Source organism: Triticum urartu, chromosome 5 (genome assembly GCF_003073215.2).
Source record: "Triticum urartu cultivar G1812 chromosome 5, Tu2.1, whole genome shotgun sequence".
Classification (NCBI taxonomy): domain Eukaryota; kingdom Viridiplantae; phylum Streptophyta; class Magnoliopsida; order Poales; family Poaceae; genus Triticum; species Triticum urartu.
This window is the reverse complement of record NC_053026.1, coordinates 32376669-32447439: the sequence shown is the minus strand read 5'-3', so window position 1 is coordinate 32447439 and position 70771 is coordinate 32376669. Positions and strand designations below refer to the sequence as shown.

Below are 70771 nucleotides of genomic sequence, written 5' to 3'. Positions count from 1 at the left end.
ACGTAGGGCCAATTGCAACTTGGTGGTATGATCTACTCAATTATTTGCCGAGGCATCCCAAACAATTAAAAAAATTAGAAAGGACATGCTTGATCATCATGGCCAGGCAAATTTGCTACTCTACTTTGCATCGATAATAATGCGGCAGCTATAAAGCTAGTCAATAGAAACAAAGACACTCGTGACAAGTTGTGCATATGCGTATGACTTACATGTTGCTTCAAAGACGATCCAAACAAAGTTCAAACTAGTATGAGAACGGGAATTGAACGGCTCGACTGATGATCAACGACGGCGAATGGTGGAGAAGTCTGTGGCTCGTTTACTTGGCTGGACATGCGTGCACACACATCTCTTATTGGTGACAAACATGCTTCCACAAGTCACGCATTCACACATCACGATTTTCGGCGTCGCAAGTCACACAATGCCTTTACAATGGGCCTTGATTATTGTTAGACCAGATAAGATTAGCAGGCCAATATCGAATCAAAACCCGCAGCTTCTAAGATGGCATGTACGTACATTAGAAACATTCAGCAAATTGCAGAAAAACAGATGAGAAACAGAGCTGCAAATCTTTCACCCAAGATGTCAACACTGTAAATTTTCTGTGAATATTTTTTTAATGGAGGAGGATCCCGGCCTCTGCATCTGGACGATGCATGCAGCCACTTTATTAATTATTCACGTAAAACCTTACAAAGTTATACATCAGTAAGACTAAAGTCACCGTCTAAGCAACATCTGTCGCTATTCCTATCCAGTTGACGTAGAGATGCTCATAGTCTGGGCCTAATACCAAACAGACCTCGCAGACAAACCTAACATCTAAGACCTGAGGTCCCAACCAGGACGCCTGCCGGGTATGGGGCACCCACCAGTCCGGCGCACTCCTCAACCAGGACTTCTGCCGGGTATGAGGCCGCCGCAGCCATCTGCCACCAATCCATCTTCAGAGATGTATTGTTGCATCTACTGTGCCAGGTCTCTCTGTCATCAACATCACCACGACGCCAGACAGCGTCGTCCTCCTGCACGAGTCCATCCTCGCACATCAGGCGCCGAATCTGCATTGCGCCACGCCGTTGAGATCCGTCACCATTAATGTATAGGATGAAGCACCGCTCCACCAAAGATGCGGTCCACTTGTCCCTCGAGTCCGTGCACACCTCCAAGAACGACGCCCTCAAGGGGGAAACAACATAAGAACGCCGCCGTCTTCCGATCTACTGATCTAGGGTTTCCCCCGGAGGTAGCAGACAGTGACCTTGAAACTCTCCTCGGTGATGCCTTCAAGAAGGGAATGTCGCAAAATAGCGTCGTCACCGCCGGCTTTGGCACTAAGCCGAAAGCAAGTTTTCGCCCGGATCTGTTCGAAGGACCTCCATCAAGCATCTCGTGCATGGATCGCCGCCATATCTGCCGGGGACTGGACAATGGATCCAAGCCGCCGCCGCCTGACCGGCCACGGAACCACCACGGTGCCTAAGCCGGCGCCGTCAGGCCCACCATGCCCGCTTGTAGACGCCCTCCAGATCTGCCGGCTTGCGGACGAGGCCCGCGATCTGGGCCGCCGCCACAGGTGCTCGTCAGCCGTGGGGAGAACGCGCTTGCGCTGTCGTTGCCGTCACACTCGCCGCCGGGCGCCCGCTGCTCCTTGCCGCCGGTGCACTGCCGATCCATGAGCCGCCGCCGCCGACAGGAGATCGCCACCACGGCGCGAGGGGGAGGGCCCCGCCGCCGCGTCACTGGCTAGGCTACACCGGCGTGGCCTCGGGCGGCAGCAGGAGGAGGGAGAGAGGAGCGGAGGCCTAGGGCCGGCGGCTGTAGATCGCCCCCCGTGTCGCCATACAAACATCAAACTGAAATGTGAAGATGGAGTTATGTAGTATGTGCAGTATACCTGCAATCTATCTCATTCTTAATTCGCCTAGAAGAAAGCAGTTTTTTTGGAACAATAAAATGCAAGTAGGCAGGTGGATGCATTATTTGCCCACTAATAGTTTGAGAACAACTTGTCACGTGAACACATGGAAACTCATATCCTGCAACTTGTCCAGGTCTGACCTCCCACAAGAGGGATTTGTGTACATCACTAGCAACATGCACAAGACAATCACGCAAACACAAGAAGTATATGAGCTGCTGCTACTACTACAACAACTACTACTTGCCAACCAAACCAAAGCAATGGCAATGGGGGGCATGAGTTCGCTATGCACATTCCTGGCCGTCCTGACTACTGCGATTGCGATCGTGGCCGCTAGCGACGAGGCTGCGTTGCTCGCTTTCAAAGCGCAGGTCAGCGATGGCGGCTCGCTGGCCTCCTGGAATAGCAGCGCCAGCTTTTGCAGCTGGGAAGGTGTGACATGCAGCCACCGCAGGCCAGCGCGGGTGGTGGCGCTGAGATTGAACAACAAGGCGCTCGCCGGAGAACTCTCCCCAGCCATCGGGAACCTCACGTTCCTGCGGACGCTCAACCTGAGCTTCAACTGGTTCCACGGGGAGATACCAGCGAGCCTTGGCCGCCTCCGCCGCCTGCATAGGCTCGACTTGGGCGACAACTCCTTCTCTGGCACATTACCAGTGAACCTGAGCTCATGTGTCAGCATGGCCATAATGGGACTGCTGAACAACAAGCTTGGCGGGCGCATCCCGGCTGAGCTCGGCGAGAAGCTCACGTCCCTAGTAAGGATGTCACTGAGTAACAACAGCTTCACAGGGCTCATCCCTCCATCACTGGCCAATCTGTCCCATTTGGAAGTCCTTGATCTCTCACGCAACCAGCTCGTGGGCTCAATCCCACCAGGGCTCGGAAGCATCCACGGCATGCAACAGTTCAGCATCGCCAGAAACCTCATCAGCGGTATGATTCCAACCTCTCTCTACAATTGGTCCTCGCTAGAACTATTTGATGTAGGGACAAATATGTTGTACGGCATTTTGGATGATTTCGGAAACAATTTCCCCAAGTTGGAATATCTTGGCTTGTCTGGTAATCACTTCACTGGAACAATCCCGTCCTCAATATCCAACATATCTTCCCTCATATCAGTTGGCTTTGATAGCAACAGATTTAGTGGGTACTTTCCTCCCACATTTGGGAAGCTGGGAGCACTTCAATATTTGAACTTGAATAACAATAAGCTTGAAGCGAATGACAACAAGGGGTGGGAATTCATCACGTCTTTGGGAAACTGCAGCCAACTGCAGCTATTGGGACTCGGCATCAATTCTTTTGAAGGACAACTACCAGGTTCAATTGTGAACCTGTCAACGACTCTCCAATACTTGTACTTAGGTGACAATAGGATCTCTGGGAGTATTCCTGCAGATATAGGCAATTTAGTTGGTCTACAAACACTTGTGATAGCAAACACTTCCATGTCCGGAGTGATTCCAAAGAGCATTGGTAAGCTAGAGAACTTGATCGATCTAGCTTTGTACAACAATAGCTTGTCTGGGCTCATACCTCCATCGCTAGGAAACCTTTCACAATTGAATAAGCTTTATGCACGTAATAGCAACTTGGAGGGACCAATTCCGGCAAGCCTGGGGAAGTTGAAAAACCTCTTTGTACTTGATCTAAAAATGAATTACCGTCTCAATGGTTCAATACCCAAAGAAATTTTCAGATTACCCAGCCTTTCTTGGTATTTGGACTTGTCATACAATTCCCTTTCCGGACCCCTTCCTAATGAAGTTGGTAGCTTGGCAAACCTTAACCTACTAGTTCTATCAGGAAACCAGTTGTCTGGCAAGATACCCGACAGTATACAGAACTGCATGGTATTGGAACAACTATTCTTAGACAACAATTCCTTTGAGGGAAACATACCTCAGTCACTGACAAATATAAAGGGGCTCAGTATATTGAACCTGACCATGAATAAGTTCTCTGGTAATATTCCTGATGCCCTTGGCAATATTGGAAACCTGCAAGAGTTGTACGTAGCACACAACAACTTGTCAGGATCAATCCCATTAGTTCTACAGAATTTGTCATCATTGTCTGAATTGGATATATCCTACAATAATTTGCAAGGCGAGGTGCCAAATGAAGGTGTTTTCAGAAACATCACTCACTTAGCGGTTGCTGGGAATGTCAATTTGTGTGGTGGTACACCTCAACTTCATTTGGCTCCGTGCCCCACAAGGGTCTTAAGCAAGAAGAGAAAAAAGATGCCAAAGTCCCTTGTAATTTCTCTAGCAGCAGTTGGAGCAATCGTGTTCTCACTTTCAGTGATTGTTCTTGTTTGGAGACTTTGTAAGAAGCTCAAATCAAGCCAGAAGACAGTAGCAAAAGATTCAATTGTTGATGGCCATTACAGAAGAATCCCCTATCCTGCATTACTGAAAGGAACTAACGAATTTTCAGAAGCCAACTTGCTTGGGAGAGGAAGTTATGGTGCGGTTTATAAGTGTGTTTTGGACAACGAAGAAAGAACATTGGCTGTCAAGGTGTTTAACCTTGGTCAATCTAGGTATTCGAAGAGTTTTGAGGCTGAATGTGAGGCTATGAGAAGGATACGACACCGTTGTCTCATTAAGATCATTACTTCTTGTTCGAGCATCAACCACCAAGGTCAAGAGTTCAAGGCATTGGTTTTTGAATTCATGCCCAATGGTAACTTGGATAGCTGGCTTCATCAACCATCTAAAGATCCCACTACAAACAACACGCTCAGCCTTGCCCAGAGGTTTGATATTGCTATCAATATTGTGGATGCAGTAGAATATCTACACAACTACTGCCAACCGTTGGTGATCCATTGTGATCTTAAGCCAAGCAACATTCTTCTTGCTGAAGACATGAGCGCCCGAGTTGGAGACTTTGGCATATCAAGAATCCTTCAAGAAAATACAAGTGAGGGGACGCAAAGTTCATATGGCTCAACTGGAATTAGAGGTTCCATAGGCTATGTTGCTCCAGGTGACTAAAACTTCTAATTTTATTACTCCCTCCGTTCACTTTTATAAGTCGTTTCAGACAAGTGAAATTGTGCTGTTTTGCACATTGTCTAACCACAAGACTTTGCATAATTGCAGAGTATGGAGACGGCTCTGCGGTCTCTACAGCTGGTGATATTTATAGCCTTGGCATATTGCTGCTTGAGATGTTCACGGGAAGAAGCCCAACAGAAGGCACGTTCGGAGATTCATTGGGTCTGCATAAGTTTGTCGAGGATGCTCTTCCAGATAGAACCTTGGAGATAGCTGACCCTACAATGTGGTTGCACAGCGGACAACACAATAACACTACAAGTATTAGAATTCAGGAGTTATTGGTTTCAGTCTTGAGCCTTGGCATATCCTGCTCAAAGCAACATCCTCGTGACCGAGCACTGACAAGTGATGCAACAGCGGAGATGCATGCAATCAGAGATGCATACCTCAAGTTCATAGGGGAGCATGGAGCAGAACCAGAAGCCTCGACTCAAGAAATTCAGAGCAGCATTGCATAAACAAGCTGGCACAAGACATGATCCTGCATACTAAAAAGATCATGTGTCATTTCAGTGAGTAATTGTTCTCAGAGCTATGTATGTTGCTTTACAACTGTATCAAATAAATACAAAACCATCATGTTGTGCAATAATAGCCCAACAGCAATTTGTAGGTTGATTCATAAAGCATGCAGTGTAATTGTTTTCCCATTATCAAAACTGTACACATGGAGGCAACATTATTGCTTGATGCTTCAGTAGACCTGAAGTTGCAGAGAGTTTCATTTTTTTTCTTATTTTTATTATTCCTCACTTTTGTAAGCAAAACAATCCGATTGTATTTGTTTATATCCAAAACAAAGTGCATCGGATCAGATTAATAACACTAGAATAATCACAAACATATTTTCCTTTGTGAACAAGCTTTCTTCCTTCATTAATTAATAAGTAGTAATAACGTAGTAGAACCTAGAGCGCTTGGTTTCTGTCTTCAGAATTGGTGCATCCTGTCTTTAGGTAGTACAATCAGACTTTTTGTTAAAGAGTACATACCGTCCATGTGCACAAACAAACTTGGGGTACAAACTAGTGCACATTAGAGAGCACAGGCAATCTGTCTAAAATCTGATTCTCAATAGGGGAAAAAGCTATCTGTCAATAAAATAAACAGAAATCATAGGTTAGAAAGCATATCCTGTCTTGAGGTAGTAAAGCCAGGCTGCTTGTTAACAGAGTATATACTTTCCATGTGCAGAAACAGATACTAGAATTTAGAGCACAAGCAGTCTGCCCAAAATCTGATTCTCAGAAAAATAAATCAATTTGTCCAAAAGATAATCAGAATCACGGACTAGAAAGCATCAGTACCATTCATTCAGAGAACAGCTTGCAGAAGCAGCAGCAGGGTAATCCTTATAACCAGAGACTAACCATCCGCCTTCTATTAATTCCCTTAGTAAAAAGAAATACAGGTACTAGATATGTACCTAGGAGGATGTGAATCTGGAGCGCATATGAGAAAACAAATTTAAAGTAAAACCATCCCAATGCTGTGCAATAGTACTGTAGCAGCAGGTCCAGAGGACCTTTACTAGCTAGGAGGACGTTATCAACAATCAATCTTTCCAGTAAGCTTTATTTTTAATGCAGCTATTCTTTGGAACAAGTATCAAATAAATGTAGCATGATGTAAAAAAGGTAAAATACTAGTGTTGTGCAATAGCAACATAGCAATAGCAGTTGTCAGTATATTTGCTACATGGCTTGCAAGTAATTTAAAAGATTCAGGAAAATCGCATCCTCAGTGAAGTAGGCTGGCAACATGGATAAAGTAGTTCATTTTACAGCAAAAGAAATTTGCCGCGAGACAGAAACCATTCTACAGCACAACGAACAGCAAAGGAGTTGTACCTGATGCATATTGGTGTCATTCATTGGAAAACTTTGTTTTTGCCATTCTAGTTTTTGCCCACTTTGCTTATGCCACTCTAGAATTTGACATCTCACTTTTGCCACTCTTAGCTTTTGACAATACATCACAAATGCCATTCCGTGGCAAAAACAATAATTTTTCATTTCATTTTTGCCACTCTTAGCTTTTGACATGTATCACAATTGCCACTCTAAAATTTTTGCTTTTGCCACGAAATGGCAAAAGTGATATATTGTCAAAAGATAAGAGTGGCAAAAGTGAAATGTCAAATTCTAGAGTGGCATAAGCAAAGTGGCAAAAGTTAGAGTGGCAAAAACAAAGTTTTCCCTTCAATCAATCAGGGAACAGTTCACCTCCAAAAGCAGCAGAGCATCAGCAGGATGTGAACTTGGCAGTAGGCAGCAGGCAACAGGTAATCTGTATATTTGAGAGCACAAGCATTTTGTCCCAACTACAGACCAACCATCTAGCATTGATTCACATCAACTTTTGATTTCTCTGGGCCACACAGCCATACCTGCCCTGCCCTTGGTGGATCTGGAGAGAGGGTGGGGGCCGAGGAGGAGAGAGGACGCCATGGCCATTGGACGCATTGTGGAAGGAGTAGAATATTTGCACTGCTACTGCCAACCATTGGTGATTCATTGTGATCTTAAGCCAACTAGCCAAGCAAGATTCTTCTTGCTGAAGACATGAGCGCACGAGTTGGAGACTTTGGCATATCAAGGATCCATCAAGAAAATACAAGCAAGGGGATGCAAACTTCATATAGCTCAACTGGAATTAGAGGTTGGATAGGCTATATTGCTCCAGGTGACTAAAATTCTTCTAACTTTATATTTTACCTTTTCAATCAAATATGACATGTTAACCACAAACCTTTGCATAATGCAGAGTATGGAGATGGCTCTGCGGTCTCAACAGCTGGTGATATTTATAGTCTTGGCATATTGCTGCTTGAGATGTTTACAGGAAGGAGCCCACCAGAGAATGCACTTCCAGATGATGTCGAGGATGCACGTTCAGAGATTCCTTGGATTTGCATAAATTTGTCGAGGATGCACTTCCAAATAGAACCTTTGAGATAGCTGACCCAACAATGTGGCTGCACGGCGGACAACATGATAACACTGCAAGTATTAGAATCCAGGAGTGCTTGGTCTTGGTCTTCAGGCTTGGCATATTCTACTCAAAGCAACAACCTCGAGACCGAGCACTGACGAGAGATGCAGCAATGGAGATGCACGCAATCAGAGATGCGTACCTGAAATTTACAGGGGAGCATTGAGCAGAAAGAGAAGCCTCGACTCGAGATTCAGAACATCATTGAATGAACAAGCTGGTACTCCCTCCGGTCCTTTTTACTCTACATATTTAGGTTTGTCTGAAGTCAATTTCATCCAACTTTGACCAAGTTTATACAAAAAATTATTAACATTCACATAACAACACATTTACTATTAGATCCATCTCGGAATATATTTTCATATTATATTTATTAGATGTTATAGATGTTAATATTTTCTAATATAAATTTGGTCAAACTTAGCAAACTTTGACTTCAGACAAAGCTAATGTGCGGAGTAAAAAGGACCAGAGGGAGTACAAGACATGATCCTACATAATAATAAAATTACGTATCAATTCAATTAGTAATCGTTCGAGCGTTGTCTCATTAAGATCATTACTTCTTGTTCAATCAAGGTATTCGAGGAGTTTTGAGGCGGGATGTTTAACCTTGGTCAATCAAGGCATGCTAACCACAAGACTTTGCATAATTGCAGAGTATGGAGAAGGCTCTGAGGTCTCTACAGCTGGTGATATTTATAGCCTTGGCATATTGCTGCTTGCGGTGTTTACTGGAAGGAGCCCAACAGAAGGCATGTTCAAAGATTCATTGGATCTTCATAAGTTTGTTGAGGATGCACTTCAAGATAGGACCCTGGAGATAGCTGACCCAATAATGTGGCTGCACAGCGGACAATGGGATAACACTGCAAGTATTAGAATCATGGAGTTATTGGTTTCAATTTTCAGGCTTGGCATACCCTGCTCCAGGCACAGCTGTATAATGATGGAATTGCACGATGTATTGATCGGGTGCAATCGCACGTATATATGATGTACAACGGTGGACCACGACCTCGACTATACAAAGAACTAGGAGGTGGGCCCGATACACAATATGCACATAACACATATACTCAACCCCCCCCCCCCCCCCCCCCCCCCGGTCGAAGCGGCGCCATTGCTGATACAAAGACTGGACCGGAACTTCTCGAATGACGTAGTAGGCAAGCCCTTGGTTATGATATCTGCAAATTGTTGGGATGTAGGAACGTGTAGAACACGAATATGGCCAAGAGCCACCTGATCCCGAACAAAATGAATATCTAACTCAATGTGCTTGGTACGACGATGATGAACTGGGTTGGCGGAGAGGTAGACGGCCGAGACGTTGTCGCAGTAGACCACCGTTACCCTGTCGACAGGACACGAAAACTCCTGGAGCAGCTGACGAAGCCAGGAGCACTCGACGACGACATTGGCCACAACGCGATACTCAGCCTCAGCGCTGGAACGGGAGACCGTAGGCTGCCGCTTGGACGACCACGAGATAAGTGATGGTCCAACAAAGACACAGTAGCCCGAAGTGGAGCGACGGGTGTCAGGGCAGCCGGCCCAATTAGCATCGGAGTATGTGGTGAGGACGGTGTGGGTGGAGGCGTGCAACGTGATGCCAAGATCCATAGTGCCACAAATATAGCGGATAATCCGCTTCACAGTGGCCCAATGAATGTCCCGAGGTGCATGCATATGAAGGCACACATGCTGAACTGCGTACTGGAACTCCGGTCGAGTGAGGGTGAGGTACTGAAGAGCCCCAACGATGGACCGGTAAAAAACAGCATCCGAAGCAGGAGAACCATCCATGGTAGAAAGCTTGGCCTTCGTGTCAACAGGCGTGACGGCGGCCTTGCAATTAAGCATGCCAGCACGGTCAAGAAGCTCATGAGCGTACTTCCGCTGGTGAAGGAAGAAGCCATCCGAACGGCGCACCACCTCAACACCGAGGAAGTAGTGCAAAGGACCCAAGTCCTTGATGGCGAACTCAGCGCGAAGACGATCAGTGAGCTGACTGAGGAGGCCAGTCGTGCATGCCATCAGGATGATATCATCGACGTAGAGGAGCAGATATGGAGTGTCGGAGCCCCGATGATAGACAAATAGCAACGCATCGGAGCGGGTAGAGCGGAACCCAAGCTGGTGAAGAAACGCCGCGATGCACTGGTACCAGGCGCGAGGGGCCTGCTTGAGCCCATACAAGGACCGCGAAAGCAGACACACATGGTCGGGATGTGTCGGATCAATGAACCCCGTGGGTTGCTGACAGAAGACCTGCTCCTCGAGATGACCGTGAAGGAAGGCGTTGGAGACGTCCATCTGGTGCACCGGCCAGGCGCGAGAGGCCGCAAGGTGGAGAACCGTGCGGATCATCCGGAGCTTAACCACCGGAGCGAAAGTGTCAGTGAAATCGACGCCAGCACGCTGCTGAAAGCCACAAACAACCCAGCGCGCTTTATATCGGTCAAGGGTACCATCGGGGCGGAGTTTGTGTTTGAAGACCCACTTCCCGATAATCACGTTAGCGTGCTGGGGGCGGGGAACAAGCTGCACGACATCAAACTCCTCTTGCATCGCAGCCATACAGAGCGGGCCACGAAGAGCAGCTCGAATGGAGGACGGCAAAGGCGATGGCGTAGAGGTGGATGTCGTGTGGACATACTCATCAGAAGCATACTGTGAGCTCGGTCGAAAACACCCGCACGAGGTAGCACCCCTGGCCCTCTCAAACGTCGCTGCCACTGATACGTCTCCGTCGTATCTACTTTTCCAAACTCTTTGCCTTTGTTTTCGACTCTAATTTGTATAATTTGAATGAAACTAATCCGGACTGACGTTGTTTTCAGCAGAGTTATCATGGTGTTATTTTTGTGCAGAAATCAAAATTCTCGGATTGACCTGAAAATTTACGAAATTTTTTTATGAAATATATAAAAAATACTGGTGAAAAAAGATACCAGAGGGGGGTCACTCAGGAGCCACAAGCTCTGGGGGCGCGCCTACCCCCCCCCCCCCCCCCCCCCCCCCCCCCCCCCCCCCCCCCCCCCCCCCCCCGCCGGGCGCGCCTCCCAGACTTGTGGGGCCCCTGGAGCTCCGGCAGCCACTATCGCTGATTGTAGGAATGCCGAGGCCGCATGCTTCAGCCGTTGGTACCGGATGCCGATGTTGGACGTGTCGAATTGATGAATACTATCGATGTTGTAGTGTTGCACTCCTGCCAACTCCCCCCATCGTCGTCGTTCTCCCTGCCACCGCCTACTTCCAACTTCATTACACAGAGATTCGTGTGTTTGATGTCGCTCATGCTCCCCGTGCTCCCAATGCTGCTGCTCCGACTCATCGTCTTTGACCGCCCATCCGACCACGGCGTCCACACCTCCGCATCCATAGTCGTTACAATTAGCGGTTTTTCCCGCATAGTTTTTAATGATTAGGATCCTTAAAACTATTCCTTCATAAGCATTATTTTGCACTCTACTCCTTTGTTGTTCATGTGGAGTATAGTTTTACGATCCTATACATTTCAAAGTATTATTAAGCAACTCTTTAGTTCACAGTATTTTTAAAACAGAGGAACAGGAAAAAACAGTGAAGTATGATAGTACTATATCTGCAAAACAAAGAAATGGTACACATAGAAAATTACAAACGCAAGTGTTCAGCTCACGAGAATAGAGAAACATAAATTTTGAAAACATAAGTGTTTAAGTTCATAGTAACAGAAAAACACCGGAATCCTAATAACATGATCAAGTTAAAATCCACATGCAAAGTATAATTAAGATGTTGTTACGTTTAAGTCGTTGAAGACCCCATTTCCGTTCTTGTGTAGGAGATCTAAAAGGAGGTAGGATGAGTTGTAATTTTTTTTTGTGTGTTTTTCCTTTGATACTAAGATCAAACATTTTTTCTCTATTTTTTTATTTTGCCCCATTCCTGTAAATTACATCGATGAATAATGTTGCCAAAAGAAACTTTTCTATTTCTACATGTTCCCTCCATTTTCCCCTATGAACGAAAGAAGCATGTGAAATTTTCAGTGGCCATCTCTCTTTATGCAACGACTAGTATTCAACAACAAATGTCTGCTACCCGTTCCTCATATCACAAAGCACTGTTGCGACGACTCCAAAGATATGCTTGACATAATACTATTGAAGATTCTGACTAAACAAGCATGGCAAGAGAACCCCTTAGCCAGGCCAGCATATATCTCACAATATAGATACAACAACAACAACAACAACAACAACAACAATAACAATGATTGAAGCACCACAACCAATAAATGGCCTACCGATGGCTGCCGATGCTATGACTAGCTAAGCTAGGTCCATATGCCCGTGAAGAAGGCGGCGACACGACGAGCGGACTGGGTGACGAAAGCGGCGCAGATCTCGGCGGGGTCATCGACGCACCCCTGCCATGAGCACGCCTCCTCTAGCACATGCCCGCGCCCACGCCCGCCGCTAATGCGGTGCCAAAGGCGTACCAGGCAGCACCCCTGGCCCTCGCGCGCCCCGCCGCCGCTGCCACCCACCACCACCGCCGACTGTAGGTACGCTGAGGCCGCGTGCTTCAGCAGCTGGTTCCGGATACCGATGTTGGATGCGTCGAACTCATGGATGTTGTCGTTGTTGCAGTCCCTCCAGCTCCCTGCGCGGAACGCACAGCCGCCACTGCCATGGTTCTCCCCGCCGCCGTCACCGCCACCGCCTCCTTCCAACATCATGTCGCGTAGGCTCGTGTACTCGATGTTGCTCCCACACCCTGGGCTCCCACCGCTCCCGGTGCTGCTGCTCCGGCTTGTCGGCTTCGACCGCCCTCCCGATCGCGGCGTCCACACCTCCGGATCCATGGGACCAAATCGCTCACCGCCACCCCAATCAAATTCTTGACTTGCTTACCCACAAGATTGTGTAGCCATCAATGAGGAGAGAGTGAAAATGAGAGGAGAGAAACGAGATGAATACTCCAACGGATACCCTTAGTTATAGGAGGGAAAAGCCTAATCCTGACCAACCAAACTTGGCAAGAAACTCTCTACAATTCTGCATGCCTCCCTCCCAAAATCTTTCAATGCGGTTAAGGCGCAAAGGGAGAATCTAATATCTTCTAAAATTGGGTTTCGAAAATATCCTCTGCATGTATCCGGAAGGTAATGATAGGATATCATGTAAATGTATGAACTCAGATATGAACTCAGCATTGTGTGGCCAGAAAATTACAGACATCACATCATGATGATCCAGGTAAAAGAGAGCAAATAAGGAATATATTTCCTCCATTCCAACAAAACATTCACATTAAATGCGATACAAATTTCAATTTTGTCGGGGTACATATTCTCTTATTAGAGTGCATCCATCCAATAACAAATTACAGAAGCAAAAGGGAAATACATTAACAACAAAAGGGCAACCAAAACTTCCTCGGAGCAATCTTGGAAATAACAAATGACCCAACATTTTTGTTCCGTTCCAGGGAAATAATTGTGAGATATGACTAAGCATGATGATGTCGCAAACAATGTGCTCAGCCAACACAAAGATCTTCATATGCTTCTTCGTCTTGAGCTCATGGGGAACTGGGCCAAAGAGACGAGTGCTAGTCGGACCACGTGGTGACTATGGCTTTGTCATTGAATTTTGTCTTACTTTCTTAATACAGGCTTCCGTCCTACTCTATAAATAAAGTCATAGGCCAAACGATTCAAGGTGTTGGGGATATCTTCGACAGTTGGGGTTCTTTTAGTCAGAGGGTGGCCGCCCGATCAAAATGGATGGACAGGATCGTATGGGCGAGACGGGTCAGGCAAGACACCGCCTCTAGCTCGTGGTTAGGAGGAGCGGACCTGACCGAACCGGTGAGCGTCTCGGCTCAGTTGGACCACTAGTTCGTTCGCTGGTTCAACTGTGAAGACAAACAGATTCACTATGAATTGTGTTAGGGCATCTCCAACTCCACCAGCAAATTCGGCATCTGATTGAGTTGCTCATATGAACTGTGTTTGTCCAAATACATTACAATTCCTCGAATTGTAATCTATTTGGACAAATACAGTCCAACTCCAAATGAACACACTATCATCTCCTTAAGCCGCTCATGAGTTGGTCGATGCTGAATTTGTTGATGTATTTGGACAAATCATCAAATATGGCCAGATTCTGATTTGCAAGTTGGATAGGATCACCCATGTTCTCAAATTTCAGATCTCCAGCAGCATATTCACCCTCATCCTTCATGATCATGTTGTGATGGTTTTTTTGTCCAAGGTTAAAGATGATACAGTTATGTGCCGATCACGGCTGCACATCAATTGCTCGACATTTTAGTTCATCGGCAAAGATGATAGACACCGAATGACACAACGGCTGAAAAAGGTGACAATTGAGGACCTAATATCTGCTAAAATTGGATTCAAGAAATATATCGTGAAGCAGGGAGCAAATGTTATATGTTGTGAAAATGGAAGTCTGTCCTCATGTTCCAGGAATGTAATGATAGGACACTCTGTAAATGCACTAAATCAATAAGCAGAAAATTACAGGCAGCGCGTGATGATCCAGGTAAAACAGAGCAAATAAGGAACATATTTTCGCCGTTGCAGCAAAACATTCAGATTAAATGTGCTACAAAACTTGATCTGCCGAGGGCTCCCTATAGTTTGGTACACATTCTCCTTTTAGGGTACATCATTCTTCCAAACAAAAATTACCAAAGGAAAGGTGGAATGGCAACAGGGGCAACCAAAATATCTCTGGAGCAATGTTAATTCCGCTCCATGTGGAAATAAAAGAGATATGACTAAGCAGGGTAAGGTCTCAAACTATGTGTTCAGCCAACGCCAAGATCTTGAGATGCTTCTTCTTCCTGAGCTCATGAGGAACAGGACCGAAGACGCGAGTGCCAATCAGCTCGCCTTTGTTGTTCACGATGACGATAGCGTTGTCATCAAACTGGACCTCGCTGCCGTCACTGCGTCCTTTCTTCATAGCGGCACGGACAACCACACCGTAGACCACATCACCTTTCTTGACCTTGCCGCGAGGTTGCGCTTCCTTCACAGAACCAATTATCATGTCCCCAAGCCTAGCTCCTTTCTTCCCCCTCAAGGACTGTATGCACATGACCCGCTTGGCTCCAGAGTTGTCTACCACCTTGAGGTTGGTTCTCATCTGGATGAATGTCCTGATTTGCTGAAACCAGAACGAGGACACAGTTCACCTCTTGGAAAGCATACATGCTTAAAGCAAGAAGCAATTCAAGAGAACTACATACTCTAGCAATAATACTGATTGCTTTTGCACCACACACGAGGTCACACGGTTCTCTTTCTTTTTTTCAGAAAAGTAATTCACTTAATCTCTATGATGGTTCTGAGAAAACCGAAAATAATAAGAAAAATGCTCATGAAGACTGAAGAGTAAATAAAATACTGCCTCATAAATGAAACCATGAAAAATGGAGTTCAGTATGTCAAAGGAATCTAGTTTATAATCCTTATGGCATTGCTGGCATCGACAGAAAGACACAGATCTTGACAGCAACTATAAACACAAGCTATTGAACTATATCAAGCAAACGACTTCATAATTAAATACCAAGCTGGGCCATGTATGTCATTGGGGGACAAACAGTCGACACTTTGGAACTTTTGAGTCGCTAACACACTATAAGAAGCTGACAAATCTCTTACAGGAATACTGTCTTAATTCTCTGGCTAACGAAAAATATCAGAAGAGAAGAAAGTTTGAGGATGTGTTGAGATAAATGAAACATATACACTTGAACAGAGCAGTAGTACCTGGCTGATAGCGTCACAGTGAGATGGTCTTGTCACTGTTTCAGCAGACGAATTGATACCCCCATACAGATTGTTTCCAACGCTTCCCATCAACGTACGCCCAACTGCATGGATCAATAAGCATTTACATGATGTAAATCAATTGCCTGAGCATCACATTGCAGCATGGTAGGCCCAAAAAAAACAAATTAATAGCAAGACATATTTGAAAGGAATCAAGGGCGCACAAGGTTTCAACTAGATACAGGCTTCCAAGATATCTTTTCTCACAGCGAGTAAATCGGCCGCATCTTTAGGAACCAGCTATTCTAGTTCCGTGAGCAAATTAATTGATAGGAATTAGGAAACCAATCGCAATCCACCTGGCCACGTCCTATCGGTACAAAGGTTGTTAACCCAGCAAACAAACAATGTGAACCATAGTCATGATATTTTGTCCAAGGTTAAGAACTTAAAATGATACAGATATGTCCTTTAGCTGATTCATCAGGCAAGACGATAGGCACAGGGGTTTCAACATGACAGCGGGTGAAACATGCATCCTTCATATGAACTGGTGATTCTTTTTTACTGCTGCTACCTCTCGAGTGGGGGTCATAGAAAGAAAAATTCTCACTGCCCAAGGACTTATCCATACATGGGATGAAAAGTGTGATGCGAGTGAGAAAAAATTGTATACCTGACGAGCACTTTGACCTCAGGAACGCCGCCATCTCCTGCAGTCACCCAAAGAATTTCCTGCAAACGAGAAATCCCGGAGCGAGGTTAGAGCCGACGCCGCGGCCGCGCACGAAACGGCAAGAAGAACGCGAACCCTACGGAGCCCTGAGAGATCCCTCGGGCCCGACCAACCAACCTCGTCGAACGAAGTGGACGGGAGGAGCTATCGGGTCCAGGGAGGCGGGGTACGGCGTCCCGGCGGCGCCGGCGGCGGCGACGAAGATAGAGAGGGGGTGAGGGAAATGAGCTCGGCGGAGTCGGGCGGCGGCGCCGGTGGTGGGGGGAGAGGGAATACAACACACAGAGGATCCTTCTGCGAGCGAGCGTCGCGCGGGCTGCTGCGGCCCAGGCCCATCGTATTGGGCCTTGTCCATGAGGCCCACAAATGAATGGCAGTGTGTGTACAGTTTGAGAAGTACACAGTAATATTTCCAGTTGGGACGCGGCGTTTCGGTGCCTAGACTCATCTGCACCCGGTTAGAAAAAAATTCATAAAAAATTCAAAAGAAAATAAAAAACCATTTTTTTGTGCGGTAGAAACTTTGATGCGTGAGGCCCGCTCCATTTCAAATCATTTGGACATCAGTACATGAACAACAAACTTTTTTACCGACCCCGAATTTGTCTTTTTTGCCGAGAGCTGTTCAGATGTATGATTTGAAAATTGGAGTGGACCTCATGCATCAAATTTTGTACCGCACAAAAAGAAATTGGATTTTTTTTAAAAAAAATCTAGTGTATGTTTTGATTTTATTTTTTCGTGAGCGCGGGTGTAGAGATGGATTTTCATTCGAGTTGGCCCTTGTCTCCTTTGTTGCTTTCTTTATGTGATTAAATATAGTATTTGCATCATCATCAGGAACTGATGATAATATTTCTGATGGGTATAAACAGTCACAAACTTACAACAATGCAAAAACTGATTATGACAGAAAGACAAGTGCAGCCGTTCAGGAAGCTGAGAAATGAGAACTGAAGTGAGAAGCTCACTGGGGAAGCAACCAGGATACCAGGCAAGATAATGTGCCAAAGCTGCCAGTCTACCAGGGACTGATGATATATATTTCTGAAACAAAGGAAAAGGATTGATAACCTCCCAACAAAATTGGACAAAATGTAGGACATCGCCTAGTCAGCATGTAACCGAAGGAATGGTTTCAAGGTCTAAGGAATAGCAAGAAAATCTGAAGATGACTCGAAGATACAGAGTGGTAGTTTTAAGATAACTCTCAAATACATGCCCGTCTGTGCTTGCTGATATGCTCAATCACTGTCAACCCTACAATTTGCACCTATAGGCATATCTCTGGTAATATGCTTACACTCACCGTGCTTGAAACCTGCGATAGCCACAGAATTTTGAACCAAGATTTCAAACCACCATTCAGAGAAAGCCAGGGTTTGCTCAAAACCACAAGTACCGAAAGTACAGTGCACACACTACTAAACAAAAATGAACACAAAATAACAATGACTGGTTAACTACTAAACAAAAATGAACACAAAATAACAATGACTGGTTAATTTCATGATACTATTAAACGGCAGGAGAGCATCGTCCACGCAATAACATCACATGCATAACTTGCTCATAGTAAGTAGAAAACAAATGTTCACTGTCGTCTACAATCTGATGAAACACAAAGTACTCCATATATAGAAAAGGATCACATGCGCGCGCACACAAAACTGTTTGGTTCCATTACTCTTCCATAAGATTCTCTTCGGTCTTCAGCTGAGAAACTAGAACCTTCTGCTTGGCTACATAGTTCTCGGTCTCCTTCTTGGGAACCATGCCAATATCCTGATCCAGCTCCTTGGCGTCGCTCTTTCGCACCATGCTCTTACCAGCCTTCTGTCTGTTATAGGAGAAAAACAGTGTGTATTAGACGAAGAAACCACTCCCAGAATAAGCAGAAAATGAATAATCAAGGTACAGCAACCGACCTCTCTGTAATGTGTTTCTTCTGCCGTTCATGTCTGATCTTCGTGATAAGCGGGATGGCCTTCAGAGTCTGCTCAGTGACGTTACGGTCGTAGCGCTCCGGCCTGTTCCTCTTCCTCTCGAACTCAAACGTGGCATCCTGGAAGATTCAAACAATGATTCGATTATGACCCACACATCACCATCTAGCTACTGGCAGGATATAGAAGATGGGTCTGTCTAGGACACATCTAGATGTGACATAGTTATGTCACATCTAAGCTGATTTTCACTCTGTTTGTGGTCTATTTTTTTTGTCCTAGTTTTTTTTGTTTCTTGTTGATGCATTATATACTTGTGGGAGGTTAGATGTGACATCCTTAAAAAACATCTAGATGTGAATTAGACAAACTGATAGAAGATAGCAAAGCTCGTTACCTGTGTCATGTCCTTTCCACGCAGGCGCCTGTACGCCTTGGTCCACTTAACCTTGCGAGGGTTCCTCTTCATCTTGAAGTTCTTGTGGCATTTTGATCGGCAGAACCGAAAGATCTAACAAAGCAGAGGCAAGACCTGGTTACATGCTATGCCATCAACCAAATCCACACAGAGGCAGAAGTGAAGCTACAAAAGCTACTACCAAGGCAGGAACGGCACAAGAATTATTGTATATTCAGCTTTTCGTAAGGCTACAGGTGTCCAGCCAGAACCAAATACAAGCAGAGGTGAAGCTAAACGGTTTATATTTATGAATTGAATCCCATACAATTGCTCTACATTCACTTTTTCATACGGTGTGCTTTCTCCCATGTTAATCTCTCTAAAAAAATTCAGAGGCGATGCAAGGCATAGGTACAGAAACAAAGTACTCCCTCTGTAAAGAAATATAAACGCTCTTATATTTCCTTACAGAGGGAGAACCGTAGCTGTTCACCATCAGGTTCTTGATACGACGAGAAAGACCTAAGAAATTAGATGTAAGACCTGGTTACATGCCATGCCCCCAACCAAATCCAGATACAGGCAGAAGTGAAGCTACACAAGCTACTTCCAAGGCAGGAACCCCGCAAGAATTGTTGCATCTTCAGCTTTTGATAAGGCTACAGGTGTGCAGCCAAATCCAAATACAAGCACAAGTGAAGCTAGACAGATTACTTATGAACCGAATCACAGGAGAATTGCTCTATTTTCACCTTTTTTTCAATTCTGTGCACTTTCTTTCTCCCATGTTAAATTGATTCTCTCTGAAAAAATTCGTATGGCTACTACAGGTGTGACAAAAATACAAGCAGAAGTGAAGCTAAACATACTTTCAATGAACCGAACCGCATAAACAATGCCCTATTTTCACTTTTTCATGCCGTGCGAATATTCCTCGCCGCCAGGTTCTTAATAATACACGAAAATAGCATGGCGCCCAAACATATGCCGATACCACAACCACATGGACGGACGGACGGACGGACGGCACCACAGGCACAGGCTACTGACAGAAATAACAGATATTGATAGGTGGATACCTTGGCGTCGTTGCGGACGAACTGGATGCCGTGGCCGGGGTAGACGGTGGAGGAGCAGAACCAGCACTTCTCCAACCTCATGGCGCCGCCTCCTCGGTGACCCCGGGCGCACGCGGCGGCAGCAGCTGATCGACGGATGAGCAAACGAACACCGTCCGCGGGTCAGAAAGAGGGGGGAGCGGACTCCAATCGATAGAACAGAAGGGGGGAGGCAAACCTTAGGTCGGCTGCGGGCGAGGGGACTCGCCGCGATGGGGGCGGCGGCGGCCGCCGAGGGAGGGGAGGGGGGGAGACGGGACGAGGCGGAAGCGGAGGAAGGGTTTGGCTGCGGTCGGCGGTGGGGGTTCTTCTAGTCGCCGAGCGGCCGTCCGATCGGAATGGACGGACAGGATCGTTTGGGCGAGACGGGGCGTCTGGCTCGCATGTGGAGCGGACCTGGCCGAACCGGTGTGCGCCTCGGCTCGGTCGGACCACCGGTTCGTTCGCAGGTTCAGGTTCAACTGTGAAGCCGGGCAAGATTGAGATCAAACTCGGACGGCAGAGAAGTTGTTGCAGCCTCGAGCGATGGTAATTCTTCCTCGGCAGCCAGAGTAATTTTTCTTTTACAAGATCAGCTGTACTTCCTTCGATTCATGTTAGTTGTTGCGGTCTTAGGACAACTTTTGTACAATGTGTTATACTATGACCGCGACAAGAACATTGATCGGAGGGGGTAGTTTATTCGAAAATGAGCAGAGAGACTCTCGGCTCGTAGAGGGACCCCGCCCAGTGGCAATTGTGCCCGTACCCCACGCACGCAAGATCGCTGAGCTCTCTCCCCATCCGGCCCAATTGCCGCTGCCTCTAGTAGAGGAGGTCAGGGACATAAAACTATTTCGACCGATCACTCATTTTCATTGTAGAATAATTTGTGATACTTATTATGCCTACACAATTTACATAAAACATGGCACACACTTTATAATCATTGAATTTATAGACGGTCTTCGATCATCGTTGCTAGAGGAAATAGGAATCGACACCGAGAGGCTCTAAATGGCAATGTATTTATCGATTGAGATTGAGTGTGTGTGACACGAAGGTGCCCTACTCATCCACTGCATTATTTTAGCACATGAGTACGCTTTTACAGGCAGTTATGTTTTGCTATCTTCGCCTTTATGTTCTGTATAGTAATACCATATATTTCCCATGTCATATATAGGATCTCATCTCATCGGATGCACACTCCCTACCATAATCCAGTTTCAACAATTAGGAACAGTGGCCAAACACTCCGGAATCTTAGTTTAGACACCAAAAACATTGAAGAGAATTCTTACCATACACCACATTAAGACCACCCGCAAAAAAAATACACCACATTAAGACATGGCTAAAATCACCGATCACCGAATAGGCTACAAAATCTCGTATGTTCATCAACCACATAGCCTGGCTTCCTTGGACGAGGACAACATCAGAAGACTCAAGAGCATGAGTAGGTTTATTACTACAAAATCTACAGTCACAAGGACAAAACATGATTTGAGCTTCAATAAGACTAGTCAGAACGAAAAACTAAGAAGCTTACTGAAAGCATCGTCCAATTTCACCATAATATAATTTCTAGGGGTGACTTCAAACGATAAAAAAATAGAAGATTGCATCACCTTCTTTTTACATTTTAAACTCATGTCCATGGTTTGTTTTATGCCAATGTTCTTCTTGTTGACATCGAACAATCATAGTATGTGACCGTAGCGGTGGCAGGCATGCATGTGATCTGGGTCGTGCATAACCCATCCCAACATGGGCGCGCACACAGCTTCGGATCCACCATAATATAATACTCGTCGCATGCACGTCCCATCCTTGCCGGTCATTGTCATAGCGATCATGGTTGTGCAGAATCTGCTCCACCATGAGCGCGTGCATGGCGGTGGTGCTCGTTGCAGGGTGGTCGATCCAAGTTTTGGTGGTCTCGCAACGCTAAAGATTATTTAGGGTTCGATGAAATATCCATCAATAATTTTAGATTTGTTTCTTTTGAGATGCCAAATGTTCCTTGTCTACAAGCATGATTGACTTCATCCATCTACTGTGTGATTGTTATAGGTTTTACCTGGTCGACGAAGTGTAAAGTAGAAGGTTAGGAATTAGCTGCTCCTCTCTTTGCTTCTCACTTACTCTCTGATTTTGACTTGCTAATATGCGGATTTTGTAAAATGGATGTATGCAGATCTGGGAAAGAAGGGAGGAAGAGAATTATAGCGGATGGAACTGATTTATCTCTCTCATAAACGTGATTCTTTTTAGGTATAGTTTTCTTTATTCATCATTTTATTTTACGTGTGCGTCGGCTCGGTCGGACCACCGGTTCGTTCGCTGGTTCGACTGTGAAGCCGGGCAAGATAGAGATCAACCGGATGGCAGAGAAGTTGTTGCAGCCTCGAGCGATGGTAATTCTTCCTCGGCAGCCAGCCTCAACAGCTCGAATGCCCTATCACAACTCTTTGTGAAAGGAGACTTAGTCATCTTGCCGAGCAAGCATGATTCGCATGTCTCGAACGACCCAAAGCCGGTCGAAGTTAAGAGCCCATCATCATGGAGCTTCTTCATGCATTTCAGACTAATGTGTCCAAGCCGGCAATGCCAGAAGTATGTCGGATTTATCTCATTAGGCTTATGCCTCTTGACATTCACATTATAGACCGGTTCATGTTCTAGATTCAATATAAATAACTCATCAACAATGGGTGCATAGCCGTGGAACATACCATTCAAATAAATCAAACAACCATTTTCCTTTAAATTGAATTCGTAACCCTGACTCATCAAGCATGAGGCAGAAATAATGTTCCGACTAAGTGCAGGAATGTAATAAAAATTATTCAATTCCAAAATAAATTCAGAAGGAAGCTGGAGCTGCATCGTGTCGACCTCCAACGCAGCAACTCTTGCGTTGTTGTCGACCCTGATGTCAATCTCCCCTTGCACCACACGCCTAGTTCTTACCAGCCCCTGCATCGAGTTGCAAATGTGAACAACTGATCCGGTATCAAATACCCAAGAGCTGCTAGGTATGTCAGCAAGGTAAATGTCTATAACATATGCAACAAGTGTACCTTTGCCTGAAGCAGCATTCCTGGCCTTCTTGCCATGCTCTGCAAGCCACTTGCTACAGTTCCTTTTCCAGTGACCAGTTTCCTTGCAATGATAGCAAATGGTCTTTGAGTCTTGTCCAGACTTCGGCGCAGCGGCGGAGGTTACCGTCTCCGTGCCTTTTGCCTTAGCCTTTTTCTTGGACCAACTCTTCTTGAACTTAGCCGATTTCTGCACCATCAACACTTGATGCGTGCCTTTCTTAATATCCTGCTCTGCCACTTTGAGCATCCCATGCAATTCAGTGAGATTCTTATCCATGCCATGCATATGATAGTTCGAGATGAATGTCCCATAGCTGGGCGGAAGAGAACCCAGAACTGCATCAGTAGCCAGCTCATCCAAGAGCAGGAAGCCCAATCGATCCAAAGCTTGCACATATCCGATATCTTGATCACATGCGGGCTCAGTGGATCACCTTCCTTCAGCTAACAATCCATCAAGAATCGCCAGACGTTGAACCTTTCGGTCCTAGCCTGCACCTGAAACATACTCTTGAGACTCTCGATCATATCGAAAGCCCCAACATTTTCGAAATGCTGCTGCAAATCGGGCTCCGTACAAGCCAGCATGAGGCAGCTGATCTCGTTTGATTTATCAACGAGTTTCTGGTAGGCATTCTTGGTTGTGGTACTAGCATTATCGGCAGGTTCCTCTAGAAGCGGATCCTCTAGAACATGTTCCTTTTTATCATGCTTGAGAACAATTCTCAAATTTCTATACTAGGTAGTAAAGTTTGTTCCATTCAGTTTATCCTTTTCCAGAATTGATTTCAATACAAAGTTAGGTTGAGCAGGTGGTGCCATTGATCTACAATAGAAAAATATGCAATCACTAAGCAATGTGTTTATATAGAGTAATTCTAGCCTTAAACAGAAATACTCCCACTGAAGTCAGCATCCCTCCGCAAAGTCTCAGTGATTCAGGATCCGACTAGCACATGTGACTAGTTAGCTTTAGCATCACTGCTAAACAACATGCCTATCCGGTAAGCAACTCCTTACTAATCGTATCTCTATACAACTCCTGTCGGTCGGGTAGGTATCTCATACCCCGGCTTCTGACCTCTTTTGCCGCAAGGCCCAAAACCGTTTTGATAGCCTTGTCAAGTTAACCTAATGAAGTGCATGTCCGTGTCCGACACGAACCCTTCAGTTCAAGGACACCTAGCAGCACCCCAATTTTATGAGCCCACTACTAGCCGTACTTGGCGTGCGAAGGTGCAACATCGGGAATGGCAATTTACTTGATATTCATGAGAGATATTTCTACCATTCTAACATGCATAGAAACAAAGAAGCATAACAATCACAAGTAAAACATATATTGTGAAATAGTATGGCTCCTTCATGGATGTTCTTCCAGGTCGGCTCCAACTCCGATGACCATCTAGAAACTCCATCTTGTTTGTCACGCCAGGCCGCCAAGCCGCTAACCTGATCTCTATTATCCAAATACTACAACTAGTAATGAATTTTACATAGAGTCACAAGTCGACACGCAGGTTGTTATACAATATAATGATAGCACTTTGGCTCCTGCCGGCTGACAAACATGACACGCAGGCCATGTATAATTTACACACATGCATCACATACACATGAGCCATACTATTCACATCAAACCCTGCAAAATAAAGTTATGCATATAATCGCATTCTACCGGTTTTGAGTGATCGTGTACGAAATACAAGGCGCTACGCACAAGCCGGTCCCGCTAGCCGGTTAGCGGGCGGGGTTCGAAGGGGCAGCGCCCCTCGCGGGTGCGGGCAGCGCCCGACGTTTTTGGAAATCACAGATCACATCTGAACTCCGATCACGCCGAATTCTCTGATCTGACCGATCTTATCGATCATCGCAAGCCCGATTCGGTTTTACGTTTCACTGTTAAACCCGATGGCGGATACCGACCGGTAGGGGTAGGTTGTGTCATGACCTCATCGATTCCGATCATCAGAAAACATAGCCACATCGATCCCCATGTGCAGTTGATCTCATCAACCGTACACACAGCCAATCTCATCAACGACAATAGATCTCATATATCGCCTCCACAGATCTAATATGCATGCAAACTGAATCCAAATCCTATAGCAGCATGGTTCTGGACAAACTCGAAACCTACCTTTATAACTACCCAGTTACGGAGTAGTGTTTGGTCGGCCCAAAGCAAGTCTGTCACCATCCCGAGTACATGCGTCAGCTCAGGTCTTAGGACATAGAACATATGTTGTACTAGAGACTCATAGATGACACATCGCTGCGTCTCATAGTTGGGTCTGTCTGACTCGGACCTTATCTTGACTCGGATCCGACTACGTCGAATCCGACCAGATCCTTCCAAGTCCATATTATCCGTTTAGCATCCAATGCTCCATGGCTAGTGAGACCAAGTCATCGACCGTGTCATATGCTAGTCTAGTTGGCTGCGCGTCCACACAACCCTTTCGAATAGGGACCTTTTAGGACAGTCATCATACAATGCATAGTCCCACAAACAAGTCACGTACTTGCTGATATACATCATTGATAATGTCCAAGGACTATCTTTATTCATAAACACATAGGAACTATCATCATACATGATTGCCTCTAGGGCATATCTCCAACATTCACTTGGTTCCTTGATACGTCTCCAACGTATCTATAATTTTTGATTGTTCCATGCTATTATATTATCAACCTTGGATGTTTTATGCATTTATATGCTATTTTATATGATTTTTGGGACTAACCTATTAACCCAGAGCCCAGTGCCAGTTTCTGTTTTTTCCTTATTTTAGAGTATCGCAGAAAAGGAAAATCAAACGGAGTCCAATTGACCTGAAACTTCATGGAACTTATTTTTGGACCAGAAGAAGCCCATGGAGTATCGGAGTTGGACCAGGAGAGTCCCGGGCTACCCACGAGGGTGGGGGCGTGCCCACCCCCCTGGGCGCGCCCCCTGCCTCGTGGACAGCCCGGAGGTCCACCGACGTACTTCTTCCTCCCATATATACCCATATACCCTAAAAACTTCGGGGAGCACAATAGATCGGGAGTTCCGCCGCCAGAAGCCTCCGTAGCCACCGAAAACCGATCTAGACCCGTTTCGGCACCCTGCCGGGGGGAACCCCTCTCCGGTGGCCATCTTAATCATCCCGGCGCTCTCCATGACGAGGAGGGAGTAGTTCTCCCTCGGGGCTGAGGGTATGTACCAGTAGCTATGTGTTTGATCTCTCTCTCTCTCTCTCTCGTGTTCTTGAGGTGGTACGATCTTGATGTATCATGAGCTTTGCTATTATAGTTGGATCTTATGATGTTTCTCCCCCTCTACTCTCTTGTAATGGATTGACTTTTCCCTTTGAAGTTATCTTATCGGATTGAGTCTTTAAGGATTTGAGAACACTTGATGTATGTCTTGCGTGGGATACCCGTGGTGACAATGGGGTATTCTATTGATCCACTTGATGTATGTTTTGGTGATCAACTTGCGGGTTCCGCCCATGAACCTATGCATAGGGGTTGGCACACGTTTTCGTCTTGACTCTCCGGTAAAAACTTTGGGGCACTCTTTGAGGTTCTATGTGTTGGTTGAATAGATGAATCTGAGATTGTGTGATGCATATCGTATAATCATACCCACGGATACTTGAGGTGACATTGGAGTATCTAGGTGACATTAGGGTTTTGGTTGATTTGTGTCTTAAGGTGTTATTCTAGTACGAACTCTAGGGTTGTTTGTGACACTTATAGGAATAGCCCAACGGATTGATTGGAAAGAATAACTTTGAGGTGGTTTCGTACCCTACCATAATCTCTTCGTTTGTTCTCCTGCTATTAGTGACTTTGGAGTGACTCTTTGTTGCATGTTGAGGGATAGTTATGTGATCCAATTATGTTATTATTGTTGTGAGAACTTGCACTAGTGAAAGTATGAACCCTAGGACTTGTTTCAACACATTGCAATACCCTTTTTTCTCACTTTTATCATTAGTTACCTTGTGTTTTTATATTTTCAGATTACAAAAACCTTATATCTACCATCCATATACCACTTGTATCACCATCTCTTCGCCGAACTAGTGCACCTATACAATTTACCATTGTATTGGGTGTGTTGGGGACACAAGAGACTCTTTGTTATTTGGTTGCAGGGTTGCTTGAGAGAGACCATCTTCATCCTATGCCTCCTACGGATTGATAAACCTTAGGTCATCCACTTGAGGGAAATTTGCTACTGTTCCTACAAACCTCTGCACTTGGAGGCCCAACAACGTCTACAAGAGAAGGTTGTGTAGTAGACATCAAGCTCTTTTCTGGCTCCGTTGCCGGGGAGGTTAGCGCTTGAAGGTATATCTTTAGATCTTGCAATTGAGTCTTTTAGTTTCTTATTTTATCACTAGTTTAGTTTATAAAAGAAAATTACAAAAAATGGATTTAAGTTTGTCTCATACGCTTCATCTTTTTAATATCTTTCGTGAGTATGATGGAAAGGAAAATTGTGCCAAAGTGTTAGAAGAAGAATGCATTAAAATGTTTGGCACTAAATCTTTGAATGATGAGCATGATTGCAATGTTGTTAGTATGAACTCCTTGAATATTCATAGTACTAATGATGATTGCACTAGTTATGATGAAAATGTCTCCTATAAACATGTCAATTTTTGTGGAGTGCATTGGGTTTGCAAGTACACACCAAATAGGGAAGATAGATATTGCAAGAGGCATAAGCTTTTAGAAACTAAATTGTTGCAAGAAAGTCTAGATGTGTGTGCTGAAAGATTCAATATTTATCGCCATCCTTCTGAACTTTGCAATGAACATGGTCATTTAAAGCTCCAATGCTATTTTTTTTCATTATCAAGCCGTGTCCAAAAATTATGATAACTTGATTACCCTTGAGCATCATAAAGAGCTTAGTCTTCTTTTGGGTTATGAAGAAATGAAACGTATAACTGAGGGTATTCCAAAATTTAATCTCGATAAATTTCTTGATTTTGATCTAGAGGAAATTTATATGTATTGTGTGGTGAATTGCATTGAAAACCCCTATATTGCCAATTACATAAATAAAAGAAAACAAATAAAAGATGAAGATAATACTAATGAAAGGGAAGAGACTTCCCAATATCCTCCTATTATTTCTTATGATGAATCAGGTAACGAGGAGGAGCCTTCTATTCAGCCAATCTCATTAATAAGGAGCTCCAAAAAGAGGATTGAACCCACACATGATGTGGTGAAGAAGAAGAAAAGAAAAAGGAAGAGAGGTAAAAAGATATCTCTCCCAAATAATGCTGCTCCTATTACTGTTGTGCCTCATGAAAATATAATTGTGGAAGATGATGCACTTGATGATGATCTCGTTATGCCTATTGCTTGTTGTGATGATTATGATTGGGAAGATAATGATACTTCTTATGATCTTGAAAATCTTTTTGGCACTTGCTTGGAAGAATATGATAATTGCTATACTATTGGTGCTATCTATACTATTAATGATGAGGGTGATTATGCTTATGATATGAAAAGGCCCAAGCTTGGGGATGCTATGTTTGATGAAGATGATGTTTTTGAGAATATTTGCTGCAATTAATGTTTGTCCCGAGCTTGGGGATGCTACGTTTAATGAAGATGATATTTTTAGTCTCCCAAATTTTGATATGCAAATTTATAATGATGATAGCATGCCTCCTGCTTATGATGATTATACTGATGAAAGTGGGTTTGTAAGAGTGTCAACTTTAGGAAGTAATGATCCCACTATTTTGGAGGATGTTGAATCTTATTATGATAATTATGAAAGTGGATTTGGAGAGGTCATGACTTTATTTAGTGATGATTCCACTATCTTGGAAGAGGTTTCAATCGATTATGATGAGAACAAAGTTGCTACTTATGATAATTATTGTGATGATACATATGCTATAAAAAGTAGTGATGATTATATTTATAAAAATTGTCATGATTATGATTACCCCTTTTCTGAACATTACTCTTTTAATGTGGAAACAATTTATAGTATTCGAGTCTCTTATGATACTCCCACTATTCCGAATGAGAAGAATTTTGCTTATGTGGAGAGTAGAAAATTTTCTATGCTTGTAGATCATGAAAAGAATGCTTTAGGTGCTGGTTATATTGTTGAATTCATTCATGATTCTACTGAAAATTATTATGAGGGAGTAATATATGCTTGTAGGAATTGCAATAATATCAAGTTTCCTCTCTATGTGCTTAAAGTTTTGAAGTTATGCTTGTTTTGCCTTCATATGCTAGTTGATTATTGTTCCCATAAGTTGTTTGCTCACAAAATCCCTATGCATAGGAAGTGGGTTAGACTTAAATGTGCTAGTCATATTCTTCATGATGCTCTCTTTATGTTTCAATTCTTATCTTTTATGTGAGTATCATTGAAATCATCATGCCTAGCTAGGGGCGTCAAACGATAGCGCTTGTTGGGAGGCAGCCCAACTTTATTTTTGTTCCTTGATTTTTGCTCCTGTTTAGTAGTAAATAATTTATCTAGCCTCTGTTTAGACATGGTTTTATACTTTTAATTAGTGTCTGTGCCAAGTAGAACCTTTGGGAAGACTTGGGAAAAGTCTTTGCGATCATGCTGTAAAAAAATAGAAACTTTAGCGCTCACGAGAATTGCTGCCATTTTTTATTGGAGAGTGCTATTTAGTTAATTATTTTTGCAGATGATTAATAGATAAATTCCTCAGGTCCAGAAATTTATTTTATTATTGTTGGGGTTCCAGAAGTATACGTTTGATCCAGATTACTACAGCTGTTCTGTTTTTGACAGATTCTGTTTTCTATGTGTTGTTTACTTATTTTGATGAATCTATGGCTAGTAAAAGAGTTTATAAACCATAGAGAAGTTGGAATACAGTAGTTTTAACACCAATATAAATCAAGAATTAGTTCATTACAGTACCTTGAAGTGGTGTTTCGTTTTCTTTCGCTAACGGAGCTCACGAGATTTTCTATTTTGAGTTTTGTGTTGTGAAGTTTTCAAGTTTTGGGTAAAGATTCGATTGATTATGGAATAAGGAGTGGCAAGATCCTAAGCTAGGGGATGCCCAAGGCATCCCAAGGAAATATTCAAGGACAACCAAGAGCCTAAACTTGGGGATGCCCCGGAAGGCATCCCCTATTTCGTCTTCGTTCATCGGTAACTTTACTTGGAGCTATATTTTTATTTACCACATGATATGTGTTTTGCTTGGAGCGTAATTTTATTTTATTTTGCTTTGCTTGCTGTTTGAATAAAATACCAAGATCTGAAATTCTTAAATGTTAGAGAGTCTTCACATAGTTGCATGATTATTCGACTACTCATTGATCTTCACTTATATCTTTCGGAGTAGTTTGTCATTTGCTCTAGTGCTTCACTTATATCCTTTTAGAGCACGGCGGTGGTTTTATTTTGAAGAAATAGTTGAACTCTCGTGCTTCACTTATATTATTTTGAGAGTCTTTAGAACAGCATGGTAATTTGCTTTGGTTGTGAATTTAGTCCTAATATGATGGGCATCCAAGAGGGATATAATAAAAACTTTCATATGAAGTGCATTGAATACTAAGAGAAGTTTGATACTTGATAATTGTTTTGATATATGGAGATGGTGATATTAGAGTCATGCTAGTTGAGTTGTTGTGAATTTGAGAAATACTTGTGTTAAAGTTTGTGATTCCCGTAGCATGCATGTATGGTGAACCGTTATGTGATGAAGTCGGAGCATGATTTATTTATTGATTGTCTTCCTTATGAGTGGCGGTCGAGGACGAGCGATGGTCTTTTTCTACCAATCTATCCCCCTAGGAGCATGCGTGTAGTACTTTGTTTCGATAACTAATAGATTTTTGCAATAAGTATGTGAGTTCTTTATGACTAATGTTGAGTCCATGGATTATACGCACTCTCACCCTTCCACCATTGCTAGCCTCTCTAATACCGCGCACCTTTCGCCGGTATCATAGACCTACCATATACCTTCCTCAAAACAGCCACCATACCTACCTATCATGGCATTTCCATAGCCATTCCGAGATATATTGCCATGCAACTTTCCACTGTTCCGTTTACTATGACATGTTCCATCATTGTCATATTGCTTTGCATGATCATGTAGTTGACATTTTAGTTGTGGCAAAGCCACCGTTCATAATTCTTTCATACATGTCACTCATGAGTCATTGCACATCCCGGTACACCGCCGAAGGCATTCATATAGAGTCATACTTTGTTCTAGTATTGAGTTGTAATCATTGAGTTGTAAATAAATAGAAGTGTGATGATCATCATTAATAGAGCATTGTCCCAAAAAAGGGGGCCAAAAAAAAGAGAAAGGCCAAATAAAAAAAGGGAAAGGCCAAAAAAAAAAGAGACAATGCTACTATCCTTTTTTCCACACTTGTGCTTCAAAGTAGCACCATGATCTTCATGATAGAGAGTCTCTTGTTTTGTTACTTTCATATACTAGTGAGAAATTTTTATTATAGAACTTGGCTTGTATATTCCAACAATGGGCCTCCTCAAGTGCCCTAGGTCTTCGTGAGCAAGCAAGTTGGATGCACACCCACTTAGTTTCTTTTGTTGAGCTTTCATACATTTATAGCTCTAGTGCATCTGTTGCATGGCAATCCCTACTCACTCACATTAATATCTATTAATGGGCATCTCCATAGCCCGTTGATACGCCTAGTTGATGTGAGGCTATCTTCTTCTTTTTGTCTTCTCCACAACCATCATTCTATTCCACCTATAGTGCTATGTCCATGGCTCACGCTCATGTATTGTGTGAAGATTGAAAAAGTTTGAGAACATCAAAAGTATGAAAACAATTGCTTGGCTTGTCATCGGGGTTGTGCATGATTTAAATACGTTGTGTGGTGAAGATGGAGCATAGCCAGACTATATGATTTTGTAGGGATAACTTTCTTTGGCCATGTTATTTTGAGAAGACATGATTACTTTGTTAGTATGCTTGAAGTATTATTATTTTTATGTCAATATTAAACTTTTGTCTTGAATTTTATGGATCTGAATATTCTTGCCACAATAAAGAGAATTACTTAGAGAAATATGTTAGGTAGCATTCCACATCAGAAATTCTGTTTTTATCATTTACCTACTCGAGGATGAGCAGGAATTAAGCTTGGGGATGCTGATACGTCTCCAACGTATCTATAATTTTTTATTGTTCCATGCTATTATATTATCAACCTTGGATGTTTTATATGCATTTATATGCTATTTTATATGATTTTTGGGACTAACCTATTAACCCAGAGCCCAGTGCCAGTTTCTGTTTTTTCCTTGTTTTAGAGTATCGCAGAAAAGGAAAATCAAACAGAGTCCAATTGACCTGAAACTTCACGGAACTTATTTTTGGACCAGAAGAAGCCCACGGAGTATCGGAGTTGGACCAGGAAAGTCCCGGGCTGCCCACGAGGGTGGGGGCACGCCCACCCCCTGGGCGCGCCCCCTGCCTCGTGGACAGCCCGGAGGTCCACCGACGTACTTCTTCCTCCCATATATACCCATATACCCTAAAAACTTCGTGGAGCACAATAGATCGGGAGTTCCGCCGCCAGAAGCCTCCGTAGCCACCGAAAACCGATCTAGACCCGTTTCGGCACCCTGCCGGGGGGAACCCCTCTCCGGTGGCCATCTTAATCATCCCGGCGCTCTCCATGACGAGGAGGGAGTAGTTCTCCCTCGGGGCTGAGGGTATGTACCAGTAGCTATGTGTTTGATCTCTCTCTCTCTCTCTCGTGTTCTTGAGGTGGTACGATCTTGATGTATCGCGAGCTTTGATATTATAGTTGGATCTTATGATGTTTCTCCCCCTCTACTCTCTTGTAAGGGATTGAGTTTTCCTTTGAAGTTATCTTATCGGATTGAGTCTTTAAGGATTTGAGAACACTTGATGTATGTCTTGCGTGGGATACCCGTGGTGACAATGGGGTATTCTATTGATCCACTTGATGTATGTTTTGGTGATCAACTTGCGGGTTCCGCCCATGAACCTATGCATAGGGGTTGGCACACGTTTTCGTCTTGACCCTCCGGTAGAAACTTTGGGGCACTCTTTGAGGTTCTATGTGTTGGTTGAATAGATGAATCTGAGATTGTGTGATGCATCTCGTATAATCATACCCACGAATACTTGAGGTGACATTGGAGTATCTAGGTGACATTAGGGTTTTGGTTGATTTGTGTCTTAAGGTGTTATTCTAGTACGAACTCTAGGGCTGTTTGTGACACTTATAGGAATAGCCCAACGGATTGATTGGAAAGAATAACTTTGAGGTGGTTTCGTACCCTACCATAATCTCTTCGTTTGTTCTCCGCTATTAGTGACTTTGGAGTGACTCTTTGTTGCATGTTGAGGGATAGTTATGTGATCCAATTATGTTATTATTGTTGAGAGAACGTGCACTAGTGAAAGTATGAACCCTAGGCCTTGTTTCCTAGCATTGTAATACCGTTTGTGCTCACTTTTATCATTAGTTACCTTGCTGTTTTTATATTTTTCAGATTTCAAAAACCTTTATCTACCATCCATATACCACTTGTATCACCATCTCTTCGCCGAACTAGTGCACCTATATAATTTACCATTGTATTGGGTGTGTTGGGGACACAAGAGACTCTTTGTTATTTGGTTGCAGGGTTGCTTGAGAGAGACCATCTTCATCCTATGCCTCCTACGGATTGATAAACCTTAGTCATCCACTTGAGGGAAATTTGCTACTGTCCTACAAACCTCTGCACTTGGAGGCCCAACAACGTCTACAAGAAGATGGTTGTGTAGTAGACATCATTCCTCCAGGCTTCACTAAAACCTTTCATGTGCATGGCCTGTTGAAGGAAAGGCCACTTTACTTTATCATGCGCCTTCTCAAAATCCACTTTGAAGATAACCCCATCCAGTTTCTTCGAGTGGATATCATGAAGCATTTCATGCAGAACGACCACCCCTTCTAGTATGTGTCGCCCTGGCATAAACGTTGTCTGGCTTGGTTGGATCACTGAATGAGCAATTTGTGTCAATTTATTGGTTCCAACCTTTGTGAAAATTTTGAAACTCACATTAAGCAGACATATGGGCCGGAATTGTTCGATCAGAACTGCCTCATCTTTCTTTGGTAACAGCGTTATCGTACCGAAGTTAAGATGAAACAGCTCTAAATGACCGTTGAAAAAAATCGTGAAACATAGACATAAGATCGTCTCTAAGAGATGTTGGAAATATGCCCTAGAGGCAATAATAAATTGGTTATTATTATATTTCCTTGTTCATGATAATCGTTTACTATCCATGCTAGAATTGTATTGATAGGAAACTCAGATACATGTGTGGATACATAGACAACAACATGTCCCTAGTAAGCCTCTAGTTGACTAGCTCGTTGATCAATAGATGGTTACGGTTTCCTGACCATGGACATTGGATGTCGTTGATAACGGAATCACATCATTAGGAGAATGATGTGATGGACAAGACCCAATCCTAAGCCTAGCACAAAGATCGTGTAGTTCGTATGCTAAAGTTTTTCTAATGTCAAGTGTCATTTCCTTAGACCATGAGATTGTGCAACTCCCGGATACCGTAGGAGTGCTTTGGGTGTGCCAAACGTCACAACGTAACTGGGTGGCTATAAAGGTACACTACAGGTATCTCCGAAAGTGTCTGTTGGGTTGGCACGAATCGAGACTGGGATTTGTCACTCCGTGTAACGGAGAGGTATCTCTGGGCCCACTCGGTAGGACATCATCATAATGTGCACAATGTGACCAAGCAGTTGATCACGGGATGATGTGTTATGGAACGAGTAAAGAGACTTGTCGGTAATGAGATTGAACAAGGTATCGGGATACCGACGATCGAATCTCGAGCAAGTATCGTACCGCTAGACAAAGGGAATTGTATACGGGATTGATTGAATCCTTGACATCGTGGTTCATCTGATGAGATCATCGTGGAACATGTGGGAGCCAACATGGGTATCCAGATCCCTCTGTTGGTTATTGACCGGAGAGTTGTCTCGGTCATGTCTGCATGGTTCCCGAACCCGTAGGGTCTACACACTTAAGGTTCGATGACGCTAGGGTTATAGGGAATAGATATACGTGGTTATCGAATGTTGTTCGGAGTCCCGGATGAGATCCCGTACATCACGAGGAGTTCCGGAATGGTCCGGAGGTAAAGATTTATATATGGGAAGTCCTGTTTTGGTCGCCGGAAAAGTTTCGGGTTTTATCGGTAATGTACCGGGGCCACCGGGAGGGTCCCGGTGGTCCACCAAGTGGGGCCACCAGCCCCGGAGGGTTGCATGGGCCAAGTGTGGGAGGGGACCAGCCCCAGATGGGCCGGTGCACCCCCCACCAGGGCCCAAGGCGAAGAGAGAAGGGAAAAAGGGGAAACCCTAGGCTCAGATGGGCCTAAGGCCCACCTAGTGGTGCGCCCCCCTCTCTCCCCCCTTGGCCGCCCCCTAGATGGGATATAGAGCCGGCCGCCACCCCTAGGGGTGGAAACCTAGGTGGGGGCGCAGCCCCTCCCTTTCCCCTATATATAGTGGGGGTTTTGGGCTGCCATACACACGAGAACATCTCCTTCTTGGCGCAGCCCTACCCCTCTCCCTCCTCGTCTCTCATAGTGCTTGGTGAAGCCCTGCTGGAGTCCCGCGCTCCTCCACCACCACCACGCCGTCGTGCTGCTTCTGGATGGAGTCTTCCCAATCTCTCATTCTCCCCTTGCTGGATCAAGGCGTGGGAGACGTCACCGGGCTGTACGTGTGTTGAACACGGAGGTGCCGTTCGTTCGGCACTAGGATCATCGGTGATTTGGATCACGACGAGTACGACTCCATCAACCCCGTTCACTTGAACGCTTCCGCTTAGCGATCTACAAGGGTATGTAGATGCACTCTCCTTCCCCTCGTTGCTAGATTACTCCATAGATTGATCTTGGTGATGCGTAGAAAATTTTGAATTTCTGCTACGTTCCCCAACAAGAGATACAACGATTGAGGCCCTCCCTCCCTCCCCCGCGCCGCCTCCTCTGAGTCGACTCGGGGGCAAACCCTAATCGCCCCGACCCGCTCCTCCCTGCGTGTCCCCCCTCTCCGCCGCCGCCCGAGGTACTCACCGGCGCCGCCCCATGGTACTGGTGAAGGTGGCGGCGGGGATCTAGGCGTCTCCTCCTCGGGCGGGGAGCCTCGGATCCATGGCGGCGGCCCTGGCTGGTGGCACGCGGCGCCGGCGTGGACAGGTGAGCCACTTCCCTGGCCATGTGGATGGCGGGGAGGTGGTGGGCTTCGGCTGCGGCGGTGGTTCCTCGCTGGATGTTGGTGGCCATGGTGATGTTCGTCCTCGACCCCGATCTACTCCGATCTGCAGCGGATCTGGCCTTGGTGGCTTCGGTCACCATTCTTGGGTGCTAGCCTTGCAGATCCAGTGGCTGGAAGGGTTCCGGGGGAATCTCTTGGCCGGCGTGGCGGCCACTCCGATGGCAGTGCCTTTGGGTGTTGCTTCCCTCGTTGGAGGCTTCGGAGAGGAACTCCTTCCTTCCACCCCTCCCAGGAGCTCAGGTGAAAACCTCAGACCCCCCTGTTCCAAGCGACGACACCACCACGATGGCGTGCTCCTTCCTGAAGGCGTTGCTCGGGGGCTGCTCAAGCGGCGGTGGAAGTGGTGGCGGTTCGGTGTCGACACATGCATTTTGGTCAGCTTCATCTTGGAGGCTGCGGCGACGTAGGCGACGCTCATCTGGTGGAGCTAATGCCGATGGTCGAGGCATCGTCGGCAGTCTGCACCATCAGGCTCGGGGTGCTCAGGGGGAAACCCCAGATCTGGGTCTTCCGGATCGGATGATGATGGCGTTCTATCGCTTTCCCTTCTAGGGGCATCGTTTTGGAGCAAGTGCTGGCTGGAGGGATGGTGGAGCGGTGCTTCATCTCACACATTGATGGCGGCAGAGATCGATGGCATGGCGCTGTGGAGACTCGGCGTCCGATGCGCGAAGATGGGCTCGCACAGGAGGAGGTTGTTGTCTGGCGTCATGGTGACGTCGATGGCAGAGTGGCCAGACAAGGTAGAAGCCTCAATATGATCTGAAGACCTGTGGAAGATGGCGGCGACGACACACGAGTGCGTCTGAACCGGATTGTGCCCCAGACCCGGTATGTGGCTCGGCTGGGGCTTCCAAATGAGTTTCGGCTTCCGGCTTTTGATGTTAGGCTTAGGTGAGTGGTTTGGGTAGTGGCACAACTAGCACCCCTTCATCATATTGGATAGGAGTAGCGGTATATGTTGCCAAGATGGTGGATTCAGGCACATTGTTATAATACTTTGTACGGTCCTCGAGAATAATCAATAAAGTGGCCGTATGCATCTCCCAGATGCAGAGGCCGGGGGTCATCCTCTTTTTCTAAAAAAAATAAAATCGTCTTTAATGATATGTCAACATTTCTTATAAAATTTAGCTGGAAACCATCTGGTCCCGATGCTTTATTCGGTTTCTTTTATGATATTGCCTGAAGAACCTCTTTTTCAGTAAACGGTGCAGTGAGAATATCATTCTCCGCTGCCTGTAATTGAGGTATGTCATCAATCACAGATTCATCTAGTATCACCGTACTTGTATTCGGGGTTCAAAAAGTTGTTTATAGTGCTTTCAGATTCTCATGCCCTACTATTGTCCCCATTAAGTGATATGATATTCTGATGTTAGGTGAAGTGTTTAAATATTTTTTGCTCGTGGCCATTGGGAGGGTGCTGCCGTGCCTCTACGATGACAAGAGCAGGTTCAGCCGTTCAGGCACTTCAAGGAACGGCGCAGGTTCGGTGATCCCACTGAAGGCTTCCTATGTCGTGGACAAGGACCATGGATCCATCTCCCATGCATGCTGGAATGATCGCAATATATTCGGAGGAGAGGAGAAAGCTCGTGTCGGCTAGACCTCAAAGCCTCAGATAGACACAGCGCACGCTTCCATATTACCATCATGTTTGATGCATTCACACCCTCATGCCAGGATGCATGTGCATGTCTCGGACATGGTTTTCAGAGGGACTCTCAGCTGGCACAGTGATGCTGTGCATAGCCGTGGCGACTGTACTCCTCTCCGGCACACGTAGGACCGCAAAGCTCTCTCCCCGTCCAGCCCAATTGCCATGGCCTCCAATAAGCAAGGTCAGAAACATAAAACTAGTCTATCGAGTGCCCTTTCTCGTCGTAAAATAATTTCCGATGCCTTTCATGCCTAGCGATTTTCATAAATATGGCGGACACTTTCTACTTGCTGGATACATAGACGGGCTCCGATCATCGTTGCTAGAGTCTATAGGAATCGACACTGAGAAGCTCTAAAGGGTCTGTATTTATCAACTGGGTACGTGCCACATGAAGGTGCCCCGCTGTCCCACCACATTATTTTTAGCACATGGGTATGCTTCTGTAGCCAGGTATGTTTTGTTATCTTTGCCTTTATATTATGCATAGCAGAGTTTGGACGGCTGATAGGCTTCAGAGGAGAGGATGGCCAAATTATGACAAATGCCCACTCTGCAGTCAGGTGCAAGAATCTGCAGCACACCTGATATTCAAGTGTCGTTTCTCTGTTCGGATTTGGAATGCGGTCTTCTCATGGCTCGGGCTTGCTATCCCCACGGCTCCGTGGCTCCTGTTCGATTCGGTGAAATCTTGGTGGGATGCAGTTCTCTCTGATAATACACTCCCGATGAAGGCCCTATCTTCCCTGTTACTTCTTGTGGGATGGGAGATATGGAATGAAAGGAATGCTCGTGTCTTCAGGAGCAAAGCGGCGCCGGTGGCGATTGTCATGCGACATATCAAAGATGAAGTTTCGATTTGAGCCACTGCAGGCGCTAAGCATTTGCGTAATGTAATACCGCGAGAGTAATTGTTTTGCTTTTCCGCCGCTTGGCGATGTCTGTTCTGAAACCTCTTTTTATTAAATGAAAATGGCAAGTCTTTTGCCTTGTTTCAAAAAAAAATACTATGCATAGCAATACTATATATTTCTGATGTCATATATAGGCTCTCATCTCATGGGATGCATGACTGCCAACTATAACCCGGTTTTAACAAGGACATCCTTAGTTGGCGAATGTTCACCACAACGGGTGGCATATGTGAAAGATTTTGTGGCAGTTTTAGTTGCGAGGAAGTGGTGAGGCGTGACATTTTCTTCCGGTGAAATGACAGTTTCGTCCTGAGAAGGCGATTTTCTTTTAAAAATTGTCGTCGTTTGATCTCGCTTGACAACTAAAACTGCCAGCAGATAACGTTCGCTTGCCACCCCTCTCCCAGCTGACGTTCACCAGGGAACATTTTCGTTTAACAATTGGGAACCGTGGCCAAACACTTTGGACCCTTAGTCTAGACATTGAATAGATTGAAACATCCTTACCATATATCTGTTTAAGACACACTAAAATCATCAGTCATCAAATAGGCTACAAAATCATGTCCGTCCATGAACCACATAGCATGGCTTCCTTAGATGACGACATCATCAAAAGACATAAGAGTATGAGCAGGTTTAGTACAATCATGAGGACAAAACACGATTTGAGCTTCAGTAAGACTAGCTGGGATGAGAAACTAAAAAGCTCATTGAAAGCACCGTCAAATTTGAACATAATACAATTTGCAGGGGTGACTTCAAGCAGGTTGCTTCACCTTCAATTTTACTTTGTAATTATAGTCAAGTTCATGGTTTGTTTTATGCCAATGATCACGTGGCCATTGCGGTGACAGGCATGCACCTGACCTAGGCCATGCATAACTCACCCCGCAATGGGCGCCCGCACAGCTTTGGGTCCTCCTGGCCAATCCTCACCGCACGCACGTCCCATCCTTGGTGGATACCATCACAACAATCATGGTTGTGCAGAATCAGCTCCACCAGACGCGCATGCATGGCATGGGTCTGCAATGGCGGAGCTATGTGCACTTCTAGGGGGCTGTGCCCCCCCCCCCCCCCAAGATTAGATAAAACAATGAAGATTTTTTTTCTAGGGGCTAAGATTGAAGAAAAAAGTAGTCATTAGCCCCCAAACAATCATAATTCTTGCTCTACTCCCCCTGCCATTCTCTGCTAGCTCTGCCATTGGATCTAGTCAGGTTCCATCCCCAGGCTCGTCCCAGTCCCACCTCCCCCTAATCCCTCGGTAGTGGTGGTTGCGGGGTAGCCGATCTTCGGTGGCCTCACTTGCTCAGGATTATTTAGGGTTCGATGAAGTATCCACCTAATAATTTTTTTTAGTTTGTTTCTTTCAAGACGTCAAATGTTTCCTTGTCGGACGTGCCAGGCTATGAGGAAATAGTTCAGAGTATCCTTATGGAGTTTTGCAAAAAATGAATTACTCCTATGGGGTTACGGTTTTACCCTTTATATGGAGGTACTCAGTGACATCTTGGGTCAGTATTCCTAGCAATCTTAGGTGGAGGACTAAATCCTATTAGCCATAAGATCAAGGTAAATGGATTATCTATATTAAATTGAGGGCACCATAAAGGAGCTCAGAGAGTGAGAGGACAACATATTGTGGAACATGTACTTGTTTTGCACAACCGTATGACCTCAAATGCTTCTTCCCTTCTAGGGCAATTGCCATGGTTGTCGAAGGGATTGACTGAAGTGGCTAGCTAGTCACACGACAATATGCATGCTTCCGGGATTCATCCTTGCAGTAAAATATTTCCCGATGTCTTTCAAGCCTATCCAATCTGTCTTTACACAACACACACTTTCTACCGTCTAGGAAATGAAATTGGAACTAATGAGAGGCACAGGAGAGATTGGCATTTATCGCTTGGGAACTGGTGACTTGAAGATGCCCTCCTAGCCCACCCCATTAATATTTCAGCATATGTACTATTCATCTCTAGTGAGCTCCGATTTGCTATCATCACCTTTATGCGGAGCAAAACCACATATTTACTGTGTCATATACTTTCTTCACCTCCCAACCATACCCATGCATATTGCATATAATGAATTTAAGCCTACTACTAGTCTACCATATCATGTTCTGCTGAGTTGGTGGGAGGTTTTGGTGTTATGGTGTGTCCATCCTTTCATTCCAAGCCATGGTTTCAAGTTGGGTTCATGTATTGTTGAAAAGCAAAGTACTATTCTAGTCAAATACACACAAGATTTCACTTGAAAGAAGAAGAATATAGCTCAACTTGGAAATGCATGACGGACTACTTCTTGTCAAGCATATGACATTGGACTTGTATTTTTGGAATTCAACCAAGGAATTCACTGCAGACATATCAGCTAATCAGCTAACATAGAAAGGGCAGAGTTAGGTTAGCTAGTCCTCTGGCGCCGCCGCCGTGAGTTCCCCTAGTCCTCCGGCGCCGCAGCCGTGAGTTCCCCCAGTCCTCCGGCGCCGCAGCCGTGAGTTCCTCCAGTCCTCCGGCGCCGCTGTCGCGAGTTCCCCCGGTGTGCTCTCCGCTGTTGCGCAGATCCCCTCTTGACCTGCTGCAGAGCGGGCTCTCCCCAGTCTTCCGGCGGCGCCGCCGTGAGTTCCCCAGTGTCGAGCGCTCTCCACTGCTGCGCCGACCCCCTCTCGGCCTGCTGCAGAGTGAGCTTCCCCCCCAGTCCTCCGGTGCTGCCGCTGTGAGTTCCCCGTCGTCGATTGCTCTCCCCTGCTATGGCGATCCCCTCTCTGTCTGCTACCGCTGGGACTGCCCGGACTTGGTTGGTGAGGCAAGAGGGGTTGGCGGTAGGGGGAAAGATCGCGAGCCATGGCATCCCCCTCGGAGTCGAGCGGATCACGCGAGAAAGGAGCAGAGGACCCTAGTGTTCTTCTGGAAAGACTGCATCTTGAGGAAGACGAATTGGATAATCTGATTTGGGAAGAGGAAGTGGATGAATCAGAGGAGAAACCCAAGTGGCTGGCGCTTGCAAAGGTATTGACGACGAAGACCTTCGGGCAGGGTGCGTTGATCGCAGACATGAAGGCGGCTTGGAATCCGGCACATGATGTGGTTTGGCGTAGAATCAACTCCAATCTGTTCTCGATACAGTTCAATTGTTTAGCGGATTGGAACAAGGCAATCCATCAAGGGCCGTGGGATTTCAAGAGCATGGCATTGATCATCGAGGAATACGATGGTTTCACTAATCCAGAAAGCGTTAAGCTAGACAAGATTGAAACTTGGTGCCAAATTCACAAGTTGCCTGATGGTGTTTTGAAGAATGAGCAGTTTGTGGAAAACATGGCTAAGCGTATCGGAGAGGTGCTAGAGCTTCAGATAGTTCTACCGAGCGGTTTTGTAGGTGAGTTTATACGGGTCAGGGTCAAACTGAATGTAAACAAAAAACTGACCAGATTCGTAAGCTTCACCAAGTCTGGCAAGACTGAATTTTACCAAGTAAAGTTTGAAAAACTTCCAGTTTTCTGCTACATGTGTGGGATCCTAGGCCATTGGCATGAGGAGTGTGGTACAGGAGAGCATGCTGAGAAGGATTTGGAGTGGGGGCCTTTTATTATGGCGCCTAGGAGAGGACGTGGGGGCAGAGGAAGAGGCTCTGGACGCGGTTTCGGCAGAGGTGGACATGGCACTGACGAAGTTAACGGAACAAATAATCCTTTCGGTAGAGGAAGAGGTGCTGGCTTTGCTGGTCAAGGACAAAGGCGCGGCCGTGGCAGAGATGGAATGGCACCAGCAGGAAATTGGGGATTTAATGAAGCTTATCAGGGGATATGAAGGAGGGAGAGAATGATATAAATAATGTTCAAGCTTTGATAAGCCAAGATGCAAGGGTGACAGATGTGCGAAGCTGGCGCTTTAATGCCCAGGACTTAGCTGCTGCAGTTATGGAGACCGGCAGAGTGTCTGAGCTCGGTGCAGAGAAAGAACAGCGAAAGGACGATCTTAATGCCCTTCGTAAAAGAGTTGCAGAGGACTCGGGCTCCCTTCCTGCAGGTTCTGCTGTAGCGGATATCATTGAAAAGAATAGCGGTGCAATTGTTCCTTTGGGAAATACTTCTGATATTATTGGTCAGTTTGAGGCATCAGAAGAGGAGCTACTGAATAATAACATAACTGGAACACCACAGAAAAATGTGAATAAAAATAAGATGAAAGGAGGAGATGGCATGGCAGTTGACAGTACAACAGCTTGTAGATCGGCGGCCTCCGTGGCAGAGGACCGCCGGGGGCAATGACTATCCTAAGTTGGAACTGCCGGGGGGTGGGGAACTCCCGGACAGTTCGAGACCTAGCGACTATGATCCAGTCGCATTCCCCTAGCTTGGTTTTCCTTTGTGAAACTAGGCAAAGTAAGGATAAGATGAAAAGCTACCGAAATAGGTTTGGTCTGCGAGGTTTTGAAGGTGTTAGCAGTGATGGTAATAGCGGGGGGCTTGCTCTCTATTGGCATGAAAATTGGACAGTGGGTATTAGGCTTGCAAATTCAAGATGCATTGATGCACACATCCAAGCTACCGGAGAGACTAAATGGCACCTGACATGCGTGTATGGAGAGCCTCGTGTTGAGAATAGACACTTAATGTGGTCCTTGATGGAAGATATAGCTACCCAGAACGTTCTTCCTTGGTTGGCTGTTGGAGATTTTAATGAAGCCTTGTGGGATTTTGAACATTTTTCCAACACGCCGCGTGCGCCGGCCCAAATGCTTGCTTTTCGGGATTCACTTGAAGTGTGCGAGCTGACTGATTTGGGTTTTGTTGGAAGGCCATATACTTTTGATAATAAGAGGAGTGGTGCAGCAAATGTTAAAGTACGGTTAGATTGTGGAGTTGCAAATCTGGATTGGAGGTACATGTTCCCTGCTGCCTCAATCCATCATCTTGTTTCACCCCGGTCGGATCATTGTCCATTGCTTGTCAAGTGCGAAGCTGATTCGGGCCCAAAACCTAAGAAAGTTAAGCGCTATGAGATCATGTGGGAGAGGGATTCTGCCCTCACAGAAGTTATTGCAAACATGTGGAAAGATGCGGGCCAAAAACGTACACTTGGGGAGATTGGTCAAGCTTTGGGGAAGGTAATGACCTCGTTGCATCAATGGAGCAGAGCCAAAATTGGCAATGTAACTAGGGAGATTGAGAAGTCTCGTACGAGGCTAGAGGAGCTAATGAATATGAATGCGGACCGAGCCGAATTGAGAAAGGAGGAGGATAAAATGAATGAATTACTATACCGAGAAGAGATGATGTGGTTGCAAAGGTCTCGTATTGCTTGGTTAAAAGAAGGGGACCGAAATACAAAATTTTCCCATGCCAATGCGATCTGGCGGGCAAGGAAAAACAGTATTAAAAAACTTGAAGATACAAATGGAGTTGTTCATTCTGGAGATGCAATGGGCCAGGCTGCTACTTCTTACTTTCAAAACATCTTCACTGCCGACCCCTTTCTTGATCCATCTCCTATTGTACAGCTCATGCAAACACATGTTAATGATGAAATTAATGAGTCTTTATGTGCTGAGTTTACTGAACAGGAGATAGCGGATGCTGTTTTCCAAATTGGACCGCTAAAGGCCCCGGGATTGGATGGATTTCCTGCTCAATTCTTCCAAAGAAACTGGTCCACGGTGCGTGCAGATGTTATAGCAGCAGTTAAGGAATTCTTTAACTCAGGTATCATGCCAGATTCTGTTAATGATACAATCATTGTTCTGATTCCGAAAATTCCGAACCCGGTTAAATTAACTGATTTTCGCCCTATTAGCCTTTGTAATGTTATCTATAAAGTTGTTGCTAAGTGCCTGGTGAATAGACTGAGACCTCTACTCGATGATATTATTTATCCTACTCAGAGTGCATTCATTCCGGGTAGAATGATCACGGATAACGCCTTAATTGCATTTGAGTGCATCCATTATATCAAGCAAGAGAAGGACCCGGAAAAAAGTTTCTGTTCTTACAAGCTTGACCTTTCCAAGGCTTATGATAGGGTTGATTGGAATTACCTTAGGCAAACGATGGAAAAGATTGGTTTCACTCACAAATGGGTTGACTGGATAATGACATGTTCACCACTGTGAGATATTCTGTAAAATTAAATGGAACAATCTTGGATTCATTTGCACCGTCGCGTGGGCTACGGCAAGGTGATCCTCTATCCCCGTACCTATTCCTGTTTGTTGCAGACGGTCTGTCTGCTCTTTTTGACAGTGCAACCAGACTAGGGAATGTTTCTCCTGTGAAGATATGTCGTAGCGCCCCGGGAATCTCTCATTTATTGTTTGCTGATAATACACTCCTATTCTTTGAAGCAAAACAATCTCAGGCAATGCATGTTAAGAGTATTTTGAATGCTTATACTGCTGCTACTGGACAATTACTCAACCCTGCAAAATGCTCCATCCTTTTTGGGGAATATTGTCCCATTATTCAGCAGCATGAAGTCAGAGCCATGCTCCAAGTTGATACCATAAATTTTGAAGAGAGTTACCTTGGTTTACCGACTCCTGATGGTCGCATGACAAAAGGTAAATTCCAAAATCTACAAGTTAAGCTGACAAAGAGAATGTTGCTTTGGGGATGCCCCTCACAAGGTGGTAAAGAAGTTCTTACAAAGTGCATTGCTCAGTCCATTCCAACTTATATCATGAGTATCTTTAAATTGCCTCTAGGACTTTGCGATGAACTAAATCAGATGATCCGCAACTATTGGTGGGGCTCAGAAAAAGGGAAAAGGAAAACTCATTGGAAATCTTGGGAGGAGATTACTAAACCGAAGTGTATGGGTGGTATTGGTTTTCGGGATTTCAGGTTGTTTAACCAAGCCTTACTTGCGCGGCAAGCTTGGCGTCTCCTGACAATCCCGGACAGTCTTTGTGCACGTGTCCTACGTGCCAAATACTACCCTAATGGTAGGCTTGAGGACACTGTTTTTGCTGGTAACCCGTCATCATCATGGCAAGGAGTAGCTCATGGTCTTGAGCTTTTGAAAAAAGGGCTAATATGGAGAATTGGAAATGGCACCCAAGTGCGAATATGGAGAGATAGATGGATCCCTCGAAAACCCTCCTTCCAAATAATCTCTGCCAAGGGGCGTTGCAGGTTGAAGTGGGTGTCCGAACTCTTGGATATCAATGGCAACTGGGACGTTGCTGCAGTCCGTCAATGGTTTCCGCTTGATGCTGATGTAATCTTGAAGATCAAGAATTCCGTGCGCAACGAGGACGATTTTATTGCTTGGGCTGGAGAGAAGATGGGCATCTTCTCGGTTCGTAGCGCATATAGGATTGCCTTCGAAGAAATGAACCAGCCGAATCAATCTTCTTCCAGTAACTCTCCTGATGGAGAACGAAGAGCTTGGTCAGCTATTTGGTCTTGTAATGCTCCACCAAAGACCCGCATTTTTGCTTGGGGTGCTGCAAACAACTCACTTCCGACTTGGGATCTGAAGCATGCTAGGAAGCTGGAGGTTGTGGATTTATGTCCAGTTTGTGGCACTGAAAAAGAAGACACGTTTCATGCTTTGTGTCGATGTCCCAATGCCAGGAATCTTTGGCTTGCAATGGCTGATATTTGGCCTATCCCCGATCTTAAAGACATGATGAACACAGGCCCGGAATGGCTTCTCCATGCCCTATGCAAATTGCCTCATGAGCAGCGCCTGCACCTGGTTATGCTCTTATGGAGAATTTGGTACGTTCGGAATGAGGTAGTACATGATAAACCAGCACCGCCAGTTCAGGTTTCTGTACGCTTTCTTAGAAGCTATGTTCAGTCCATTTTGACAATCGCCAAAGAGCCAGAGAAAGACCCCTTGAAGAGGAAATCTGCTATGCTAGATTGTTCTTTTTCTGTTGCACCTGCGGCTACGTCTGAACTGGTAATTCCACAAGTGTGTGGCTGAGACCTGAAGAAGGACGATTGAAACTCAATACAGATGACTCCTTTGTTTCAGCGGACGGTACTGCCGGCAGTGGCATGATCTTGCGTGATCACAACGGTAATATAGTCCTTAGTGCTTGTCGTCATCTGTATCATTGCCTCAATGCTTTAGAGTCTGAACTTGCAGCCATCAGAGAGGGTCTGTCACTTGCTTTACAATGGAGCGAGCTACCTATAGACATTGAGTCTGATTGCTTGGAGGCTATCAATCTGTTGAAGAAGGGAGAAATGGATAGATCTGCGAACAGTTTCATGGTTCATGAAATCAAAATACTCATGGATCAACGAAATTCTTGTATTACTCACATTTATCGTAGTCAAAACACTGTAAGCCATTTGTTGGCATCTTTTGGTAGAACTACGGGTCGTACCATGGTGTGGCTCGGATCTGGACCTGATGAGGTCGTCAAACTGTGTAATTCTGCTAGTAGCTCGGCTACGTGAGTAATACAAGTAATTTCCCGCAAAAAAAAAAAGGAATTCATGATCTACTCCGACTTACTGGTTAGATTCACACTGAAAAGTTACCCGCTTATGCTGCTCTGAGCAAGGAAAAAATACATCTGATTGTCTATAAGTTGAGATTTATTCTGTTATCTGTTTGCGATGTACAGTATGCAGATAAGTATTTCTTTCCAATGCGATGGAATCGACGGCTTGATCCACAGAGAGTGAAACGAGATGAAAGTCAAGCCCGTCTGAAGGTTACTCACTGTTGGAACAGTTACTTGTGTAGCTGATTATTGCTGTCAAACAGTGCAGCTTTGCAAACCAAGATGAAGATGGTGATGCATCCAATTGTAACAAAAGGCTTAAAATGAAAGAGAAGATGGTGATTCACTATAAAGCAATGTAACCCACATTGCAGATGCTCTTAGGTCCGTAGAGTGGATCATCATAAATAGGTTTGAAATTTTGAAGGCATTAGCTACTCAAGTCCCTCAGATGGCTTTTGTTTGTTTTTCTTTGCAGGATATAATGATTTCTTATAAATACTGCACCTGATATTAGCTGAAGCAATGTCCTCACGGTGGATCAACCAATGGAAATTTTGACAACTGATGACACCAAATCTCAAACACATGAATACCAAGCCATGTATAAATATCCAATCCAGCGCAACACACCAAAGGGCGACGAAAATTCAAGATGATATCTCAGACGACAAGAGGTACTCAGAATCACAAGGCGAAGAACCTAATAAGCCATACAAAACCCAGTTCACATACTACCAAACGTTCAAAATTATGTCTTGGTTCGCTGGTGTCTCTCCACTTGTAAAAAAAGAAGGCATAGCTCTCTACTGGTCGCTGATGGTCACCTCGACCTCAACGCCGGGCTCGATGGTGATCGAGGTGATCTGCTTGACAACGTCCGGGGAGCTGACGAGGTCGATCACCCGCTTGTGTACCCGCATCTCAAACCGATCCCAGGTGTTGGTACCTACACACCAAAGGACATGGCATTATCAGTACAAGTATAGCCAAAATAAAGTACACACAAATAGGAATGAAGCGGTATTAAAAAGCTCGATTTTGAAACATCAAATGTATCAGAAACATCATGTGGAATCATCATTTGCTCAGCCTATCTGCCAAGTGCAACTGCTTCATTCTTAGTAAAACCGTAAGTTCAATGACTAATCCTATTTGTAGCACAAGTGGCAACCATATGGTGCTGTTTAATAAAAATGTGCAAGTACATTACCAAGTAAAAATGTGGCAACCATAAATATCCAGAGGACTGCACTTGAAACACACCGCTTGCATTACCAAGTAGAGAGGACATGTGTTTGGAAGAAAACATAGCATTAAAGGGGCTACCCATCAGCTGTAAAAAGCTCGATTTTGTAATCCTCAAAGAGAATCTCGGGAACAAGTTGCTGTTTTAGCATCATCTGAGCACTCCATCATAAAACAGAGTCCAACAAGAATTAACAGCAAACAGGGGATCACTGCTAACATAGTCGCCACGACAGTAGGATCGATCACTAGTTCACTACTAAAACCCTATGGGCTATGAACTTCAACCGAGACAGTTGATCTCTTGGCTAACAGCTAACAACAAAGAACTGCCCATACAGCCAATTTACTGCCCTATCATCTAGTAAACCGTAAGCAGCCTGATTCTATAGAGAAACGTTCGTTTTACCGACGCCGGTCGTTGCATAACCAAGAGCATTCATACAGGACACAGAAACGAAGGGAAAAGGGGAGTCGACGAGGGGGGCGGGTGTGTCACCTTCTCCGCACGGCGACTTCCTGGTGGTGATGTTGAGCACCTTGGTGGGCATCCTGACGGGGCCCTTGACCCGGAGCAGCTTGTCCTTGGCGCCCCTCACCAGATCGGAGCACACTGTCGCCGGCACACACAGAACACGCACGCATCAGTCAGATCAACACGATCAACGAGACCAGAAGAGGAGGAAGAAGGGGATCCACCCATCATCATCATCGGAAGGAAGGAAGCAAGGAGGAAACACCCTACCCTTCTCGAGGTTCTTGACGCTCTTGGAGGAGAGGGTGATGCGGATGCGGTGCTGCGCCTCCTGCGGGCCCTCGAAGCCGGCCTTGCCGGACTTCATCGGCGGCGCGTACGCCAGCTCGGTCGCCATGGCTGCGGGCGGCGGCGAGTGTGGGGAGGAGGAGAGCTGGTGCTTCTTGGGGCGCGAGGAGGGGAGTGGAGAGCGGCGGCGCTGGGGGTGGGGGATGAGGGTTTCTGTATAGGCTGGAGGCTGCGCAGGAGGGCCGCGCGGCCGTCGGATCGGCTGGCCCGGCCGATCCGGCCGTCCGTTGGGAGGGAGCGTCGTTCGATAGGAAATTGGATTCGTTTACGGTGGATTACTGCATCATTCATCTCTTTTTTTCTGAAGGGCACATCATTCATCTTTGAATGAATGCTTCCTTTCTTTGACAAAAAACAATCGATTACGACGGACGGACGTGGAGTATCTGTCGCCGAGCTCAAATGCTCCCTGATGAACATAAGATCCAAAAAATTGTAAAACGAATCAAAAACTTTCGGGGGTTTTGGTAAAGTTTGATAAATGGTTTGTGTGCTTGTAAAAATTCATCATCAAAGGACATCGTGAAATTTCGGCAAAAAAAAGATCAATGCTCCAAAGTTGCTATTTTTTAAATCATTTTGGAGTACTTTTTTTTTGCCATGACTTCCAAGAATGCCATCTTGTGATGAAATTTATCAAGCGTACAAAACATTTACCAAAAAAATCATTTAAAAAGTTCAGGATTTTTTGAATTTGCCTTTTTACTGTTTATCCGGAGTTCATTTGAGCTCGGGAGCAAAAAAGGACTTTCACATAACGACCTGCATTTCGAGGTTCACAAGAAGTAGTAGTATGTGCTGGTTTTTATTTATTTTTCCTTGACTTTTTAACAACTGTAATAAGATTTGATTTTCTTTTAGCAACTTCACAAAAAAATGTCTTCTAGACGACTGCACCAAGAACTTTTTGAGCGAGTCCAGCCAATGAAGGCAATACAAGCCTCGTTGTGATGAGACTGACAATCATCATACTACTGATATCGGGTGAGAGAAATCACTCATGTTTGAATTCTTATGCCACCATTATCCATTCCATGCAAGCGCAAAACTCTCCTTTCTTGAAGGCGTTGCTGTTAAAGAATGTCGATGTCCTTGTGGTGTCATGAGATGATTTATGCGGATATGGTCATTGTTGTAGGTTGTCGATCGCGATTTAGAACGCTTCGGGACGGGTTTTTTTTTTTCTCTCTCTCGCTTAGGCATAGCTTTGGTCTTTGTATGGCTTTACTATTTGCCGGTGTTTTTTTGTGTGTGTGCGTTAGTGTTGGTTGGGTGCATCCTAACTATGCAGGGGTCGGGTGTGTCCTCACTATGTTTGTATTATCTTGATACTTCATTTTGAGTAATAAAATCCACCATTTGTCGGAAAAAAAAGCATAAAACTGGATTCCACGCCATAATAGAAAAAATCATCGTTTTCGTACCGAGAAATATAGCAGCAAGGGGAAGCCATAGCAAATAGAGTGCAGCTCAAAGACATCTAGTTTCCGATCACAACAACATACTAGTGTAAGAAAATGCTCTTATATTACGGGATGGAAGGAGTAGGTCAGAGGATGACAACGACAAAATGAAAACCGCGCGGAAAAAGACTCAAAAGTCCAGCTAATAAGCATTTGTTGTCCACGCGTCTTCATGGTGCCGACACCTTCGACACCGTGGACCTTCTCTCGTTCTGGGTTTTGCTTGTGCTGAATGGATCATGACCTAGTAGTTGGTACAACACTGAATCTGAATGGAATTAGGGCAAAAAAGAAAATATTAGCAGATGATGACTGTGCAGTTAGAACAACGAATCTGAATGAAATCAGGGCAAAAGAACATATTAGCAGGTGATGACTGTGCGGTTAGAAAAACGAAGCTTTTGAAAGAATGCAGATACGAACGATGCATGTCTTGTGTGGTGTAGAAAATTGTTAAATAACTCACTTTTTGCAGTTAATGGGGCTGCACCATGATTGATGTACTCATGTAACTACTCAAGCGCATTGACTACTGCAGGAGCAGCAGCAGTAGCACCGCCGCCTCCAAGATGGACGAAGGTTCACCTGGAGCAGCAAAGAACCTCTGCATCAGGAACTAGTGCTGGGACGGCGGCCATTGCGGGGTGGGCACGACGTTGGACTGAAGTGTGCTCCTGTCGAAGGCAACGGAGGCATGGTGGCGGTGTTGCTGCTCCTGGGAGCATCGAGGCGAGCTACATCAACATCACGGACCAGCTCGCAGACCTGCTCACCAAGCCTCTTGGGAGGGTCAAGTTCCTCGAGCTTTGCTTCAGGATCGGGATGATTCAACTCTCCTACAAGACGACGTACAAGATTTAGGGGGAGAATGATGGATAAGTCTGTGTACTAGGGTCGTTGTGGGGCTGCAGCACATGGTCCTTGTAGTAGTTAGGATAGAGTTCCTGGCCATCAAGGACTGGCAGTTAGGATAGCATCTTAGACTGGTATCTTAGACTGACATCTTAGCAGCATCTCAGCATATGCTTGGCTGGCTAGCAGCCTATAAGTATGTATCCCCAACCCCTCAGGTTGGCATGGCATTGTGTGAGAAATAAACCAACGAAAATTGTCCCAACTCTCCTAGTGTCATCCACAACTATCAATGCTCAGGTTCAAAGGTCTAACAAGTGGTATCAGAGTCAGGTTATCTTGTACCCTGAGCATTTCCTGTGAGCAGCCTAAGTCGGTAGCAGCAGCTGCTCCGTCTGCCTCTGGTTACCTTCCTCCCTGCGGACTGTCGAGCAGCAGTTCGTCTTCAACAGCCTCCTCTTCACGCAACAGCCCACCTGCAGCGAGCCATGTCTGCAGGTCGCTCTCAGCACACGGCTACCTCGAGCATACGGCGCCGGCAGGAGGCCGAGCACGCCGTGGCAGAGGAGCGTGAGCGAGCATCTGTAGCAACAGCTGTTGCGGCAGCAAGGGTGTCGAGGCTGGCTGCAGCGGAGCTGGCAGTGGCCAGAGCGAAGGTAGAAGCAGCCAGGGCAGAGGTAGAAGCAGCAGCAGCAGCAGCAGACGCAACACGTGAGGCTGCGACGGATGCCAAGGCACTCCGCGGCGGCTCCGGCAGCTCCAACAGCTCCGCGCCTGCGGACGACGGCGCTAACGCAGACCGCGCCAAAGTGGCGCAAGAGCGGACGGCGGAGTGGGCAGCCGAGCACGCCCGCACTCCAGGTGGAGGTGCGCACCGCGACGGCGGCTGCAACGACCAGGACCGCGGCCTCTACGAGGTCCGGACTGTGGTCAGGGATGTTGGTCCCAGTGTTGGGTGGCCTATCCTCACTAAAACCAACTACGTCGAGTGGGCCAGGATCATGAAGATCAGGCTCTAGGTGCGGCGCATGCGGGAGGCAGTCCAGGACAGCAACGTCAACCACCAAGAGGACCGACGGGCGCTGGACGCCCTCATCGCCGCAGTCCCGCCCGAGATGCAGTTCTCGCTTTCCAGCAAGCGGACTGCCAAGGAAGCTTGGGACGCCATCGCCGCGGCACGCATTGGCAGCGACCGTGCTCGCAAGTCCACTCTGCAGGCACTTCGTAAGGCGTGGGAGAGCCTGGGTTTCAAGCCAGGTGAGGACGTTGATGACTTTGCTCTCCGTCTCAACACTCTGCTGCAGAAGTTGGTGAAGTTTTGTGATGCCACCTACACCGAGGAGAGAGCTATCGAGAAGATTTTTCGGTGCATCCCCGAGAAGTACAAGCAGATGGCTCGGTCGATCGAGTCTTTGCTGGACCTCTCCACGATGACAATCGAGGAGGCGATAGGTCGCCTCAAGGTCGTCGACACCGATGAGCCACAGCCTTCCTCGGGGCCCATCACCACCGGCGGAAAGCTGCTCCTAACTCGGGAGCCGTGGGATGCCAGCCTTGGTGACAGGAAGAAGGGGGAGCCTTCTTCCACGATGGGCGGCCGCAAACGTGGCAAGCAACGTAAGACGCAAAGAGACCCCCCGGGAAGGGCACAAGGACGTGCCGAAGGTGACGCCCGCGGAGGCGCCAACGACGGCGCCGCTGGCAAGCCCAAGCCGACACAAGACAACAGTTGCCACAACTGTGGCCGGTTTGGCCATTGGGCCAATGAGTGTCGGCAACCACGACAAGGCCAGGCTCATGTCGCACAGGCGAAGGAGGAGGAGACGGCTCTGTTCATGGCGCATGCAAGCGTTGAGCTATCTTCAGCGACACCAGTCACAAAAGCTCTCATCCACCTCGACGAGCCAAAAGCACACGCTCTTCTCGGTGATGGCTCCGGGAAAGACAAGACTACGGGGTGGTGCCTCGACACCGGCGCCACCCACCACATGACTGGTCAAAGGGTATTCTTCGCCGAGCTCGACTCCGATGCGTGAGGCTCCGTCAAGTTTGGGGATGCCTCCACTGTGGAAATTAAGGGCGTCGGCTCCGTCATCTTCACCACCAAGATGGGAGAGCACCGGCTGCTCACCGGTGTCTACTACATCCCCGCGCTAAGGAACTCCATCATCAGCTTGGGACAGCTGGATGAGAATGGCTCACGCATGCTGATTGAGCATGGGGTCCTACGCATTTGGGATCGCCAGGGTCGCCTTCTCGCCAAGGTACCCAGAGGTGAAAACTGACTTTATGTCCTTGATGTGCAGGTGGCACAACCAGTCTGTCTCGCTGTCCGTCGGGACGACGAGGCGTGGCAATGGCATGAGCGCTTTGGGCACCTTCATTTTGAGGCCCTGAAGCGTCTAAGTGCCAAGGAGATGGTACGAGGCCTGCCATGCCTCGACCATGTGGAGCAGTTCTGCGACATCTGCGTACTGACGAAGTAGAGACGACTCCCCTTTCCCCAACAGGCGAGTTTTCGGGTCAAGGAGAAGCTGGAGCTCGTGCACGGAGGCTTGTGTGGCCCGGTGACGCCAGCCACACCAGGAGGTCGACGCTACTTCCTGCTGCTCGTCGATGATCTCTCTCGCTACATGTGGGTGATGATCCTCGGCAGCAAGGGAGAAGCGACGAACTCCATCAGGCGCGCGCAGGTTGGTGTGGAGGCGGAGAGCTGCCGCAAATTGCACGTGTTGCGCACTGACAACGGCGGCGAATTCACGGCGGCTGAATTCGCGTCGTACTGCGCCGATGAGGGCATCCAGCGCCACTACTCCGCGCCGTATAGCCCACAGCAAAACGGAGTCATCGAGCGGCGCAACCAGACGGTTGTGGGGATGGCTCGGGCTCTCCTCAAGCAGAGAGGGATGCCGGCTGTTTTCTGGGGAGAGGCGGTGCAGACGGCCGCCTACATCCTCAACCGCTCGCCTACTAAGGCACTCGATGGCAGGACACAGTACGAGGCCTGGCATGGGCGGAAGCCGGCGGTCTCCCATTTGTGGGTCTTTGGCTGTCTTGCGTTCGCTAAGGAGCTCGGCCACATCGGCAAGCTCGACGACAGGAGCACTCCGAGAGTCTTCATCGGCTACGCGGAGGGCTCAAAGGCCTACCGCATCCTCGACCCAAAGACACAGCATGTGCGCACGACGCGAGACGTCGTGTTCAACGAAGGGCGAGGGTGGCAATGGGACAAGGCGGTGGACGACGGCTCAACGCTGATGTATGACGACTTCATTGTCAAGTACGCCCACTTCAAGGAAGCCGGGGGAGCAAGCAGCTCCTCTTCGCCGGGCGCGTCTACCCCGGCCCCCAAAACTGCATCGACTCCGATGCGTGCTACGCCGACGGCACCACAACTGGCGACGCCACATACTCCAGCCCCGGCAGTCACCACTACGGGTTCGTCTTCATCAGCACCAGCTCACGCAGAGCACAACCCGATGAAGTTCGCTTCCCCGCTCACTCATGACGAGGAGCGTGTCGACGCGTGGTATGGAGGCGAACAGCTGCGGTATCGCATAATGGATGATCTACTCGGCGACCAGCCGGTGCCGGGACTGATGCCACGTGACCTGGAGGCGCAACTACAACTCGCGTGTGAGGACGGCAAACCACGGTCCTTTGTAGAGGCCGAGAGAGATGCGGCATGGCGCGCCGCGATGCAGTTGGAGATGGATGCGATCGAGCAAAACTGCACATGGGAGCTCGCTGACCTCCCTCGTGGTCACCACGCAATCACCCTTAAGTGGGTGTTCAAGCTGAAGAGGGATGGAGCCGGCGCCATCATCAAGCACAAGGCTCGCCTGGTGGCCCGAGGCTTCTTGCAGCAGGAAGGAGTCGACTTCGACGACGCCTTCGCTCCCGTGGCACGGATGGAGTCCGTACGACTTCTCCTTGCGCTGGCTGCCCAGGAGGGCTGGCGTCCATCACATGGATGTCAAGTCGGCATTCCTCAACGACGACTTGAAGGAGGAAGTCTACGTCTATCAGCCACCGGGATTTGCGATTCCCGGCCAGGAGGGCAAGGTACTCCGCCTGTGCAAGGCTCTCCATGGCCTACGGCATGCACCTAGGGCGTGGAACGCCAAGCTGGACTCCACGCTAAAGAAGATGGGCTTCGAGCAAAGCCCGCATGAGGCTGCCGTCTACCGACGAGGCAGTGGAGGAAATGCCCTGCTGGTGGGCGTCTATGTTGACGACTTGGTGATCACCGGCACCAAAGATGCAGAGGTGGCGGCGTTCAAGGAAGACATGAAGGCCAGCTTCCAGATGAGTGATCTGGGGCTCCTCTCCTTCTATCTAGGGATTGAGGTGCACCAGGACCACTCCGGGATCGTGCTTCGACAGTCCGCCTATGCCAAGCGCATCGTTGAGCTAGCTTGGCTCACCGACTTCCACCCAGCTCTCACTCCGATGGAGGAGAGGCTGAAACTGAGCCGCGACAGCACGACGGAGGAAGTGGATGCTACGCAGTACCGACGCCTTGTGGGGAGCCTTCTCTACCTCACCCACACACGGCCGGACTTGGCATTCTCCGTTGGCTATGTCAGTCGGTTCATGGAGCGACCGACGTCGGAACACCAGCAGGCAGTGAAGAGGATCGTCCACTACGTAGCAGGGACCCTCGACCACGGCCTCCACTACCCTAGGTGTCCGGGGGTGGCACACTTCGTCGGGTACAGCGACAACGACCACGCCGGCGACATCGACACCAGCAAGAGCACGAGCAGGATCCTCTTCTTCCTCGGCAAGTGTCTTGTGAGCTGGCAATCAGTTAAGCAGCAGGTGGTGGCCCTGTCCAGCTGTGAGGCTGAGTACATAGCGGCCTCCATCGCCTACACTCAGGCGCTCTGACTCGCTCGACTGCTTGGTGATCTTCTCGTTCAAGACACCAGAACGGTGCAGCTCCTGGTGGACAGCAAGTCCGCCCTGGCCCTGGCAAAGAACCCCGTGTTCCACGAACGGAGCAAGCACATCCGACTGAGGTATCACTTTATCTGCAGCTGTGTGGAAGAAGGGAGCATCGAGGCGAGCTACATCAACACCACGGACCAGCTCGCAGACCTGCTCACCAAGCCTCTTGGGAGGGTCAAGTTCCTCGAGCTTTGCTCCAGGATCGGGATGATTCAACTCTCCCACAAGACGACATACAAGACTTAGGGGGAGAATGATGGATAAGTCTGTGTACTAGGGTCGTTGTGGGGCTGCAGCACATGGTCCTTGTGGCAGTTAGGATAGAGTTCCTGGCCATCAAGGACTGGCAGTTAGGATAGCATCTTAGACTCTCAATTACGTATCTATAACTCTCAATTACGTAGTCAAATCTAGCTAGAAAGTAGAGATAACCGTAAGCAGAAACATCCAAATTTTCTCCCTCAAAAGAAAAAAAACAAATTTGCTACTTCAGAAAAGATTCCCTCTGCTTTACTTCACAACTTTGGAAAAACAAAGTGCACATATAGAATATGGGCGGTAGCTACCCAAAAGTCCCTTCTTCAGAAGAAACGAGACGACAAACCTGATTCAGGGAGAAAAAATGTTGATGGATTCAGAAAACGTATAAGCACCACCACCAGGTGCAGGTTATCATCATCATCACATCATGTTTTGCACAACCACCAGTACAAGGTCCAGAACGATGCCCCCTCTCATTATCAGACTGTGTTTGTCACATGATGCCTTCAGAGAGATATTACAGCACGGTTTAATCAAGGTAGAAAACATACTGTCACACTGTGCCCCTGGTTAGCCAAAATCAGCAGCTCACCATCCTCCTCCAAGAAAGAGACTGAACCTCTGCTTGTTGTCTCGCCTGACGGCCTACATTTTTTTCGAAAAGGGAGGAGTCCCCGGCCTCTGCATTAGAATGATGCATACGGCTATCTTATTAATAAAAAAAGTAGTGTCAACAAGGTTTCAAGGTCTCCAAAAAATAAAAAAAACAAAGAAAGCTCACACAGAGCCATAAAGGGCTAGAAACATCAACTAGCCAAGATAAGACGCCACAACCGGTTGAAGATATCCCGAGCTACCATCTCCTAGCGGAAAGATCCAGTAACCAAATGCTCCCTGGCCTCCGTCGGAGTGAGTAGCGACCATGAATGGATCAGTGCCGTAGTTCGGAATATAACCTGCAAAAAATGAATACATGATATTCTGTTAAAAACCAAATCATTTCTGCAAGTCCAGATAGTCCACAGCAAAGCGCAAACCCCAGCCCGAATGTGTTTCACTAAGTCAGGCTCAATCCCATTGAGCCATGTCCCAAATAACGCGTTAACAGAATTCGGTGGTTTGATATTAAAAGCAATGTGAATCGTCTGCCAAAGGACTTTGGCCAACGGGCAATCAAAAAAGAGGTGTTTGATTGTCTCATCCCGATCACAGAAACTACACCTAGTAGGTCCTGTCCAATTACGCTTTATCAAATTGTCCTTGGTTAAAATAACTTGTTTATGGACAAACCACATAAACACTTTTATTTTTAAAGAAACTTTGACATCCCAAACATGCTTGGAAGTAGGAATGGAGTTCGAATTAATAACATCGATGTACATTAATTTAACTGTGAATACTCCAGACTTAGTCAGTTTCCAGCGTAATTCATCGGGTTGTTGAGAAAACTGGACCTCCATCAGTCTCCTAACTAGACGGAGCCATTCCTCCCAACGGTTGCCCGCCAGCGTCCGTCGGAACTGAATATTAAGGGGGATGGTTTGAAACACCGAAGCTACGAACACCTCACGTCTTTGAACAATACGATACAAAGACGGATATTGGATGGCCAAGGGTGTCTCGCCGAGCCAAGTATCCTCCCAGAAACATGTGCTATTACCGTTGCCAATAACAAACTTCATCCTATTAAATAAAGATTGTTTGACTTTCATCAGTCCTTTCCAGAAAGGTGAATCAGTCGGCCTGACTGTAACCTGGGACAACATTTTGGTCTGAAGGTACTTGCTGCGAAGGATTTGAGCCCACATGGCATCATGCTCCGATGAGAGCTTCCACAGCCACTTGCTAAGAAGGCATCTGTTCTTAACTTCGAGGTTCTCTATACCAAGACCCCCTTGGTCTTTCGGTCTACAGAGGATATCCCATTTAGCAAGCCTGCATTTTCTTTTAAGCTCATCACTCTGCCAAAAGAACCGCGATCGATAGAAGTTCAGTCTCTTCCGAACACCAACTGGGACCTCAAAGAATGAGAGGAGAAACATAGGCATACTTGTGAGCACCGAGTTAATCAGAATTAATCGGCCTTCGTATGACATGAGCTTACCCTTCCAGCAACTCAGTTTCTTCTCAAATCTGTCCTCGATGCACTTCCATTCTCTGTTTTTCAGCCTACGATGGTGGATTGGAATACCGAGGTAAGAGAAAGGTAACTCTCCCAACTCGCACCCAAACAATTGCCTACAAGCCTCCTGTTCGTCTTTGGCTCTACTAAAACAGAACAGCTTGCTCTTATTAAAGTTACTCCTTAACCCGGTCGATTGTTCAAATAGGCATAACACCAGCTTCATATTTCTCGCCTTGGCCAAGTCATGCTTCATAAAGATGATCGTATCATCAGCGTACTGAAGTATGGAAACACCTCCATCAACAAGATGAGGTACCAATCCACCTACTTGACCATTTTCCTTAGCCCTTCGTATCAAAATTGCTAACATATCCACCACAATGTTAAACAAGATAGGGGACATCGGATCTCCTTGTCTTAGGCCTTTATGTGTCTGGAAATAATGACCTATGTCGTCATTTACTTTAATTCCCACACTACCTTTTTGCGTAAATGATTCAACCTGTCGGCGCCAGGCTTCATGAAAACCTTTCATACGCAAAGACTGTTGGAGAAATGGCCATTTAACCTTATCGTACGCTTTCTCAAAATCCACCTTAAAAATTACTCCATCTAATTTTTTGGAATGGATTTCATGGAGCGTTTCATGCAGGACTACCACCCCTTCAAGGATATTTATGTCCAGCATGAAAGCAGTTTGTGACTGTTGCACCACAGAATGCGCAATCTGTGTGAGTCTATTAGTCCCGACCTTGGTGAAGATTTTGAAACTAACATTGAGGAGGCATATCGGTCTGAATTGCTTAATCCTCACAGCATCCGTTTTCTTAGGAAGCAATGTGATAGTTCCAAAATTCAAGTGGAATAAGTGAAGCTGTCCCGAGAACAGATCCTGGAACATAGGTAGCAAATCCCCCTTAATAATGTGCCAGCAGTTTTTATAGAACTCGGCCGGGAACCCATCTGGTCCGGGAGCCTTATTGTTTTTCATCTGTGCAATAGCATCAAACACCTCCTTCTCAGAGAACGGTGCAACCAGAATATCATTTTCGGCATCCGATAGTTGAGGCACATCCTCAGTCCTAGACTCGTCGAGGGACACACAATTATCCTCTGGCGGTCCAAATAACTGCTTGTAATACTCGGTAATATAAGTTTTTAGGTTATCCTGTCCTAAAATCGTGCCCTCATCTTGTTCAAGTTAAAAAATTCGCTTCTTTCGGTGCTTGCCATTAGCTATTAAATGAAATAATTGAGTATTCGCGTCCCCTTGGACCACTTTGCGGACTTTAGCTCGCAAAGCCCACTTCAATTCTTCTTCGTGGAGCAGTTCTTTCAACCTCTTCTCCGCCTCAGTTTTAACCTGAAGCTCAGATGGCAGCAAAATCGTAGATTCGGCCTTTATGTCTAGGGCCTGTATAAGAGATAGGAGTCTATCTTTTTCAATCTTATACACACCACTGGGGTGCTTAGCCCAACCCCGTAATAAGCTTCTCAAGTGCCTAATCTTATTCTGCCAACGCTCGACCGCAGTCGTACCTCTTGTACCTCTATCCCATTCCCTGGCAATCAGGTCCAAAAACCCCTCTCGTTCGAACCACGACATCTCGAAAGAAAAGGCGTTTTTGTTCCCCACGTGGTTCGGCTCCCCTGAATCCACGAATAAGGGTGTGTGATCGGATATTCCCCTCGAGAGAGCTTGCACCGTAACCAGGGGGAACTTTTGTTCCCACTCCACGCTTGCGAGAACTCGATCAAGTTTTTCATAAGTTGGGTTTGGTAGAGCATTAGCCCAGGTAAACTTTCTACCAGAAAGCTCTATCTCCCTCAGATCCAAGCTTTCAATAATGGTATTGAACATAAACGACCATCTGCCGTCAAAGTTACCATTATTCTTCTCCTCTCTCCTCCTAATGATATTGAAATCACCTCCAACTAAAAGTGGAAGCTGTTCCGATCCACAGATTCGAACAAGATCCGCCAGAAACTCTGGTTTAAGCTCAGGCTGTGCGGCACCATATACCGCCACCAAAGCCCAGTTGAAACCATCTATTTTAGACCTGACTCGAAACTTCACCGCGAAGTCGCCCATCACTACACTTCGGACTTCAAGCGAATCGCATCTCACGCCAAGTAAGATACCACCCGATCTTCCTTGCGGAGGGAGGCAATGCCAATCGAAATCAATACCACCCACAAGAGAAGACAGAAACTGCGGTGCAAAGTTTTCTCTACCAGTCTCCGATAGAGCAACGAAGTCCAAACGCTGCTCTAAAGCTGCCTCAGCAAGAAACCTTCTTTTAGCCAAGTCCTTTAGACCTCTGCTATTCCAAAAGATTCCTTTCATATTTCGTCATGGAATTTTTTAGTAATACGAATTCTAGCACTCCTACGAACTACGGAATCGGGATAGATCTTCCGTTTCCACTTGCGCTTAGGTTTACTAGGTTCTGACGTCCGGTCCTCATAACCGGGTTCAACTGTACTACCAGCATCATTCTCTACTCGAAGCGGCTTACAATTCACAACAAATTCTAGACTTCCCAATTCAAGCGGCTTACAAGGACCGTCTACTGTTCAGCAGGAAGATGGTGTTACAGGAGGCGGCCGAGGGCATCGACGCGGTTGCTCCCGTCGCCACCGCCACCGCCACCGCCATGGCCAGTCGCGGCTGGTGTCGGGAGGCGAAGGCGGCTGCTTTGGAGCGGTAGCCGGAGCCCCGGAGCTAGAGGAGGTGCTCATGGTGAGAGCGGTGCGGGGGGTTGAGGGGAAGGAGAGGGGAGGAGATGGCGGCCGCCGTTGCGCAGACGGCGGTGGACGACACGACCGGCGTGCGCGGTGACGGACGACATTTTCCTATTTGACGCATTAGGCGCCGAATCACACAGAAGCGAAACAGGCCAGCCCATTTAGGTGCACATACATTCCCCGCTTTGGGAACCTTCCGGAAGATTATGGTCCTTTTTTACTGGGTTTTTTAGCTGCTGTTTCTTTTATGCTTTATTTTTCAAAAACATTCGGGTTTTAAAAAGTTGTTGGGAATCAAATACGAATTTCAGAAAAATATCATATTTCAAATATTGCTCCGAACTTAAAAAATGTTCTTGTTTTAAAAAAATAAAATTCAAAAATGTTACGGTATTTTATAACATGATTGTGTTTCCAAATTTTGTTTGGTATTAAGAAAAGTCCTCGAAACTACTCCTAGTTCACATATTTGAAAAGTGTTCAGTAACTTTCAATCACGTTGTAAAAAGAATGTGCTTTCAAAAGTTGTTCACATTTTAAGAAAATGTTTGCTTTTTAAAAAATGACCGTGTTTCTCAAAACACATTCTAGAATATATTTCAGTTTTTAAAAATAAATTTATTTCATGTTTTTCTGGGAAAATGAATGAGAAAACTACAGTACACAAACTGCTATAGTACCGACCGTCTCTCCATAGTAAATCACCTTGCTAGGATCACACAAGCTGCATGGGTCGGCGTAGTGGGGCCACCCTGTGCGTCCGGCCGACTATTTGACGCAACCCGTCACAGTGGAGATGCAGGCCGATGTGCTAGGCCTCGCTATCTAGGCTATGTTAGGTAGCCTCAAGATGGAAAAATATGGAACTTTGTACTTCCTCCGTTCACTTTTATAAGTCGTTTCAGACAACTAAAAATGGGCCGTTTTGTATGTTTTCTGAAATGTCTTCAAGGCCTTATAAAAGTGAACAGAGAGAGTAGTACATAAGTTCACACCGAAACTCAATGTATACTTTCAAGAAGTAAAAAGAAGAGTTATAGAAGTGAATGGTAACCAAACTAATGTTCATTGCACAATTTATCTCTCTTACTAGCTACTTCCTCCATTCTTAAATATAAGACGTTTCGATAGTTCAAATTTGAACTACCAAAACGTTTAATATTTGGGAACGGAGGGAGTAATTGCATGTGTGTTGCAATTGGGGCATACATATTCTAGTGATTGAACACCAATTGTGTCTGAATAACTCGTGTTATGTACTCCCTCCATTACCCGTCCTCCGTGACGCTCCTGCGAGCGGCCCAGGCGGAACCCTAGATCGCCGCCACCGCTCCCCTTTCTCGCCTTACCTCTCCCTCGCCGCCGCCAGGGGACGCCGCCGGGCAAAGCCCGCGCGTGTGTCGGAGGCGGCGGCGCTAGGCTCCCTTCCTAGGCGGCGCGGGACGGCCGGCCCTCACGGCGGCGCTCGGCTCGGCGGCAGGTCGGGCCGCCGGCGGATCTGGGCGGGGCTTCCCTGCTTGGTGGCGGCGGCGGCGTAGTCTGCACGGGGCGGCGAGGCACATGTTTCTCCTCCTCCCGATCTGATGGCGTCACGGTGGTGCCAACGATCGGGCGTGCGGCGGGGTCCGGGAGGGTGGTCGGCGCGCGACGTCTTCCCCCCTCCCCCCCGATTAGGATCCATGGACGCAAATTGGTACCCATGCCCATACCCATCGGGTATCCTATACCTAATGGGTATCCGGTGGGTACAATATATAGCATTGACATGACAAAAGTAAGATGAGAAAAAGATCTAAATTCAGGTACCCATCTGTTGGGTACAATATATAGCCTTGGTTGGGGATGAATCGGCGAGGATTCAGTAACCCGACTCTTGATTGCTTCAAGGAAAAGCAGAGAAGATAGTACTGGGGAAATGGCCGGCTATGGCCTATGGTCCGTGGGCTAGTTAGGAACTCAAGATAATTATTTACTCACATATTATAGGGTTTAATTTATTTATTAATTTTCTGTGTATCCATTGGTTTACCCATGGGTATAATTTCATACCCATATCCTACCCATGTTTTTTGTGGGTATGGATACACACACCCATGGGTATGAAGTGGTAAAAAGTCTCACCCATGCCCACTATTTTCGGGTAGGGTACCCGCGGGTACCCATACTCATGGGCAAAACTGCCATCCCTACCCCCGATCTGACTCCACGATGGCGCCAGTGCTCGGCCGGCGGTTGGCTTCGGCAAGCGGTGACGGGCGCTGGGCTCTCGGCGGCGCTCCGACGTGTGCAGGCGGCGGCGGTCCCTGTGCGCGGTCGGTGGCGCCGTCTCTGACCCGGACGGCGCGGGGGATGGCGGCGGCCCGACGTGGCCGGCCATCTGGATGCGGTGGTGTCGTGGTTCGCTGATCTGCCGGTACTCCAGGGTCTGCCTGGTGGTGCTGGTGGTGACGGCGGCCCGGGCATGAGAGTTGGATCCCTTCGAACTGATCTGGGTGAAAACCTACCTTCGGCTTCTGCTAAGGCCGGCGGTGGTGGCGCTATCTGCGTCATTCCCTTCTTGAAGGCATCACCGTGGAGAAATTCAAGGCCACTCTCTGCTACCTCTAGGAGAAACCCTAGATCGGATGATCGGATGACGGCGGCATTCAGGTGTCGTTCCTCCCTTGGGGGTGTCATTCTTGGAGGTACACACGTGATCGAGGGACCAGAGAACGAATTCTTTGGTGGAGCGGTGCTTCATCCTACACACTGATGGCGACGGATCTTGACGGCGTGGCGCAGTGCAGATTCAGAGTTCGCTGTGGGAGGATGGACCCGTGCAAGAGGACGACGCTGTCGGGCGTCGTGGTGGCGTCGATGGCAGAGAGGCTTAGCACGGTACATGCAACAGTACAACTCTGAAGATGGATTGGTGGCAGGTGGCTGCGGTGGCCTCATACCCGGCAGGCGTCCTGGTTGAAGAGTGCACCGGACTGGTAGGTGCCCCATACCCGGCAGGCGTCCTGATTGGGACCTTCGGTCTTAGATGTTTAGGTTTGGTTGCGATGTCTGTTTGGTATTAGGCCTAGACTATCCGCGCCCTTTCATCAATTGGATAGGTGTAGTGACAGTTGTTGCTTAGACGGTGACTTTAGTCTTGCTGTTGTATGGCTTTATAAGGTCTTGTGAGAATAATTAATAAAGTGGCCGTATGCATCACCCAGGTGCAGAGGCAGGGGGTCATCCTCCTTTTCTAAAAAAACACCAATTATATCTGACATAAATCTTACATTCAATATATTCTAGATTTTGATAAGATTTTGACACTAATCGTCGCCATGGCCGTCCCGGAGCAAGACGAAGCTATGGGAGGGCCCCGAAATGGCTTGGGGAGCAGCAGGGGCTTGGAGGGAAATAACAAGCCGGGTGGCTCGAATTTAAGGCGAGGCTGACGGGGAGCTTCGGCCATGGGAAGGACATGAGAGCTCCTTGAGCTTAACTAAGAGGGCAGGGGGTTGGTAGAAAGTGCAGGAGGCCGATGGCGAGGAGAGACACGGCCTAATGCACGTTGAAATAAAGGATGTTAGTGAGAGGTATATTGATGTTTATGTGCGGGTGTCTGAAGGAGCCCCTCTTTGGCGTCTCACTTGTGTGTGAGAGCCAAGAGTGGAAATCGTCATCACATGTGGTCTCTTATGCAAACAGTGAAAGCCCAGTCAGATCTTCCTTGATGTGTCTTGGTGGATTTTAATGAAGCCATGTGGTCTTTTGAGCACTTTTGTACTTCGCAACGCAGTGAAGGTCAAATGCTTGCTTTTTGAGATACTCTTGAGATGTGCGGTCTGATTGATTTGGGGTTCTCGGAACTATCTTTTACATTTGATAACAAATGTCATGGAAGACACAATGTTAAAGTCCGTTTGAACCGTGTGGTTGCTAATAATAGATGGAGGAACATTTTTCTGAATCAAGAGTTATGCATAAGGTATCACCATGTTCTGACCACAATCCCATTGTACTCCTATGCAAAGGCGAAATACTGCAAAAACAGCGGCCATGATAGCGGCGATATGAGATCATGTGGGAACGGGAGCCGAGCCTCCTAGAGAAAGAACAAAATGCATGGGCTGAAGCCGGTGAAAAGGTGCATCTTGGTCACATACACAGTGGACTTGGCTCCCTGATGGATGAGTTACATGTTTGGAGTAGAGAAAATTTTGGAAGTGTGACCAGGCAACTCGAACAGTCCCAGACTCAGCTAGAGAAACATCTTAACATGAATGTTGACCGAGACGAGATACGGCGTGTGACGGATGAGATGAACGAACTTCTCTGTAGGGAGGAGCTTTTTTTTCTGAAAAGAAGAAAGACCTCCGGTCTCTGCATCTGGACGATGCGTACAACCATTTTATTAATTATTGGCTGCAAAGGCCAAGAATTAACCGGCTCAAAGCAGGAGACCGAAACACGACTTTTTTTCAAAATAAATCTGTGTGGAGAGCGAGGAAAAACAGGGTCAAAAAATTAGTGGATGACACCGGTAATACGCAGGAGGATTCAGCAGTTATAGCGTCTAGAACGGATTGAATCCTACTTATAGTGAGTCAGAAAGGTTAAGGGGATGGGCTCTCGCCACTTGCTAGGTGACCCGTGGGGCGACCCGCCGGGAGCGGCCGCGTGCGTCTCCGAGAGCCCTGCCGCCGGCGAGCCATCCACCATAGACACTCCACCCTCCTCCGGAGCCGCTGCTGTTGCCGGCTCCGCCCCTGGCGGCATCACTGGGCTTCCCCCCGTCAACAAGCTCCCGCACGCCCCAGCTCCAGCCATCGTCCTCCGACCAGGTACTGCTTTCCACGCCCGTGTGATGTCATCCTTCCTCTCTGGGGTCTCGTTCGATCGAGTGGCCTATCCTGCTCTCAACACTCCTGGGGAGATTTGGGTTGTCGCTCCCTTCCCGGCGGCGTGTTTCTCGGTCGCCGGGGTAGCCAGCCTCCTCGCCTACTTCTTCTGCTCTCCGAGCGAACACCTCGCTGCTGTCCTCGTTGGAGATCTCGTCTTCTCCATCCGGGTCGCCAGCGTCGTCGTTTCCCGCTTCGTCCTCACCGTCGGGCCAGGGCTCATGCCTGCCATTAACCTCTCCCTGCATGGGTCTCTGTGTGGGGCCCGTAGGGCGGCTGTCAGGGCGAGGGGGCGCGGGATGTTCAAAAAGCCTCCAACCCAAGCTCTCCCCGCGTTAATGCAAAAAAGTGGCCCGGGCGGCGCGGCGCGCCGGGCGGCTTAACGCCTATCTGGTCCAATCCCAACCAGCTCTAACTGCTCGGGGCTTCTACCTCTCCCAACTGGCGACGTTTCGCTTGCGGATTTACGGAGCGCGTCCCGTGGGACCGCTAGGGATCCAGTCCCCGTCTCGCCAACGGGCGCGGTCTCCTCGCCGAGCGACACGGTGAGCGTCGCTACCGCCTGTCCTCCCCGCATTGACTCCGTTGAGGTTGACTACCTCGCGGCGCCGGGGGCCGCCGTGTTTACTCCCCCAACGACCCGCCGGCGAGCTCGTATATGGCTGCCCTCCTCTCCCCTCCCCTCCTCCCCCACCCTAAACCTAAGACCAGACCTATCCCGCCTCTCTCGCAGTCCGGCTGCTTCAAATGCCTCTCTGAACGCCATTTTGTTCGAGATTGCCGCGATCTGGTCTGTTGCCGGTGTTGTAGGGTGTCTGGGCATCGTGCGGGATCGCCTCGCTGCGCCATGGCTGCTCGCCGTCCTCTCCCATCGTCCCCTGCGTTAGTCACTTCCCCCATCGCCCCCCACCGCCGCCTCCTCCTCCCCCAGACGGGCCTCCATCCCCTACCCCTCGGCTCGTCTTAGGGCTGCCTTGCTCCTGGATGGCCTGGGTGCGCCTGTTTGTGACCTTGGGGAGGGCGGAGCTAGCCCGGCTGCGGCTACGCCAGCCCCCCGTTTCCGCGATGTCTCTTTGTCTGTTGTGGTCTCGTCTCCACCTCCCTCCCCGCGGCCTCCCCTCCGGCGCACGGCCACCCGGAGCCGGTCCGGGCTCCTCCCCCCCCCCCCCCCACCCCCCCGCCGCCACCCCGTGTGCTGCTGTCTGCGGAGGCCCGTGACTCGAGGAGTGAGGAGATGTCGCTTCCGGTCACTCGGTCATCCCTTTCCTCCCGCTCGTCCGCTCACTCCATTGGCGTAGAGTCGCAGCGGCCGGACTCTGTCGAGATCTTCATACAGGAGGGTGACTACGCGGCGGCCTTGCGTCTTGCCGTGGTCACCATCGAGCCTCCCAATGCCTTCCACAACGACACCATGGCTGTCCAGGCCGCCATTCTCCGCTACATCAGCCATCTCCTCCCAGAGACGGTCCCATCGGTGGTGGGGGCCATGTATCTCCGGTTCGCCTCTGCGACGGACCGTGAGGAGGCCATGACCCGGCAGCCTTTCCCTTACAAGGGGGCGCGCATCGAGCTTCAACGCGAGGAGGCCTACGGGCACGTCCACGTCCACGTCAACACCTGCGCCCTCCTTGCGGCTTCTGGGTTCGCCGCCGAGTTCCTCAACCCGGTCGGCATCCACGCTGCTTTCGCCTCCTTTGGGAAGGTGCTCGAGATCGACCCGCTTGCCCTCTCCGGGCACGAGCTCGCCACGGTCCGGGTCGTCGTCTGCCTCCGCGACACGCGTGACGTCCCATGTGATGTCTGGCCTCTTGGCGGACACTGGGGTGCGTGCGTTGTCATGGCCTGGCCTGTGCGGGCCTGGCCGGCGGCGGACTCGTACACGCGGGGCGGCGTCTACATTCCCTTCTTCCGCCCGCCGCCGCCCCCTTTCGCCCACAACCTTCCCCCTCTGCCTGGACGCCCTCTTGGGCGTGCCCGAGGCGGTGGCCCGGCTGCTTCTCCTGCGCGCGGGCGAGGTCGTGGGGGTGGGCAGAGGCTCGCCTCGATGCTTCGCATCCTTGGGACGCCTTCCTGCCCGCCTGCGACTGGTGAGCTCGAGCTCGTCGGCTCTTCCACGCCTTGGGTGGTCTTCCCGTTCCACGGCTCGCCGCTCTTCTCGGGCTCGGAGAGCCCGCGCTCCCAACTGACCATCTCGGAGATCGCGGTGAGTGAGCCTGTGGGCGACGCCTCCAAGACTGCGGACGGTGCGGCTGCGGTTGATGAGCAACGCCGCAGCGCTCGCCTTGCCAAGAAAGAGGCCCCCGCCTGGATCAGCATGGAAGCCAAGGCCATCAAGCTGCGGGCTCTCAAGGATGCACTCTCTGGCTGCTCCCCCCGCCTCAAGTCCAGGGTGATGAAGGACAAGCTCTTGGACTCAGTAATTGCCCCCATGGGCATGAAGCCTGTGTCGGAGCTGCGGGCTGCCGCTTCCATCCCCGACGCCACAGTGACTGCCGCTGACGGTGTTTAGTTCGGTCATGATCTGTTGTGCGTCGGCTGGCGCTCGCCCCTCCGCCCCCTTTCGTTTACCCGTCATCCCTGGCGTGCCGGGGCTTGTATCCCTCGTAGTTTGCATGAGTGTTTGTTCCTTTCCTTTCCATAGAGTGCATTGTGGTTCTCTCCCCTTCTGTTCTGGTGCCCACTGTTGTATTGGGTAGTGCGTCTGTGAGGTCTTTCCGCCTGTTATCCTGGAACGTGCAAGGCTTGGGGGACAAGGATAAATGTAATGTGGTCAAAAAATCCGTGTGCTCTGTGGACCCCCGTTTTCTATGTTTTCAGGAAACCAAACTCTCGCAACTTGACGCTCGTAAAGTGATCTCCTTCCTCTCGGGACGGCTGATACGTCTCCAACGTATCTATAATTTTTGATTGTTCCATGCTATATTATATCCTGTTTTGGACATTATTAGGCTTTATCATACACTTTTATATTATTTTTGGGACTAACCTATTAACCGAAGGCCCAGCCTAGAATTGCTATTTTTTTTGCCTATTTCAGAGTTTCACAGAAAAAGAATATCAAACAGAGTCCAAACGGAATGAAACCTTCGGGAACGTGATTTTTGAAACAAACGTGATCCAGAGGACTTGGACCCTACGTCAAGACATCAGCCAGAAAGGGACGAGGTAGGGGGCGCGCCTAACCCCTGCTACCTCTTGAGCACTGCGTTGGATTTCCCCGAAGAGGAAGGGATGATGCAGTAAAGTAGCGTAAGTATTTCCCTCGGATTTTGAGAACCAAGGTATCAATCCAGTAGGAGGCTACGCTCGAGTCCCTCGTACCTACACAAAAACAATAGCTCAACGCAACCAACGCGCTTAGGAGTTGTCAATCCCTTCACGGTCACTTACGAAAGTGAGATCTGATAGAGATGATAAATAATATTTTTGGTATTTTTGGTATAGAGATGCAAAGTAAATAAAGTAAAAGCAAAGTAAAAGCAAAGCAATAATAAAGTGATGGAGATTGATATGATGAGAAAGAGACCCCGGGGCCATAGGTTTCACTAGTGGCTTCTCTCAAGAGCATAAGTATTCTACGGTGGGTGAACAAATTATTGTTGAGCAATTGACAGAATTTAGCATAGTTATGAGAATATCTAGGTATGATCATGTATATAGGCATCACGTCCGAGACAAGTAGACCGAAATGATTCTGCATCTACTACTATTACTCCACTCATCGACCGCTATCCAGCATGCATCTAGAGTATTAAGTTAAAAATAGAGTAACGCCTTAAGCAAGATGACATGATGTAGAGGGATAGTTTCATGCAATATGATAAAAAACCCATCTTGTTATCCTCGATGGCAATGATACAATACGTGCCTTGCTGCCCCTCCTGTCACTGGG

General features: G+C 47.2%; 4 protein-coding genes, 1 long non-coding RNA gene, 1 other non-coding gene and 1 pseudogene across 7 annotated transcripts; 2 read left to right on the top strand and 5 right to left on the bottom strand.

Annotated features, from left to right (window-relative positions):
* The first annotated feature begins 2099 nt into the window (after nt 1-2099).
* On the top strand, nt 2100-5614 carry LOC125507710 (probable LRR receptor-like serine/threonine-protein kinase At3g47570). Of its 2 annotated transcripts, none has more exons than XM_048672200.1 (2): nt 2100-2869; nt 5053-5614. In XM_048672200.1, the coding sequence occupies exons 1-2, from the start codon at nt 2107-2109 to the stop codon at nt 5466-5468; spliced, it is 1179 nt and encodes a 392-aa protein (XP_048528157.1). In that variant the 5' UTR covers nt 2100-2106; the 3' UTR covers nt 5469-5614. The 2 variants fall into 2 exon arrangements, with proteins under 2 accessions (XP_048528157.1, XP_048528156.1); XM_048672199.1 differs by having other exon boundaries at nt 2100-4936.
* Nucleotides 5615-7147: 1533 nt separating this feature from the next.
* LOC125555521 lies at nt 7148-9050 on the top strand. The gene is made up of 4 exons (XR_007304746.1): nt 7148-7294; nt 7394-7695; nt 7777-8224; nt 8667-9050. It is a non-coding gene; the product is annotated as an uncharacterized LOC125555521 (long non-coding RNA).
* Nucleotides 9051-14584: 5534 nt separating this feature from the next.
* LOC125507708 (50S ribosomal protein HLP, mitochondrial-like) lies at nt 14585-16827 on the bottom strand. Its single transcript, XM_048672197.1, has 4 exons — nt 16671-16827; nt 16494-16552; nt 15815-15918; nt 14585-15206 (listed from the first exon to the last, which is right to left on the bottom strand). Exons 2-4 carry the CDS (start codon nt 16525-16527, stop codon nt 14832-14834), a joined length of 513 nt encoding a protein of 170 aa, XP_048528154.1. The 5' UTR covers nt 16528-16552; nt 16671-16827; the 3' UTR covers nt 14585-14831.
* Nucleotides 16828-18047: 1220 nt separating this feature from the next.
* Nucleotides 18048-20353, bottom strand: LOC125507709 (probable ribosome biogenesis protein RLP24). Its single transcript, XM_048672198.1, has 5 exons — nt 20196-20353; nt 19979-20103; nt 18897-19010; nt 18482-18618; nt 18048-18393 (listed from the first exon to the last, which is right to left on the bottom strand). Exons 2-5 carry the CDS (start codon nt 20057-20059, stop codon nt 18237-18239), a joined length of 489 nt encoding a protein of 162 aa, XP_048528155.1. The 5' UTR covers nt 20060-20103; nt 20196-20353; the 3' UTR covers nt 18048-18236.
* Nucleotides 20354-48109: 27756 nt separating this feature from the next.
* Nucleotides 48110-49744, bottom strand: LOC125507707 (40S ribosomal protein S20-like). Its single transcript, XM_048672196.1, has 3 exons — nt 49523-49744; nt 49277-49390; nt 48110-48478 (listed from the first exon to the last, which is right to left on the bottom strand). Exons 1-3 carry the CDS (start codon nt 49647-49649, stop codon nt 48336-48338), a joined length of 384 nt encoding a protein of 127 aa, XP_048528153.1. The 5' UTR covers nt 49650-49744; the 3' UTR covers nt 48110-48335.
* On the bottom strand, nt 48547-48619 carry LOC125511718 (annotated as a pseudogene).
* On the bottom strand, nt 48856-48938 carry LOC125511715. The gene has a single exon (XR_007285073.1). It is a non-coding gene; the product is annotated as a small nucleolar RNA SNORD36 (small nucleolar RNA).
* Nucleotides 49745-70771: the final 21027 nt, after the last annotated feature.

Bases quoted from the DNA above. Each gene is read 5' to 3' on its own strand.
- LOC125507708 (XM_048672197.1), bottom strand. From the start codon at position 16,527: ATGGCGGCGTTCCTGAGGTCAAAGTGCTCGTCAG. The intron at 15,919-16,493 runs GTATACAATTTT...TGATCCATGCAG, and splicing joins GAGGTCAAAGTGCTCGTCAG to TTGGGCGTACGTTGATGGGA. The intron at 15,207-15,814 runs GTACTACTGCTC...TTCTGGTTTCAG, and splicing joins ACTGTGACGCTATCAGCCAG to CAAATCAGGACATTCATCCA.
- LOC125507710 (XM_048672199.1), top strand. From the start codon at position 2,107: ATGCACAAGACAATCACGCAAACACAAGAAGTATATGAGCTGCTGCTA. The intron at 4,937-5,052 runs GTGACTAAAACT...GCATAATTGCAG, and splicing joins CATAGGCTATGTTGCTCCAG to AGTATGGAGACGGCTCTGCG.
- LOC125507709 (XM_048672198.1), bottom strand. From the start codon at position 20,059: ATGAGGTTGGAGAAGTGCTGGTTCTGCTCCTCCACCGTCTACCCCGGC. The intron at 19,011-19,978 runs GTATCCACCTAT...CTGCTTTGTTAG, and splicing joins TCGTCCGCAACGACGCCAAG to ATCTTTCGGTTCTGCCGATC. The intron at 18,619-18,896 runs GTAACGAGCTTT...TGAATCTTCCAG, and splicing joins GTGGAAAGGACATGACACAG to GATGCCACGTTTGAGTTCGA.
- LOC125507707 (XM_048672196.1), bottom strand. From the start codon at position 49,649: ATGGCGACCGAGCTGGCGTACGCGCCGCCGATGAAGTCCGGCAAGGCC. The intron at 49,391-49,522 runs GTAGGGTGTTTC...TGCCGGCGACAG, and splicing joins CGTCAAGAACCTCGAGAAGG to TGTGCTCCGATCTGGTGAGG. The intron at 48,479-49,276 runs GTGACACACCCG...TTTGGTGTGTAG, and splicing joins GAAGTCGCCGTGCGGAGAAG to GTACCAACACCTGGGATCGG.